We start from the raw sequence: 72,089 nt of genomic DNA, 5'->3' as shown, positions 1-72,089 counted from the left end.
TTTTTTTTGGATTGTGTATCATAATTATTTTTCATTACAAAATGTCATATTTTCGATAGTGTAATTTATACAAAACAATATGCATATTTTCTTCTAGAAAATAAAATAACGAAAAAATATTAAAGCACGAGATATTAAATTAGTGCAAAAATGAAAACAAAATAAAGAGTGAAAATGATCAACGGATGTTTATTTTTAGGATACAATAAAATTATTTTCAAAAATAATGGGAATCCTGTGTTAAAAAGAATCATTTTTGTCCGATAAAAAGAAATGATTGTTGACTATTATGGTAATCACGGGTTACTATGATATACATATATCGATGATCACTATAATATAAAAATTTTAAAAATTAATGAATGTAACATGAATGTTAACAAATAAAAAAAATGTTGAGTAAGATAAATAACTAATAATAGATAAGAGTACAAAGTAAAATCTGATGTACTCAATAAGTAATAATTATTTTCAAAAATATAACTATAGATAGTCCTCAGATTATAACATAATAAAGCATTAGTAAATGAAACGCTCAATTAAAAAATAAAAGAAAAGTAATTACGTTTTCAACATTTGTTAGATCTGCATATATAATAGAAAGAAAAAATTTACATTATCGTTTGCATTAGGATATATATTTTTCAAAAGTTCGAATATTTATTTTAATCCAATTCCAGTTGTTGAGTTTCAAATCCATTGAATATATCCGTATATAAGAAATTTTACTGAAATTTAAACGGTTTACTTTTCACGTTGTTAGAAATAAATTATTGTTGTTGTTACTACGTACTTTTCCATTGAAAAATTGTAAATAAACGTCCCAGGACTAGACGTTTGTTCCGTGTACCTTGTATACGCGCGATCACCCAAGAACTCGAAACTTTACGAAGAACTTTACGATATAGTTTGTAAACTATTTTTCGCTTACGGCTCCAGGGACCTGAAACTTTTGAATATCGTGGTTTCCGTGATCGAAGAATTATCGAACGTGAAGCGAGAGCACGAAAACCAGAACGAGCACAAGTACGAACACGAATACGAGCACGAATATGAGCACGAGCACGGCGATCATAAATTGTCGACTTATTGTTATATATGCGTCATCATAAAGAAAGAGCTGTCGTATCCTGTACCTTCACCGGAAATACTCTTTTCTAACAGGATGCCAACTCTTCAATGGAGAACAACTCACCTTCGATCTTTTTCTTGCGATCTTGTCTATTTTATTTCATTCGATATTCTTTCGTCGTATTTTCTGTAGTAACATATTTTTCTTTTCTTCTCCTTTTTCTTTTTCCTATTTTCTTTTTTCCTTTTCCTTTTCCTTTTCTCTTCTTTTCTTTTCATTTTTTTTCGTTTCTTTTCTTCTCTTTTTACGATATTGTGTTGTTTCAATAAAAGTCTTATAACTTAATGGATGTTTGAAAAACTATTATCTATTATATTTTTACATCGAAGAAAGATTCCCATTTAAATGGGTCACAAAAATATGGTTACAAATAGGATATGTTTAAATATGGTATCACTGAAATGAAAATATTAACATTTCACAAATTGTAGGTTGAATTTCAACAACTTTATACACTGAAAATGTATTGTTATTTGAAGCGAACATTTTCACTTGTCTGTCGATTAATTTTTTTAGTTTATTTGTTCTGGTTTCCATTTCCGATAAATTTAAGTACTATTATATCATTTAATCGATTTCTTTAATGTAGTTTGAATAATTATCCTATACCTTTATAGGCAGAATTTTATATATATATATATAAAGGTATATATATGGTGTATATATATATATATATATATATATATATACACACACACATAATTACATACGTATATGTTAGTATGTAAATTTAATATCCGCTAAGTTATCATACGCCGAGAGAGAAATCAATATTATTATATACGATCAAAGTTTTCCTCGTACGATACATCAAGACTTTATCAAAGAAACTAACTCGTTAGATTAATGCAGTTATGATAAGAAAAGTTATTATTTCTATTACGTGCTTCTAAAAACTCGTCAGATATTATTAATATCGTTTAAAAGGAAAATGTATGTGTGTGTGTATGCGTGTGCGTAAAACGATTAAATTTTCCTTATAGTATGTTGAATTTTTTTATTATTTCTTTTTTTGTTTGTTTTCTTTTGTTTTGCCGTTGACGATGACATGAAAGAGAGGATGGTTTTGAAGACGCAACCCAGTCAAGAGAATACGAAGTATATTCCAACACGGCTCGTGAAGAAACATCAAGCGTACGTCCTCAAAAGGAAAATATATCATTTACATAGATCAGAGACGACGTACGAAACATCAGTGGAAAACTCGACATCGTATGTACAAAACATCTACACGCTCCAGAAAATCTTTTACACGAAGCCCAAACGTAGAACTTTGTGAAAGACCTCGCGAATCGATTCACCAGTAACTCTTATTCGTTCTTTTTCTATTCTATAAAAATTCAAATCCGATAAAATAAAAAATCTTTCGATTGACTTACGATCTTTTTATTATAATATCAAATTAGTATAAATAAATTGCATAATACAATAATACTCTATAAATACTGTATCAAGAGTTTTTCAAATAGAATCTTAATAATGTCAGTATTTAATTATTTTTTACTTTTATTTTTTCAACAATTTATACATGTGTGTATGTGCATATGTATACATTTTATACAGTATATTTATACATATACATATATACATATAATATATATATATATACATATTAATATATTATATATATATATTAATATATTATATATAAGTATTAATATATTATATATTATATATTTATACATATATATATATATATATACATTTTATACAGATTTTATACAGTATACACATTTATAGTATACAAATGTATCAGAAAGAGTACAAATGTATTCGAAAGAAACGGACGACGATTATGTTTTCCACCAATCAACGACGAACAAAATGAGCTTTAAAATTGTACATTTAAAATTCCACATCATTGCGTTATTTCAATGGTAAAAACAAAACAAATAAAGAATGAATTGAGGGACAAAGAGATAGCCAAAGAAGAAAAAAAATAGATAGAGAGAACAAGAGAGAGAGAGAGAGAGAGAGAGAGAGGAGAGCATAAGAGAGATAGAGATAGAGAGTAGGAACGGGGTAGTTAGCCAGCATGCGACCGTTTCGCGCCGTAAATTACATTCGGAAACAGTTCCGGACCTATTTTGATTTGCGTATGAAGACCGCAATGTGCCACTTCGAACGGCGTCCCCATCTATCGACGGACGTTTCTGCTCTCACCCCTTCTTCACCTCCTGACCCTGTTCACTAGCCGCAAACAAAACTCTCTCTCTCTCTCTCTCTCTCTCTCTCTCTCTCTCTCTCTCTCTCTCTCTCTCTCTCTCACCGTTTATCTCGGACACGTTTTACACGAAAAAAAAAAGAAAAAAGAGAGAAAAATAAAGTTTTGATTTCAATGCTTAGTTCCTTCTCTGGGAAGAGTCCTTGATCGAGATGTAATAGATTCGAGAGGATATACTCAACCTGTCATAGATGTAATCCCTGTAAAACCACCGATTGTGGTCGTGTTTTCGATTGACGAGAGCTCATAGAGTAAAAGAAACATAGGTAGAGAACGACGATCGAGAAAAAGAGAAAGAGAGAGAGAGAGAAAAAGAAAGAGAAAAGTATTATCTTCATCATGAAAAATTCGATCTATGAATTACCTTCGAATTACAATGATAAAAAAAATCGAAAATTATTCAAAATATTTCTTCACTGTTATTTCCGTCGCATCTGTGATTATTGAATTTTTCCAGTGATCGCTATTTTGAAAAACAGAAATACGATTTGAACGTCAACTAATTATGCATTATTATTACTTGTAATTTGATTTTTTATAACAATTTAAAGTCGTTTAAAGCACTTCAAGATCCAATTTTTATCGAATCGTTTAGACATTAAATACACGTGTAAATACTATACTATTAAATGACGAATTCTTGTATATTGGTGTGAATTTTCATCTTGAGAACGGATTAAAGGACTGTGGTAGAAACTTTTGGGAAAATTTATTTAAAAAGTTAAAAAATCAGATATAGCATAAATGAACTTTTCATTTTAAACACCGCAGTATACATGAAACGTAGAATTTCGCAATACAATATACATAGAATTTTATATTTGCATTAATCCCTATTGCTAAAATAACGATACAAAGTTTACGAAGACAATATCGCGGCCAAAAAGCTATAGAAATAATTTTGTATACCCTTAGCCTTCTTTATCGAGCGGTGCCTAGACTACAGTATTTCGTAGGTATGTGTGTGTATTAGGGCGGCTGTTATTTTGCTTTTCGAGAAATTTTGATGAGTGTACTCTCCAGTACAGTTCGAAATAAATAAAAAGAACTCATCTTCAAATTTCGACTTTTTATCTTAATATTACAGTATGTTAAGGGGCACATTCTATTCTATATCTACAATAAATAACATAGAGATTTCACTTTAGATAGCATTTTTTTTAAAGCAAGCAATAAAAACGGAAAAAAAATTGAACTGTTATACAAAAATCATATATTCAGGATATTGTTTTTTTTATCGAATATTCTTTAGTTCACGAAACAATATTTTATATCAGTAAACATCGACGAGTTATAAACTAAAATCAAATACAATACATATTGCAGGTGATCCCGCTATATCTGTTTCAAACAAGTTTCCTGACTCTAATAAAGGATGAAAGAATTTTGAATTATATTTGATAAACAAAGTACTCCAAATATATGTGAGATTTGTACAGAAATTAAATTCTTTTCATTTTTGTTTATCGAAATTTGAATATATAATATATAATATATAATATATAATATATAATATATAATATATATAATAAATAATATATATAATATATATAATAAATAATATATTTAATATATATAATATATATAATATATAATATATATAATAAATAATATATATATAATATATAATCACAAATAGAATATTCAAAGGAACAAATTTCCAGTATAAGTCTCGTAGTGAAAAAAAAAGATATATCAAATATTTATCGAATTTCGTATGAGTTTTTTATTCTTAACGTTAAAAATAAATGATTTTATCATTAAAAACCGTAATCGATAAGACAGGAATTTCAAATTTCATATAACCGTTTAATGAGATACATACATATCTTATCACAAGAAAGAAAAATTTCTAATGAACATCGAGATTTTCGAGATTCATACAGAAGAAGTAAATATGGAACTATTTGAATATTCAAGAATCACAGCTTTTTAATTCGATTTTAGTCTCAAAGTAAATGATCCTTCTTTGAATGAGAACGATCAATTCAGAACATGTCTATAAAACTAATTCGAGCAGCTAAAGTTAAAGGTACAAAAAAATCTTCTATTTTATTATAATTCTTAATGAGTCACAATTCGGTCAACTGTCAAATATAGATGAAGAGCAGTCTAATTATTCGAAGAATTAAAACAATTATATGAAGTTGTTTTGAAGGATAATAACGTCATTGTAGATAAAATTATAAAAAAGATTTTCTGTGTCCTAAGTATTCTTTTATCGAATGAGCAAACGTTATGTAACGATAAAATCATTTATTTTTAATCTTCATTATTAATAACTTCAGCGTCAATACAACCATAGAAATGAATAGCTATAGAAAACTTTTTTTTATACTTTCAGACAATTGCTTTATCCAACGATGCTTAGGTCATCTCAGTTTTATTATAAAATGATAAAAATATAAGACGAGAGATTTTTTTTATTTTTATTTATTTATTTTTTTTTATTTTTTGTTGATATTTCAAGTAATTCCAGATATAATTGTTTGTTACAACTCGTTGAGGGCCATAGAAAACTACCTGTAGTAGTACTTTTAAATAAACAGGCATCAAATTCTACTCTTTTTCGTTTGCAAATTACTTTTAACGCGAGCGTTGAGTGATCATTACAAAGTACTTCGCTTGTTACATGAACGTTGACAAGAGATCATTACAAAGTACTTTGTCCTTGTAACCATGTACAAATCAAATAATTCGAACGGAACTGCAGAAACGTATTGTTAGAAAGTGTTACTCACTGAAGGTAAACTAAAAATGTCTCTCATTTATATACATACATAAATACATACATATATATATATATATATATTTATTTATTTATTTTAAATATATATTTCCATGAAAGACATAACAAAATATAATTCGCAAAAACCAGATACAAATTAAACTCGACTGTCACATTTGAGTACTATTCCAAACGATATCTATTGACTTCTTGAAACCAAAAAAGAAAAGAAAAAAAAAATACAAAGAAAAAAAATAAAACACTTCTCTGTCATTAAAGTAAAGAAACAAAAGATCTTCGGTAAGATAGTTATAATGATTTCATGAATAAAACAGTAATAGAAATATGGTCCTCCCTTTATAATATATTTTATTATCCAAATGAAAAGATCAAAGTTTTTCTGAATGAAAAATTTTCAAGTTTACTTAAGCGCATGCGATGTTTTATTTTAATACAATGAAACTATCCCTTTATTCCACCCCCATTGCTCTTAATATATTTATTTATTAAGACGAAATTTAGATTTTTTATTAAGGTCTCGTCGCATAAAAAAAGAAAAAAGGAAATTTATTTACCAAGAATATGTGTGTTTGAATCGAACGAACGAATTACGATCATTAAAATCGAACTCGATCGTCCCGAGTGAAACCGTATGAATAATGACAAAGCGAAATGTTTGCTCTTTTATCAGCCAAATGGTATATCGAACGGACAGTTAACCAGCCCTGTGGCGATGCCAGAGTATCAAATGCATTCCCATAGGACATCCTAGCTGCCCTACTCTTTTCTCTCTCTCTCTCTCTCCCTCTCTTTCTTTCTCTCTCTTTCTCTCTCTCTCCCTTCATTTTGCACTACTCTCTTCGTAACCGTTGCAACCAATGCCTGTCGTGATCCTGATCCAAACAGAGCAACTAAGCGCTTTCGACGAAACAACTTTCTAAATTAGAGCGAGTAACACTGGACCAACCTCTAGCCGAACGAAGAAGAATCGGATTAATGAAACGTGGAAGAAACGCCCCTTCCACCAAGCTAACCTGACTAATTCTTGACTAACCCTGTCGCACACGAACCCGTAATTACAATCCTATAATTTCTTTCCTTTTCTTTTATCCTTTCCAAACAGACGTTTCTTCCTTCTGTTTCTCCAATAATACAGTTATATAATTTTCTACGTTGAACTATTTCTTTGCGATTCTTTTTCTTTTTCTTTTTTAACGTTTAAATAAGAATTTCAATTTGAAGAATAAACAAACACGAATGAAAAATTCATTATCTTTTTATTTCAATTTTTTCATTCTTTATATTTAATAAAATAAGGGTTTTCATTCGAAATGGGCTGAAATTGTTAGTATTTTCGAAATTTAGATTGTTAACCGTAGATACGATAATAAATTTTCTCTAATTACTCTGGGATTTTTGAACTTTCGACAAATTGTTACGATACTTATCCACTAATGATCTCTCCGAGTTGGTTTACCAACATATTGAAAATCACGTAAAACTATCATTATTTCTTGATTAATGTAACACGCGCTATATTATTATTTAGGAGTAATCGAATGGACGTACGTTTTTTTTCCTTTTAAGCTCGATGTCAAATTCGTTAATTTTGAACGAGCCGATAAGACCGCTTCGCGGTTAACTTCCTGCTCGAATTCAAGCTCATTCAATCACCAATGTTCGATAACTCAATATGAGTTTGATGGATATATATAAGTATGTGGATATGGGTTTAGCGCTTAATGTTCGATCAGTTGATATTGTAAAATATTTAGAAACAATGTAAGGTCAAAGGGGGCAGAACAATGTGCAGAAATAAAATTTTGAACGTACAATATTAAAGAACGCGATGATAAATAATTCTTTTATTTCTATCTATAACATTTATCTATTTTTTTTTTTTTTTTTTATTATCGAAGCGTCTATAAAAACCTATAAGAAGTGTATGAAAAAAAGAGAGAAGAAAAAGAAAAAAAAATTGTCATCTTCGTTGTTTGAATAACTTCACACTTGAAAATCATCCAGTTTTTCTGCCTCAAGATGATTATGATCTATGATATCTGACTTCTTTTCCCGTCAAACAAATCCTGCACTTTTCTACAGTGTTCTTCATTAATTATACTACCGCCTCGTAAAGCTCATTCACCATTCGTGACGTTGTTGTACTCGTCCCTTATGGAGATCAAAAGTTGCTACTATAAGAGAATTCAAAAATATTCAATGAACTTTTTTACGACTTTTATTAACTTTTTTTGCGTTACGATATTATCATTGACATATTTCATTTAATTAATCGAACAAATTATAAGAAAATAATTTTACATAAACTTTTCAATTTCAAAATATATATACATGTGTGTGTGTGTGTGTGTGTGTGTGTGTGTATAGATATTATCTATTTACGTGAACATACAAGAACATTAAAATCAGAAATAATTAAATTGAATTTGGCCAAAAACAAATTAGAACGATAATAATAGCGAAAAGAGGTACAGAAATTGAAACAAAATTAACCAAGAATAAATCAGAACAATAATAATTAGCGCAAAGATTTAAATTATAAAAAGGAAATTAATTAATGTTGATTTAATCAGTAAAAATTTTTCTTCGTATGTGTAAGATCATAAAGAACGATCAATGATAGAAATAAATATTTTCAACGAATTAGACGTTTATTGAGTTTACAAATTTTATCAAAGATAAAATCTCTCTCTTCCATTCGAACGAATTTTATTCGATAATTTGGAAAAAATAAAATATAATAAAAGACAAATAAATAGAGAGAGAGAGAGAGAGAGAGAAAGAGAGAGAGAGGGGAAAGAAAGAAAAATCGACAAAAAAAATGAATCATTTGAACAAATTTAACTATACGTTCAATTAATTCCTATTTTATTATCTCTATTCGTATTTTTTCGCGAGTACGACTCGCTTACGGCGAGTGACAATTCGACTAAAAGAATCATTTTTTATCCTCGATTAAAGACAAACTAGTTATTATATTTTCACAGGCAAAAGATAAAAACGATTTATCTTTTAGCCGCAACGTTATTCGAGTAACCATTCTATTATATATAATAGAAAGCCGATGGTTTCTCGAAAATTTGAAAATTTTAACCGATAAAACGAAACGTTTTTTTTACGGAAAGTAGAACGATTTTAATTTTACGATTGATCGAGAAAATTTTAATTTACCTTAAAAGCGTCGTGATTGATCGAGGTAACTCGAATGTCTTATCAGTATTGGGTTATTGGAAAAGTTTGTTGTCCTATCGTCATCTGTCATCTTTTTTCTTTTTCGTTTAAGAATTGCTATCACGATTCTTTTGGATATAAGTTCGATTATAAACTCCATTTAATGAGGTAAAAAACAAATATTTGATATAAACATAAATTAATACCAGATGAGTCAATAATTATTTACCATGTCCATTGTATATACATCATTGTACTTGAGAAGAAAATACAATTGCAAATATATAGTTTAGTTTGAACCATTCGTCTTTTTTCCTCTAATATTTTTTTCTCACATCAAAACGAAAAATATGGCTTGTTACAGTTGTGTGAATCACCAGATATTTTTATATCTCGCAAATTGATCATTTTTCGACATTGTACTCTAATACTTTTTTTTCACTCTTTTTACTCTAAATGGCACGAATAACCAATTCATATATTAAAAAAAAAAAAAGAAAAGAAAACTTAAAAAAATACCGATGATCTCGAAATATCATTAAAAAAATTTACCTACATACAAAATTTTGTCTTTTTTAACTACTAGAGAAATTTTCGAACGTGTTTGATAATCTATAAAGCTATATCGTCAAATTGTAACTTTGAAATATTCTTATTCATAATAGAAATATTGAGACATTTATTTATATAAATCTATACAGTAATTTTTTTTCTTGATATAATAATTAATATCTTTCAAAACTTGCGCGTCTCATTATGAAAACAATATTAAAAGTATTATATATCGAAATAAATGAATACTTGTAATGTTGAATAAATCTCGAGATATATTCATGTGTTATGTATACAAGATGATCCATTCGAAACCAGGAAACTTAAAAAGACTTCATTTCAATTAAGTAATTTTACAGAATACAATTATACCGTTCGAAGAATAAAATAAAACAAAACGATATATTTTTGTTATCAATGAAATGATAATCTTAACCAATGGATTACGTTTAAATGGAAAAAATATAAAAATGAGTGATCGATTTTCGTAAATAGGATCGATTTTCACTAATGATTTAATGACTTAATAAATTAAAGTAAATATTTGAAAGTAAATATATATGAAACATACTCTGTATAGAATTATTTTCAAAATTAATCTCAATTTTGGCTGACTTTGCTAAAAGACATATTGCGAGTTTAGTTAGACCAAGAACGTGTAATTTAGAGCAACGTCTCTCTCTCTCTCTCCTTAACATTTATACAAACACTCATGGAGTCTTTGCAACAACCACCTACTTCCCTGAAAGTCATAATGTTACTACGTTGTACGTATTTGCGGTTAATACACGAGCTACGCGTTAATGGCATACGATGGAGATGATGGTAGTGGCTTTCACCTTTAAGTAGACGAAACTTCCCCTCGATGAGACTGAACTTTCAGTGTAGCTAACCCCAAGTTTCGATATCGAATACGCCATTCGTCTAAGTGCACGCTCGATTATTCGTCCTTTTTCGACGAAATTTCTCTCTCTCTCTCTCTCTCTCACTCTTTCTCTCTTTCTCTTTCTTTTTTTTCTCTCTCTCTCTCTTTCCCTTCTTCTCTTTCTTTTTTCTTTCTCTCTTTCTCTCTCTTTCCCTCTTTCTCTTTTCTCTCTCTCTCTCTCTCTCTCTCTCTCTCTCTTTCTATCTTTCTCTCTTTTACTTTTGACTGATAAAGGGCATGATTTATTGATTGTTTTAATATATCGATCTTTAACGTTTATTTAAATATTTTAAAAAAGTCAAATACAATTATCATATTGGTATAAATTAACGAGCAAGATGAAATTAGAAGAAAAAAATATTTTGATTATATCGATAATATTTTATTACATTTTATATAAAGAGATAATATAACAGAATATGGAAAAATATGATAAATAATAAAGTATTGTAAAAAAATATGAATAACAAATATAATCGATTCGCTTAATCGACATTTAAATAAACGAAAATACAATAATTTCGAGAAGATACAATGTAGATTAAAATATTGAATACAGATATAGGTACAATGTTGCCTTGAGGTTCTGATTGAAATGAACCGTTAATGATGGTGCATATATACATATGTATTTGACGGAATGAATTTAACGTATGTTGTTATTTTACTCGCAAATGAAATACAACATCATTGAGCACGTGCGTTTACATGTTCAGTTGTAAAAACAAAGTGGGCTCCATTGGAGGATTATGTAAAATGATAATGAAAAAGAAGTCGGTAAACGAAAAGTATAGCTTCCTCGGCTTACGCATTTTACTGATAAAAAGGTAAGCAGTAAGAGAAATAGAGAGAGAAAGAGAGAGAGAGAGAGAGAAAAAGAGAGAGAGAGAGAGAGGGAGAGAGAGAAGATGTTAGTATTTCTCTCCTTTGAAGATAAAAATGCAAATCCGTGCACGGTTAAAGCGACTCTCAGAGAGTCGTTTATTTAGAGAGCCCCGACTTTGCAAAATAGAAAATTCAATTTCGTAACTTTCACCATCTCTTCGTTCTGCTCCCTTTTCTTCTTTTTCTCTGTGATTTTCAAGCACGGATGTTTTGTGAAAACGAGATGTCCGGCACGTACGACGTATCGTCTTTGAAAAAAAAGAAAGAAAAAAGAAATTACATTCGACACTTCTCCGTTATTCGAATGATATCGTCACATATAAAAGAAATTTAGAAAAACGTTTTGAAAATTTTTACCGTTGATCGATTTTTTAATCATTTTGATCATTCCCAAAAGAAAAAAAAAAGAAAAAAAAAAAAAAAAGAAAATGAAACAAATACTAATATTTTTAAGTGTATGAGTTAAATATGTATAAGTTTTAATATTTCTAAAACGGATGCAACTATTAAATTTTCCAATCGATTATCGTAATGAAGACGGAGTAATCGCATGGTGAAAACGTTGACACGAGTTCGTTACAGTGAAATTCCATGACACATTGAAAACGAAGAATGACATAATACCGTTAATAAAGAGAAACCAGAGATACGGACGATATACTTTTATCTACATATTTTATTATTACATTATATCGTATGTTATCTACTATGATATAGGTAATATAATATTTTGGCCCATGTATCATTAATAAATTCTCTCATTAGACATTATACTTATATATAAAAGCAATTTTTTATTTAATTCCTAAATTACTTCATAATTCAAGAAGGAGAAAGAGAGAGAGAGAGAGAGAGAAAGGGAGAAAGAGAAAAGTTTTTTTTAGAAAGACATAAATTTACTTTACAACAAGCTTTTCTCGTTCCATCTGAATTACACGAGAAACGAAACTTTCCACGTTATTGTTGGCATCATCTGATTGCTTTTAACAATTACGAGAGAATTGAATTATTTTATCGTAAGTTGAATTAACGATAATAATCGATTTTTCTCGTCGATACGTATACGTAATATGTGCTTGCAAATGAGAATATGTAAGTAGGATATGCATATCGATGTATTCTTTCTCTTCGGTACAGATATTTATGTTTTGCTTTCTTTCGCCGTGAATGAAAGGAGCACGCACGAGCGATGATTTCGAATTAAAATATGTGATGATCAAACAGGAAATTAGATTTATCGATCTCACGTACAGAATAAAAAAAGAACAAAATTATATTTTCCTAAAAGAATTTGATAAAAATTTTGTAAATATATTTTTCTAATATATATATATATATATATATATATATATATATATATATATATAATATAATGTATATATGTGTATATATGTATATGTGTATATATATATCTATATATATAGAGAGAGAGAGAGAGAGAAAGAGAGGTTCGTGTATATGTATACGCACGAGACGTCCTCTGTGAAACGATGGATCCGTGAAGAACTCTCACGAAACAAGAGAATTCAATCTGCAGTTTGATTTTTCTGTCGTTGGGAAAAAATTTCGTTTTCTATTTAGAGCAATATTACCTTTCGTGCATCTTTTAACGTTAAATATATATATATATAATCTTCGAATAATTTTTTTTTACAGATACTACGATACTAAAAAGAAAGGATTTATGAAAGCAATTTTTATCTATACAAATTGGCCGATTGTAATAGAAACACTTGAATTATTCATTAATAAACGAGATGAAATTGAGAAGTAATTATTAAAAAACAAAATTTTCAGAGAATTTTTTACTATTCATTAAAACATATTGTATATTATACGAATTATAAATAAAGTAAAGCATTTACGTTGTATATATTTAATTAATAAATAATTTGTTTTGTCGATAAAAAGATATAAGTCAATAGTAAAAATATGATTATAAGCTCATAAAAGTTATAACTTTTCACTATAAATTATCATCGTGGAACGAATTATTTTATTTAACAAAAATATAAAATTCGTGTGGTTCCTATTTAAATATTATATATATATATATATATATATATATATATATACATATATCATATATATATTACTTAGTGACGTTGAACACGTGTTCACCTGTACTTATTCGCTTTGATAAGCGATTTATTTGCAATAAACGCAGAGTGACCAAACGGCAGAGTTATGATCGTGATTACTGGCGATACATACTGGTAATGTGCCGGATCAAAAATGATTTTAATATGCGTATTAACGCGTTATATCGTGGATGGTATAGCGATCGAACGATACGGCCGGATGGAGAACAGGCATTAATACAGGCAGGTAAATTTGCATGAATTTGAATCAGACTAGAATAAGCAGAGTATGCGTAAGCTCGCGTTATCGTTACTCGAATGCTGTTTTCTTTTCATTTCGTATCGATAATTTGATGTTTCGGTAGTACACCGGCTACATTGAGCCATGCCAATAGAGAAAAAGAATAATCTCCAATCGAAAAATAGGTGAGATCGAACGAATTGGAAAAAGCGGACGAAACGTTCTGGAAAAACGTCGATTTACACTTGGAAATGTCCGAGACGAGGCTTTATGCTGCTACACTGCTTGCTGGACTAGACGAAAATCCGATATTTCATTTTCACATTTTTACCGTTCCCTTTCCTCCCTTTTTCTTTCAACCACGAAGGGTATCGTTAACAAAATAGAAAAGTTTACCAACGTCGCTCGTATCTCGAAATAACCACGACGAAAAATATAACGAAGTTGAGGCTTTATGGCAAAAGATTAAACAAAAAGAGAGAGGTGAGAGAGAGAGAGAGAGAGAGAGAGAGAGAGAGAGAGATAAAAATACAATAAGGTAAAAGATATTGGGGAATCAACGATTAAAATAAGATAAAATGAGAAAACCAAAAATCTTGTAAATGTTAAAAGTAACAACAAACACTTTTTAATTGTTGTTATAAAAACACTGTTGAACTTGTTATTATATCTAACAACAAACGAAATCTTTTCAAGATATATACTATATAAAATTAATTTGTAATTATAGATTTTTCTCTTGTCATTTCATTTTTATCATTTTATTTTTTCCTGATATTTTTTTTTTTTTTCTTATTATTTACATAAAACGGAAATTCTTTCTTTCGTATTCGAGAATATATAGAATTCGGTGGATTAAAAATAAAATTCTTCCGGATACGCGACTATAATACGAATTACCGAAAATTATTAATAATAAAAGAGCGTGAAAATGATGTTATTGCAGAAAATTAAAGCCATCATTGTCCGACATGTACCTTCGATGAACCGCAGCGAGTGAGATAGATCGAATAAATTATCACTTTTTGCGAATCTCCGAATAATAAAAGCATCGTCAATGATGGTGGTAGTGCGTCATAACGAGAACAATACCAAGAACGCTTTAATGGGCTCGTCCATCGATCCATTGCACTAGATATTTACGTAGGGTTCGAGTTCTCCCTCTCTCTCCCTTTCTCTCTCTCTCTCTCTCTCTCTCTCTTTCTCTCTCTCTCTCTTTCATCACTTCGCTAGAAACGCAGGTCAGGTACATGAAACGTAATGCATGCGGCTCGCCGACAAACACGTAAGTATAAAGTTTATTCGAATCTAACTTTCGAATTCCGTTTGGCAGTTCGAAAACGAAACGAAGAAGAGGAGAAGAAGAAAGGAGAGTGAGAATGGATGGAAAAAGAGTATATGGAAAGAGTAGTAGTATCACGAATAATCGAAATAAATCCAATTTTTATCGGCGCGTTTTTTTCTATATCGAGTGAGAATAAAAAAAAAAAAAAAAAAAAAAAAGGAAAAAAAAGAAAAGGAAAAAAAAAGCCAAGGGAAAAATATAATGTATTCCATATAACGAGGGATTAGAATCGTTTGCGTGCGGAATCGAGAGGAATGTTCCAACGATTTCGTGGTGTTTCGGAATCACGAATGTTTTTTTTATCTTTTTTACTTCTCGAAATATGCGTTGAATTCATCGAAAAAAGCTGTGGAATAAAAGAGAAAGAGAGATAGAAATAGATGGATAGATAAAGAGAGAGATAGATAGAGAGAGAGAGAGAGAGAGAGAGAGAGAGAGAGAGAGAGATAGGGAAATAAAGAGAAAAAGAGATCGAACGTATTCTCTTTCGGATTTTCGTGTAAACGCGTCCAATACGATATACCTTTTCAACTACGTGCGTGCAATTCGTTACACGCTTTTTCCATTGATATTTTTATAAGCCTCCACGTTCCCTCTGAATACGAAATAACATGTCCCGCATTTTCAAGCATTCGATATGTTTGATATACTCTTATAATAGACGAAACGGGACCACTTGCGAATCTTATCGAAATGCATAAGATTGTGAATTACGAACATAATTCATCATTTATGAATTTTCATTTTTATAAATTGCCTTTTTTAGAAATAATGAATTTATTTACACATTATTTATTGATATAATTTTATTGTATTCATCTATTTATAAAAATATTGCTTCTAAAGTGATTTTTATGTAAATATATTAAAAATTTGAATATCTAAATTTGAAGGTGAAATGATGCGCTGCCATCATGTTGTGTTATTTATCACCGTCCCTTTTATTGCTATAATTATTATTAAAATAGTTGACAATAATATCAAAGCATTACAGGAATATCTATACGATAATCATAACAATATAATAAAATAATAATAAGACAATAATAACAATGATAAAGTTAAAACTAAGTGAATCGTCAATTTCTTCGCGTTTAATAAACTGGAAGTTTGCTTAAGATTTTTTAAACTTTCTGACTTATAAAATATTATCCAAAAAATCGTCATCGAGGTTAACCTCATTTCAAAGATTTTTTGAATTTTCAACAAATTATTAATTACTTGTTCTATTATTTCCTTGCAACTAATTAAACCTTTAACTTGATCAGCAAAACAGGGATCTACTATATCAATCGGAAAAGCAAGAGACATTAGATTTTTGTTGTCAATAAAACAGGGATCTGCTAATACACAATCCTTGTTCGATCGGTATAATAGGTACATATCTATTACTACTTGTAGAAATTTTGGTCAGTAAAATAGGTCCCTACTATAATTGGTATAATTGTTTGACTGGTAAACCAAATCATTATTTAATGAGTTTATTCGATCAAACATTTTAAGTAGTAATTTTTTGTAAGACGTTTAATAATCTTTTTACACTTTTTCAAAAAAGATCAATTATCATTTTGTGAAAACATTGATCTTATATTTGATTAAGTTCGGTAAATAATTTTATATTACCGATTGAGTGGAGTTTTGATAAATTTAATCTTTTGCATATTGCTTACAAAAATTTTTATGTATGACTCTTATAATATGTATGACTATAAATATATGTATATACATTATATATTACTGCATCTTCATTATCCATACTAATTAACAATCCAAGGTTTTATAATAATCCGATGTTACATAACAATACTTCAATCAAATTTAATTTTGTTTCAAACGAGCATAACTTTGTGTCCATAATTGTTTCATTTAAGTTTAATCTTGTTATTACTTCATTTATGATTAAACAAAACTAATATTGTATATTATATTTAAACAATACATATATTATGAAAAAAATGTAAGCAGCAAAATATTTTTTATCTTTTGACTAATCAAATAAAAAAAAATAAAAAGTTTGGATGATTTTAAGCAATGAAAAGTTCTCAGATCTTTTTTCTTTTTTGCCTTTTCATAAATTGTAGCAAAGTGTTATATTCTCATTTCATCCTGTTTCATTCTGTGTAAATAATCATAATATGAATTAATAAAATTCTCGTCTGTTATATAAAACAAATAACTTAATTCGATGTTATATACTATATTATATTAAATAATATTCATACAAGTCGAAATACATATACTTATTAATTTTAAATGACATCACATCAATTTAAGCGTATATTAATCCTTATAATTATATTTGTAGGTAGTATAGTTGATAATTGTGCGTGAAAAAAGTTATAAAATAATGAATGAGATCCAACAATTATATCGAATAAGTCATTCAAAATTCTTTATAAAAGTAATCTTTGTAAATATATTATATTTTTCTGTAAAAGAATATCTATGTTTATATATATATATATATATATATATATATATATATATATTATATATATGTATATAAACATATGTATATATATATATATGTATATATATATTAGTTATATAGGTATATAACAGAATGTTTTAATTCAAAAATATTAAATGAGACTTTAAATAGTTACTACGGTATGAACTTGATTTCTATAAAAACATTATAAATATTTATGTAATACGTTATCAAAAAATAATAAATAAGTACTACATTAGTTCTGATGTTACTTACACAAATCTAAACCGCCAAAGGAGTATTATTTCAAAGTTATTTGGCAGTTGAATCATTTATATATATATATACCTATATAACTAATATATGTAATGTATATAAATATATATATTTAAATATATATATATATATATATATATATATATATATATATTCCAATTAAATTAATTTGAAGCATTATAAATATAAGTTAGTTTCCATCGTTTTGTTCATAACTGGAGCCATTAGGTCAATAGCACTTAAATACCCCTGTACGTACGAAGTGCTATTATTGTACTAAGCAAATACAGCGCTGAATTTACGAGACCGCAAATCTGAAAAATAAATGCTTCGAATATAAACGTTTCTTTTGTAAAAAGAAAAAAAAGTAAAGAAAAGAAAGAAAAAAGAAACATTGGATTTCACTTACAGAAGCACCTAACAGCAATTCGTATTCTCTGGAATTATTTTTATTTACTTGTACCAGTAATGTCAAGGATGCAGAAAGGACAAGTCCAAATGCTATTGAATGATAAAATAGTTCCTGAAAAATGAATAAATTTTTTTTTTATTTTTATTTTCACAGGTAGAAATACAGTTATTTAATTTCTTATTTTATAAATACTCACGTATATCGTTTTCGATATTATAGATGCGGTAGAAAGGGAAGACAAACAGCTTAGTAACAAAATAAAAGTTCCTATCATAAACGTTGTTACTATTAAAAGGAAGAATATATCCGTGGTTGTATGATAATATCTCGGTTTAAATTGGTCACCGGCAATGCCTACGCAAACGATTCCCAAAGCCTACGATAGCCAACATGTTAAATACAAAACATAATGTTTAATTTTTTCAAAAAAAAGAATAAAAAAAGAGCTTAATGCATACGAGTTGTAAAAATTTTAAAATTCCACTCCAAGTTTTTATATATCCTGTATTAATAACAATCGCAGTTGAGTTGGTCGTCACTGTTTGCGTTCTAATTATTACAGAATGAGACATGATTGTTTATTATGATGAGACCTTGAAAATAAAAAAGAGAGTATGTATAATAATTGTCAATTGTATAAATAAATTACGAGTAAAGCGTCATCATCGATTATAAGAGAAAGTTTTTATATTATTTAAGGAACGAGTAAGTGCAAGGAAACAACGCCTTTTATATTCACCACACGTATTTCGGTCATGGATTCTTCAAGGTTATCAACATCTTCCTATACACATACACACATACAATATATATACAATACATATACTTTCAATAACTTCAAAATGAGCATATTAAATATAGTTTGTTTATTTAAAAATATTTTAACGTAATTATATACAATACACTATTACAACTATGATTATCACAAAATATAAATGTATCTAATCTATAATATAAATGAATCATCCATTGAAGTAAATAAACGTGATATAAGAAAATAAGTAAATAAAATTTTGTTAAAATATTATAATTTTTAAAAAATTTAAATCACAGTTGAAATGATATTATTATAATCGATTTTTTTACATAATTTTGGAATCATTTTTCTAACAACTTAAATAATATTAAAATGCATATAATGTTTCATATCATTAATAATATTAAAGTACATGTAATGTTTCGTTTATAATACGAACGTTTCTTCGATCCGACGCTATTACGTCTGTAGTTGGCGGGATCAGTTCGTATTGAAGTTCGTATAGTTTAAAGCGTCATATTGTTAAGCATCAAATATACAAAATTTCTTAAGAAGACTTTGAGCGACATCAGCATGGGCGTATTTAAGTATTAAAACACGTTAGGTTTGCCGTCAGTAGTTATTTTTAAATAGTCAGCATCAAAGAAAGTGGCAAGTCAAAGAATCGTGAATTCACTATATTATTTTTTTGCGATATAATTTATCATTTTCATTTGATCTCATTTGATATTGAAAAAAAGTAGATAATAATACGATATTTATGAAAAAGAATTAAAATCGATAGAGACGGATTTACTTGTATTGATAAGAAATTAAAGTTTTTTAACAATATATATACATATACATGCAAAGCACACACATAAAAAACATGCACAGAAGCGCGCTCTTTTTTTTATTTCTCATGAAACAATAGTTTAACAAAAAAGAAAAACAGAGAAAAAGAAATCAATAAAAAAATAAATAAAAGTCGGAAAAAACGTATCACAATCCAACTAACCTCAAAGGTAAATGATCGCTAGATGACCGTCTGTGAATGACTGAAGTGCGTGCGCTTCTCAAGCCGTACCACGAATACTGATCCATAGGGTGACGTCATACATGATATCATACACTCACACACATTTATAAAACGAATTTCGTGTATATCGTAGAAGGTGAAGGAGTTCGCAGAGGTTCTCAATACTTTTGTTTTAGCAAAAATACAAAAACAAATTGACAATATATAAAAAATTAATTAGACACACACTTTTTACTTTTTTTTTATATATATTTCTGTATTATTTTATTTATCATCTATTTATTTAAGAAATAAATAAAATTTCAAAATTAAAAAAGTAATATATATATATATTATATATATGTTATATATATATAACATGATATATATTAAATGTTATTTTTTGAAATTTAACAAATAATAACAATAAAGAGAAAATATTATTTCTTGATATGTAAATGCACCGTTCGATGTTCCTTTGATTGTTTCCTTTCTTTTTAGATCGATGAAAATAAAAAGGGTCAACGGAAAAGAAGAGGGGATGTGTGACTGAGTAGCTAAATTTGCCGAATGATTACGTCTTCCCGTCTCTTTTATCAGTAAGAAAATATTATATATAATGTAATATTAAACCACCATTTATATGTTTCACATACAATGTACATACTTCGTTTGAATTTTTATTAATTGTAAAACAAAAAACGATATATTAATCTATTCAAACAAATAGTATCTTTAGTATATAACACGGGAGATATTAATAAATATCGATAATATTATTATTTAACGTTAGTACACATAATTCTTGTACATAGATATTTGATTATATCATCGACATTTGATTTGACTTTCCCAAGGGTACGCTACAATCGATCGTAAAAATAAAAAAAAAAAAAAAAGAAAAGAAAAGAAGCTTGAGCGGTTTACTTATTGAATGCAAGGTATTCGTTAATTACGATTGAAAAGAAAAGAACAAGAATAACTATAATAAATTTGTTCTGTGCATGAAAACATACCGTTATCTATACATATACATCTATATAATTTTATATACATATATATGTATGTGTACGTAAGTGTGTGTATGTATGCATATAATACTATTATAAATATATATGTATAATGTAACATTTTTTCAATATATATATATATTAAAAAAAATGCTACAACTTGAAAATGATGTTTTTTGCGTTTGTATAATATCGATGAACAAGAAATATTGCAGTAGAACTATAAAAATAAAGTAAGAGAGAGAGAGAGAGAGAGAGAGAGAGAGAGAGAGAAAGAGAAGAAAGATGTTTTGTATAAAAAACGTGACCATATTGTTCTTCCAATTTTAACACACAAATCATTTCTGTTGACGATCTATCCAACATGGATTTCGTCTATAATAACACTCCAAATAATCGATGTGTAATTCTCATGTGAGATAATAATAGCACTTAAATAATTGTAAAAAAAAGTAGATCATCACCTTTTTTATAAAATAATACGCTGTTTCTCGTACCTCTGATCGTCGAAGATGAATTATTATAATGATCACTAAATATTAAAATTTATTATCTAACGCTTCGTAATACGAAATTAGAAAATTTTCATTGAACATTAAAATATAACCAGATTTTTCTGAAAAACAGATCATGATTTTATGATTCATGTAGCGTGTTAATATTATTATTATTATTATTATTATTATTATTATTATTATTATTATTATTATTATTATTATTATTATTATCATTATTATTATTATTATTATTATTATTATTATTATTAATGTTGTTGGAGATAATATAATTTGTGTATATTGAATTGTAGTCACGTTTGATATTAATATATTCGGTATCTGGACGGTAGAAAAAGGAATCCCTCGACGATCGCAGGTGCGAAAGGAAAAGCAATAATGTGTTTTATTTCTTCTTTTTTCTTTTTTTTTTTTCTTTTTCATTTTTTCAAAAGGCACGTATAGATAGAAAAGTCTTTCTTTTAAGCTACACAAACGATCGGTGGAGAGATGAACGGGTCTTGTAGGACTAGTTTTGACCCTTTCCTTCTTCTCAGCTGTAGATTCCTGCTGAGTACGAACGATCCTGGACAGTGCAGTGCTTTATTTGTTTCGTTTTTGGACGAACATTTAGAAGTTTACGAGCCCGACTTTATAGTATAACACTGTCGCTGTACATGCTCTTCAGGTACCTGGCTTGTCTTCTTTGAATATCGTTCTTTCATTTCATTGCGAATTATTACTTTTCCATTCTATATAAAGGAAGTAAGCACCTGCGGCATATGCCAGAGTATTTAGAATGCCGAATACCTGAAAAAAAAATCAATAAAAACAATTTAAACAACGTTTTTGACACGTCCATAGAAACATTAAAACACTAGAACTATCAACATATTTTTATCGCATCTGCCAAACAGATATTTAAGATAAAAAAAAAAATACATTTGATTCGTTATTGTTTTTAATAAATTTAATTTTATAATAATTATGTTTTCGATAATTATAAAAGAAAAAATTTAATATCTAATTTTGACAGATTTGGTAATTCTGGTAGTAATGACTTTAGTCGTTTTAATATCGTTAAATTTTCTTCGATTCTATTATAAATACAGGATTATTATAAAGTTTTCATACATTTTTTACATCAAATAAGTTGTATTATACAATATACAATATTATTGAAATATATCTTATAATAGAACAAAAACTCAATATATTACAAAGTTTGCAAGTTTAAGCACAGCGTCATGTTATAATAATTTTTTGAGTCGCAATTGATATAGAATGAGATTATGGATATTGTTTTCCAACAGGATAAAATATTACGCCATTTTTTCATAATTGTTCGTAACTACTTGAATGAAGTTTTTTTTCTTGTAAATGGATTGATCTTATCTCGTCAATACTTTACGATCTACGCTTATCAGATCTGACATCCCTAGACTTTTTTATCTGGGGATTTATCAAATTTAAAATAAACTCAAGTGTAAATGTTTAAAGTGAGGATTAGTTAAAACATAGTACAGATCAATTAAAACAACGAATAACAATAACAGCTGTTGAAATTACACCAGCTATGTTGGAGAGAGTGTTTCGTGTTACGGAAAAACATTGGGAATTGCGCCTATACTTAACTTGCAAATTATCACATTGAAATGTATTAAATTTATATCCTATTATAAAATATGCTTCAATAATATTATATATTGTATAATAAAACTTATTTATATAAAAAAGGTATAGTTACTGTCACTCTGTATATCTAATATTATATATTTATATATTTATATACATACACCACCAGCGATATTTGAAGCAATATATGGAGCATTAGATACTGAACTCCAAAGGGAAAGCTGAGCGATAAAAGCGATCATATAAAGTACCGCTTCCACCGATGTATTTAACAGCTCCTAAAAAATTAATATACTTTTGAGTATATAAAAATAAAAAAATAATTATTTTTCTAATTTTAACATCATTAATATTTTCAATAGAAATCTTTTATTTCTTAACATTTGATAATACTTACCGTTAATATCCAGTTGATGGGAATCTTAAGTGCTTCCCGTATCGAGAGAAGATAAACGAAACACCACAAAAGTGTAGCAATAAAAGATGTCGTTGCAACGAATAGAAACCAATGGGATGCACCCACTAATGCCGGCGAAACACATGCCATACATATTATTCCAAGACCCTGGAAACATAATACATTGTTAGATGATTCAGATATTTTATATTTTTATACCGTATTATTAATAAGTTTTAAACAAAATGATCTCTAATTTAATTACTGAAAAATTGTAAAAAGAAGAAAAATGAAAGGAAATCGTTAAAATCGTTGTTAACATTAGCACTTTTTCGTTTATATTTAATTATGAAATAGTTTGTTCAAGTTTTTCAGCTAATATTTTTCGAACTTCGTCTCTGATATTACAATATTGTTGCATATATTGTTCTATATTTGTCTCAACTCCTTCTTCTACTTCATATACTTTCTCGTCAAGAATTTTAGTTGTTCGTTGAAAAGAATTCGATATTTCAGGAATTTGAAGGGCTACGATATCTTCGTAAGATTTTTTACAAAGATTAACTTCCTTCTCAATTTTCTGCGATTTCAAACGTTTTTCTTGCTGTAAACGAACCAACGGTAATTTTCGTCTTTCCAATTCTTCAGGAACAAATCCTTTTTTATTCAAGAGAACGCCTCTCATCCGCTTTTGTTCCTTTAATTTCCAAATGGTTTCTTTCGATTTTGGTGCGCTCCGCGCCTTTTTATCGGCCTCTAATTTTAATCTCCTTTCTTGTTCTCTCTGAAGATTTTCCTTAGCTTCTTTCAATTTTCTCTTTCGTTCCTGATCCTCTTTTTCCAATCTTTTCGCTATTACAGTCGGATCGTTCTTAAGAAATTCGCTTTGCCAGCTTGAAAAGACCTTCTTTCTTTTAACTTCTCTCCATACGAATTCCTCGAACCAATCCATTCTTTCATCATCGTCTAAATACTTAGCTGGTTCTTTAAACACACGAAAGATACCTCTGTGATCACCAATTCCAATCAGGCCAGGTGATTCTTTTGTTTTCTTCCAAAAAGATAATACAGTTAATGGTCCATCCGAAATATTTCTGATAAAAACAGGTTCTCCAGTTTTTCGTTTGATATCCCACATTTCTAATTCACCATCATATCTGCCCATCAAAAAGACACCAGGTTGACAGCTCCAACAACAAGCAGTATAAATAACCTTGGATCTTCTCCAGAAAATCGGTGATTCCAAATAATTTTCATTCCACACAGCAAAAACATGTCCACCCATCGTTAGAATAACGTCCAACAGACGATGACATCGAACGATTTCGATAACGGGACCATCGTGAGCAAAGGAACGATCGAGGAAGTTACACTTCTCAGTACTTGACGGCTCCGCATCGAACATCTGGCCTTTCCAGGTGCAACGCACCAATTCCCCTTCCCCGGTACCCAACCATAATCTTCTAGTATACTCTTCTTCCTTCCTATCGGACTCGTTGACCTTTCGATGAGCATTGTTACACTCTTCTCGTAAGCTTTCCGAGGAAATGGAGACGCAGAGAAGCGTGAAATTATGAGAACTGTTCGGTATTGATATAAATAATCGATATGTTTCTTTTAAGATATCGTTGGACAAATTCAATGATAAATCAAGGGTCCAAATGATGATGATACCATCTATTGAAATTGTCATAAATTGACAAGTGTTAACGTCATTTAAAGATTTCATCAATTTTCCATTTGGCTCTATCTGAAATTTGGCTGGAATCCATCTGATTTTTCGAATTGGCAACCGATGAGAAGAATCTTCTTTCGATGTTGCTGTCACATTTACAACAAATATGTCTTGTTGATCGAGTAATGCTTTGGATTTGTTATTATTCACAATACTACCGGAGTTGATTATATGAGATGGTATATACCAAATAACTAGCTGACCATTTTCACAACCTGCAATAACTATGTTTTCTTGTGACGGACAAAAGGAAATGCAATGAACATCTTCGTTAGATCGTAAATACGATTGTGGTCTAAGGGTATCGGACAATGACCAGAGTAACGCACCTGGATTGGAATTCAATGTAGGAATTATGTTAGATAATCCAATGTAAGAAACAACTACGAAATTCATTACCTTTGGATGCCAAGAAATGTCAGAAATAGTATTACCTTTAATGGCCTTTAAATCTATAAAAAATTGATACTCGCCACGGATTGGTATTTCTATGGATTTGATCGTTTTGTTGTCATCTTTACGCAAACTTTTAATATCATCTACATAAAGATTTACAACAGCGTTGTATTTGATTTCATCGATCATTCGTTGAGAATGTTCTTCCAAAAATATTTCAATGGGTTCCTTTTCTCTGCTAATTTCTGTTTCATTCTCTTTCTCCTTCTTTTCTTCTAATTCCTCTTTATTATCCATACTTTGTTCAGTTTCGTCGCAAGATTTCTCAACGTTTTCAAAATCCTTCAGATCAGGTAATTTACCATTTAAAGTGTCTTCGTATACGTACTGAGTACAAGCATTTCTAGGATTTTTGGGATATGTTTGAACATAGCTTTCTCGAGGTTGTAGATGTGTCTGAGTTTCACGAGAAACTAGAAGCTTATTAATGTTATCGAAGGTTTCATTGATAGGTATCAGATCGATGTAACTATCCCTGCATCCTTCAGAATCTCTATCAGAAAGTTGACGATCTAAGCCTGATAAAATCGTTGGAAGATTGATCTCTATTTCGTACAATTCTCTTGTGTTTTCAGCAGAACTTTCCAAATCATCCTCACTGCCTAACGATTTCCAAAATTTTGGAATCTTTTCTGTCTGTTCACGAATACCATTTAGAATAGCTTTCGAAATGTTTTTATTTCTTTGGACAATAGCATCTCTTGCCTCTTCCGTAAGACAGATTACAAATTTATCAGAACTCAGTTCAATCGAATTGTAACCAAATAAAAAACTTGTACCATTATAAGCAGAAATTCTTTCTCTGTAAGCTCCCAAACAAGATCCTATTTCATGGGAAAGCTTTAAAACGTCGTCCCGAGGAACGTATATCCATGGGTATTCCAAAAAGACATACTCGCCGACTATACAGCACAGTTTTCTTTGAGTTTCGAGATCGAGGCACACGCGTTCCACATCTTTGATATTTTCGTCGAGCAACGTCCACCCAGTCGGGTACTTAACCCGTTTTCTTAACATCATTTTCGTTTGTGCGATTACGTGCTACTGGTAGGACCAAACAAACCAACAACTGTTTCTCCGTTGGTTTCTTTGCAACTATCGACCAAACATCGTTTAAATTTATTAGCTAGAGAGTATAACATTCTAATATTATGAAACTCAAACATTTTATGTATGTCAAACAAATTTTATATGTTTCTATAACAAATTCTGCTTTTTATAAAAATTAATAATTAAAAAATTAAATGAATTAAATAGACTGTTTAATTTGGAGGCCTGTTCAAAATGAATTCTTTATTTATTCTTGGAATGTACCAGATGTTCAAATATAAACATTCTTGTCAAGTATCGATGAATTATGAATAAATCATTCTAAATAAAATTGAAAAAATATTTATAAATTGTAAATACAATTTTTTTAATATTCTCGACGATTTATTAAAATAAACTTATTAGAGATCGAAGGATAAGCGATCTGTCATATTTACACGTACATAGTTATGATAGGAACGTAGAACAGTGAACGGGTACGAAAGCACGAAGGATCGAAACGTTGAAACAGCAAAGGAAGAATTTCACTTTCACCGCTTGAAAACGTCGTCGACCCTGATAAACACCCAGTCGAGAATTCTCTCTCTCTCTCTCTCTCTCTCTCTCTCTCTCTATATATATATATATATATATATATATATATATATATATATATATATATAACAAATGATTGTGAAATCGTATAGTATATTAACTAGACAATTACATTCTTATTAATCTTAAATAATTATCAAAAAGATACAATCGATCGATTCTTTTCATATTTTCAAGCATATCAAACAAATACCGTCAAGCTATTATGTAATCCCTAAAACCAATACTATTTAAAGTTAATATTTTACTTAATCAAGACTTTATATTTCGTGATATAAATTAAGAAATACGATTCTTACAAGTAATCGATGTCAATGATACGAAATAAATTCACTGAAAAATAGGAACACAAATGTTTTTCCTTTTTCAATTAGATAGCTATTATGATAATAATCAAAATTAAATTATAATCAGAATCAGAATCAATTCTGATTAGATCAGAATGTGCTAATTTCTGATATTTCTACAATAAATTATTTCTTTATAATTTGCCGAAGTTTAATAACGTATATATACATAAATATATATGTATATATATATATATATATATATATATATCCTATAGAATAGTAGATTTATTTCATTGCTTACTATTCACATATCATCATTGATCGTAATAATATTAACATACAAATATCCACATCCTAACGTCGCCTACTTAAGCTTAGTTCGTGGAATTGATTAGACACAATCTGGAATGTTAGAAACTGAATAATTCTCTTTTTAATATGGTCATCATGCATATCATGAAATCTAAAAAAACTTACAAAATCTTATAGAACTTTTATATTTATACTCTTTTTTTTTACACACTTTTTTATTTTTATATCTGAAATCGATGACTTTAGAATTTGATCACGCACGGCAACGCGTTTTAACCGAGCGGACGTCGAACCGGTTTTATCGAAGTGACTTCGAATGTGCATTCAATAAATAGAAAAGTATTACAGTTCTGTTAGCGATGAAATATTTGTAATATTACGACTCATATATATATATATATATATATATATATATATATATATATAACATATCTACATAGTATTATTTGTAGATTTATATAAATCATATATACTTTCTAAAACGAAAGAAAGAGATAATCACTACATATATATATATATTGTATTGTGCACTTGCATGACCACAAAAAGAAAAAGGATTGTTACCAAATTATGTATAGACCATGAAATGAGATAATAGTTAGCTACACACGTCGCGTCGGTTTTTTAACGACCTAGATGCATACGATTACTCGTGAGTTATCGTTTTAACATAGTTCAAAATACAATTTTTATGCATCCTACATTTTTTACTTTATATTCGTGAAGAGAAAACGAACAACAAGTAAATACGTAATAGAAATAACAAATAAAACGATGATCTTATTATTCAAATTACTGTAATGTAAATTTTAATGTATATAATTAAATTATCCAATAAATATGAATACACAATTATAAATATCGTTTGTTTCAATTCATATCGTCTATTTTATTTCGAAATTCGGTATCTTCGTCATACTTTTCTTGAATTTATGAATGATCATAGTTCAATGACCTAATTTGAAAACAAAAGTAATCTACTTAAAACGTATTTTTATCAATGACGTAAAATAATAATAAATAACTTTAAAATGTAGAAGAAAAAAAGTAAAACAGGTTACAAGGAGGAAGTCGTCGCTCCTCATGTTGGTACCACAATTTTGTTCTACCTCATTAATGCAGTGTCTTACTATGGGACGAGCAGTGACATCAGGGATTCAAATTAGCGGAGCGTATCGAAACGTATCGATAAATTCTAATGGCTCGTCGCAAACGACAAAGTAAGAAACAGGGAGGTGAATTGTCTTTCCGACGAGCAAACAAATAGCTCCTACAACTTTCTAGAAGGATGTTGATAATTACGATCACAATTATATTACATAGCTTTGATTAAATGTGAGATCTTATCTTATTTGTTTTTTCTTTTGCTTTTTCCTTTTTTTTCTTTTGTCGATATTGAACAATATTTATAAAGAAAATATTTAAGATATTATAAAAATAATCTCTTCTCTTATCTCATTGTTTTCTTTCAAAATGATTTCCCGCGGATCACGCGATAACAATTTGAATTGATCTTTTGACGAATTATTGAGTTCAATATTAATGATAATACTTATTATTAGAAGAAAGAATTATTATAAGTATAATAAGAAATAATAAGAAATAATATAACTCTGGATAGAAGTATGAGGAAAACATTTTACAAAACCATGCAATGATTCTCAATCGAGGTACTCCGTGAGTGAACAGTGACGTAAGTGCTTTCTTAAAACAGTGATGACTCGACTCGTATCTTATGTTATCGCAACGTTCTTAAAATAATACTTAGAGGGGAAAAAATGGGGTCATTTTCTTTGCAATAAAAATACATGATCTATAACTAAAAGATATTGTTGACATTAGAATATTTTATTTTATTAATAGAATTTAAAGGAAACGTTCGAGAGAAGAAAGGTGTGTCTTATCATCGAAAGAATTTTAAGAATTTCTTTTGTAATCAGTCGCTGAAATCATACTCATAAAAAGTATTGTGTACATTGATCATCAAAGTTAAAGTCATTTTCTTCTTCATCTTTCTTCGTTCGTACTGGCTTCTCGCCAAGCATCTAGCTGTTAAATAGCTGCTATTTCATTCGAAAATCGAAACTAGACGAAAGTCGATTTTTTGAACGGCAAACATGTAAATATATCGAATTTACATAATTCTTCTTTGTATATTTAAAATTGTCAACGTTATTCATATATAAAAAAAAAAAATAAGACAATATTACAACTTTAGAAAGTCGAGTCCGAAGACAATACTGACCATTCGCAATCTTCTCTAACACACTTTACCTATGACGTAATTCACTTATCTTTTTTTCTACAATTGCCTTACGAAAAACATAAAAATGAACTAAAATAAAATACTATTTCAAAAGCCTCAAAAAATGTTTATAAGAACATAGAAATTGTTTTTGTATTATCGTCTCGTATTATCGTATCATTTCAACTTCAATTCTATTTTGACTTGTCAGTTTCTGTTAATTTCTCTATCTTAATTGATATATACATATCGATAATTTCATATACTATGAAAAATAGTTACATTGCAAGCCGCAGACGAGGCGTGGCACTGCCTTCTGCATAAACGGCTTGTTAACAATTATACTGATGCATAACTTGTTACACAGCAAGCAATATATTCGTTCCTAGGATATAACGTAGTAACAAGTATTACACTCAATGTGTCTGACTCTTGCTCCCATTTGGGAATTTATATAGTAACAACACAATGAAACGAGTACCTCCGCAATAAGTGTAATTGCGCAATCTAACTAGCTAGCTGTTGGGCGTCTCATCTAGCGTGGGGCGATCACGATTCACGATAACACTCGAGTAGTTGACCTACATGTGCTAGACGTTTCTCAGATGAGTCTAACTTCGATTTCGACTATCCTAAGATGAGTAATCATTCATATAAGTGTCTAAATTTAAACATGTGAATAATTAACCGACCAATTTGATTTAATAAAAAAAGAAATGAATTATTGTATATGTTACTAAATGTTTAAACATTTAATTTTTTGCCAATTCGAGTGATATTTTTATTACAAATGAGAATTGATTAAGATAGTGTGAAATACGCGATTATCTATATTAGGAATGGGCAACTGACGACTCGCGAATCGCAGCCGATTCCTTTTCTTCCTACTTGTTTGTTACAGTAAAGCTGGGAAGAGACGATTCTCACTCTTTGACACCGCCATGCCTCGTGAACTGCATGGCTCGTGCTTTTAACAAGGTGCATATAGCGGTAACTAATGAATTCAAATAGTGGGGGAAGAACGAATTGATTGATGATAAAGACCGTGTGACTCGTGACGAAGAAGTTGTCCACCCCTGACCTAATCCAACACAAATCTTTTTAGTCGATTGAATACATTGAAAAATGTTCGTTCATTTAGTACATCGAACAATCCAGTTTTTTCTTACTCAAAATAATAGAATCAAAACAATTCAAATCGTTAAGTTTGAATTTTTTTGAAAATCGGAAGGTTTCTCGAAAGCCTAATCAGATTGCATTGGTTTCCTAGTAAAGCAGGGAAGAGGACAAGTTTACGAGCCACTTTGCTTATCTATGATTTCATTATACAGTAAATTATGACTTTCGATAGAAATAGAAAGTAACACGAATTTTTAGAAGATAGTAACTTATCAAAAATTTATGATCTATAATAATATAACGTCGTTATAAAATAATATTTATCTCGTAAAAGATTAATCAAAGGGTCCTTTGATTTCGTCAACCATCCTTTTCTCTTTTTTTTTTTCTTAGTGTTTGTTCCAATGTAACGCATAAATGAGTCCAACCAATCTAAGCGTAAAACGAAGTTCATTGATCCCTGTCTGTTGATTTTATTTTAAGTAAATGAACGAATCGTCACTTTCTTACAATTAATAAAAATATAAATCTAAAGCACAAATCGAAGTTATCTTTACGATTTTTATACCAAAAATTTATGATTAATTTACGATTAAGAGCAGTTTTTATTGATCAATCGATTACAGCAAATCGATTTAAAATGTAAAAATAAAACGATGCACGCCGATTTCGTTGAACGTTGCAGGTGTACACATGCTTTTTTAATACGGTACTTCGGTGACCATTTGTATCTACTTCAACGGGAAGTGTTTCGTTACAGTGCACAGGATAGACGTTAAGAGGCGAGACCGGAAACGATAAGGCCGGTCGATGAGCGAACTTTCTTATTATTAACACAATGCAGCATTACATGTTTACGTCATAACGTCCTGTAAAAATAAAAAGAAGAAAAATAATGCTCGGCAAGACGTAGGAAAAAGCAACATTATATATTCAAACCTATATTTGGGATCGTTTAATATTTGAAATGTTATAAGCCTATAGATAAAACATGACAATGACGTATGTGCATAATAGAAACATAAAATATTATATTCAAATGTAAAAATAAATTGTCATTTCACGCGAATGCAACTATAATAATTATTCTAGTTCAAAGATTCAATAAATTATAAGGAAATTATGAAAGCAACAATAATAATGAACACCATTCATGTTCATAAATATTTCAAAAATATTTCAACACTATTTTTATCAATATACTAAGTATTAAATAAAAGCAAACATTCTATGAGTATAACGATACTAAAAAAGAAAAAGAAAAAGTAAGGCTTATCGATTTGTGTACAGAAAGAACAGTCATCTTTCCTTCGACGAATACACATCAATAATTTCCTACCCACAAGAAAAAATACAAATGGAGTTATCCATGTAATAGATTTAAACTCAAATGAAAATTAAATTAAAAAATAATCCAGTAAGAATTAATTCGAAATAGTTACATCGATCTCAAAGTCTAATTATATGTTCGCACAGAAATGACTGGAGCATTATAGTGAATGATGATTTGATGTATATTGTTTCAATATATTTTTGTTGATCTTCGAACTATGACACTAAAATAACAACTATTAAATGACATATGTGATATAGAAATAATGGTACGTTAATAGAGTGTTCCTCATGTTAAATCGACTCTGGGTAAATCGATATGTAGTTTAGTACTAAGAATACTACGTAGACTCATAAGACTTTATATACGTAGACTCATAAGAAAAAATTGCTTGATGGAAGAAATCAAAAACAATCGATTAAATTGAGTCAGGCACGTGGGCCAAGTAACCGGTATGCCGGCTAGGTATGCTACGCAGTAGCGGTAGATTCGTCGAGGAAAAGAAGCAACGTGGCCAAAGAGAAGCCAAGGACGGCTTGAATTGTTAATGAGTCGTTTCGATACCGTTGCTACGACGGACATCAGGGCCAACGTGGCGAACGCCGCCAATACGGCCTCAAGCAACGTACGAGTCTTTGTATACGACAGAACACACACATTGACTAGAAGATACCGATGCTCCTGGAGTATGTAGGACGCCACGTATAGTACGTCATCGAGATGATCATGTATGGTCATCGAACGAGCCAACCTAATCGAACGAGTCGGTATCTAAATCCACCCAAAGTTCTCTTCTTTTTCTTCCTCTTTCTCCCCTCCCTCTTCACCTCTCTCAAATTTCTGATTCCCCTTCTCCAGCATTACTCCATCAAGATTTTCGTTGATCATAGCCACAAGTGATTGCGAGTAATAGGAACCGGTCCAACCGGTATATCTAACTAATTCCACCAATGGAATACATGAATTCGGATTACGACGTTGCAGGAATGTTAGTTGACTTCAAGACGAACTTTTTGACTGGGAAGACAGTTTTTATGGCTAAAGAAATAACTCTCTTGAACTTTTATTTATCTATCTTTGATGAATATTTGATGTTCCAATATCGAGGTAGCAGATACACACTCCTGAAAAAATTATCGATTGATAGTAAAGAATCATGAATGACGTTATGGTCAAATAGGCTTTTCTGGATTGTGACATCTCAAGGTCTCCGATCTTTATTATTTACTTAATCGATATCTAACATGATATTTTGTATTCCTTATCTAAAGTTTATACAATGTAATAATTATTCTTCAATGATAAATATTAACGATAAGGAAGAGAAAGAATCATTATTCAAATGATCTTTTGTCGTGTGGACTCCATCGTGAAGTGGATTTTAAATAAGACGCAACCCAATTTTCGAAACTCGTGCCCCGAAGAACGTTGAGACTTGTAACTATTTTACATCGGTATTCCTAAAAGCGTTCCTTTCATCTCACGTTCCATTTCTTGACCCTTTCACCATTACGAATACATATTAGCATGTCTAACGTGATCGTCGCGATAATTTCTTTCGAGAAAATGGCGTATCGCCTTTGTGCTAAAGGCAAAATTATTGTCACGTTATAATACCGTAAGACGAAGCGTGTTCAATGCACGTTGATGACTTTCTAGATAAGGAAAATAAAATTAAAAAAAAAGAAAAATAATTCAGCTTCTCGCTAACTACTTTGCAAAATTATATACATATATGTATATATTTTATATGTGTGTGTGTGTGTGTGTGTGTGTGTATGTATACGATTAACGAAATGAAACGTTCCTGTTTTCGATCGTTATCTTTTTCTGTTAAAATAGAAATTAAAACTAGAGCGATGAAACAACGAAACAATATTTCATTTCTATCCTGCACGATAGGTAATTCGACCTACAACGCACGTCAAATCACTCATATATACACGCAACGTATATCTATCCTAGACAATCGTCTAGGACGAAGGTCGAATTGTTTTGACGGGTGATCTCGTCGAGACCAAGGTTATTCCCTCTAGTTATAGCTATTGATATCGATACTATAAATTAGCCTTCTTTAGATTCAATTGTAACGATAGCAGAGACATTTTCTTGGCATGCGAATAATTTCTAAGAAAAAAAAGGAAAAGAAGAAGAAAAATTACGGAACAATAAACACGAGTTCGTTCAGATATCATTTTTCTTGAGGATGAAATCACATTTCAAAGATATCTTCAAAGTAAGTTTTAAAAACGCTGGTCGTCGTAAATATTATATATACATATCAGTACTGAACTCGACTCTTGGCGCAGAATCAATGACGAAGTTCTACGAATGTAATTCAAGACAAAACAAGTATGGCCGCAGAAAAAAACGTGCTGCCGTCCCTGAAAAAAGCAATCTTTTCTTGTGTCTATCTATTTGTCTGTCTATCTCTCTCTCTCTATCTTATTCCAAGCATATCATAATTATTATCATGATCATATATAATCGTTACTTATTATCAATGACGAGCAATTAAATGAATTGACAACTTTTTTTTTCTATCTGTGAATTGTCCTGTTACATCCTACCTATGTATGTTAAATTTTTCCAACGCAACATAATCTTTTTGTTTGGAGTTAAGAACGTGCGTAGTATGTTTACTCGTTTAGGTCACGAAGTCATAAAGTATCTCCAGCAGTGCTCGAGTATTTTTTTGCGCAAGACGGTTTTCTTCTATTATATTTCTTAAGTTGAATGAATATTACTTCGTCTTATCTTTAAATTTTCTTATCAAATTTTAACTTACACATAGGCTAGTGTTCAGTAAAATTAAAAGTTGGCATTAATAAAACACATCACAGAAAAAGTAAACAGCTGGTAGACTTGAACGCCAGCCAAATAACATTTATTATCTCTATTATGAGTACTATTACAGAATAGACAGACAGAGAGAGAAAGAGAGAAAGAGAGAAAGAGAGAGAGAAAGAGAGAGAGAGAGAGAGAGAGAGAGAGAAAGAGAAAGAGAAAGAGAAAGAATAAAACGTATCTTGTTACTCTTGTTACCTTTAATACACAATAACATTAAAGACATCTTTATTAACGAGACTACCTGCTGTTTTTCAAATAATTCCATATGAAATACATAGTTCGTTTACGTTGCCGCAAACGAGAATGAGAACAAAATGAAATTATCAAAGATTACTGAGTAGGAGTTATCCAGCTTTTATTTTTTATTATCTAAAAGACCTTCTCATTTATTAAAAAGTATTAGGTGGGCTGACCGGTGTCACGCGTATATACACTCGACCTTTTCTTTCGAATTGATGAATATACTCTATCTCAACATTAAATAATCAAAACTATCTCTATTAACCCTTGAGGGATCTTTGAAATCATTTTATTGAAAAATAACAACGTTTCGTTTTAATTCATATCGATGAATACCGATGAAAAATGTTAAAGAGGCACTTGTTTCAATATATGTCGATAAACTTTAGTGCACTATCAATTGCATCAATGCTCCGGCACTTGCTTCGGCACTTTTCAACATAAAATGTAAACACCACGATCATTCTGCGTGACATTCAAATGGTTAAGTTTAATTTTAAACAATAGGCTCTCATAAGTTCTTATAAGCTGAGAATAACTAAAACAATAGCTCTCTAATAGCTTAGTGTCCATCGAAGCTTGGTGATCTAACGACGTTGAAACGAGATAAGAAAGACATCTTCTATGAAAAAAAAAAAAAAGAATAAAGAATCGAAACTTAGATTATTAACTAATGCAATTTCGTAAACAGAAGCCTTTCCCCTCTCATCATAGCTAGACGCTTTGCTAACCGTTCCGTAAGAAGATTACCGTTACACGGTTATGCTGTTGCAGGTTCAACATCACGGTGTAAACCGCTCGAATCTCCTCCGCCCATGGTCGTTCATCATACTTCTCTCAGAGAATATTACAGTTAAATTATATCGACGATTTGATATCTCTTTAACGGTACATAGTTTAATAATTGTAACTTCTTAATACTTTCAATATTTGAAAATCAGATAAGATTGCTTATGTCTTACAAGTAATCTTATGTGAAAATACTTTGTCATTTAGATCATAATTTCAAGGTCGCATGATAAATGAAATGTTACGTCGAGAATAATTCTGAATTAGATACAAACCAAAAAAAAAATGCTAATGAACTATTTGCTAAATTATTTTTGTCCACGTCACGATGACGTAGTGAAATCAATGTGCTAACTTTATCATGAATAAAAAATCATAATTTTGCATCGTACGGTATACATGCTGAGAGTTATCTTCTATAAAGCACCAGACACGATAATTTACATGCAACGGTACGTAGAACCTATTCAACCATTACTATAACCACTATTAATTGACAGTTATCAAAAGATAAGAATGCATTTTTATTTCAAAGATAATCATGTTCATCGAAATATCTGAAAATGACAGATAGTACAGATAGTTCAATAAAAAAAGAATGATAAAAAAGCTAATTTTTTAGATCGTTTGAAAGAATCGTTCATGCAGAAGAATAATAATTGATTAGAAAAATCGATTATAACAAATCGACAATAAGAAATACGTAAATAATTCTAAATTCAAACGTTTAATTTTCGATGATAAATATAATACACAGTAAACATTATTTTCTGAAAGTATATAGAATGCATAAAGAACGAAATGCGTAATACTGTTCTGAACAAGAGATGACGCGTGTGCGCATTAAGTTACATAATATTATTCACCTTCTTCGTATAAAATCCTTCGAAGGAAATGAATGTTCAATTTTATTCAAGCTACCCGCGTCATGATTATGCGCATGCGTTCTTAGATAATAAAGAAGCAATTTATTCGAAAATATCCCGGGGATAAAAATTTCTATCTTTTTTCGTCTAGCTTGTTGATGGATTGGCCAAGTTCCAAGATAAAATAATTGTATTGACAAAATGACAAGAAACTTCAAAGATGTCTATCTAGACCGATCTAACATTTAATATACAAAAGAAAATGAAATGAATTAAAATTTCGAAGGAAAAAGAAAAAAAAACAAATATGCTTCGTATCTAAGATCTTAGATAACACAATTATTCCCTTTATACAATATGTAAACATCGTAGAGCGTGATTCTACGTAATTTTGTTACGATCGAGCTAATATTTATTTAAAATGCGTTTCACTTAGCAAATATACCGATGCTTATCTAGATATTCATAAAGAAATATTCAAGTTTGCATATCAGAAACTAAATTTATAAAAACTTAAATATTACGATTCAATAAGTTAACATCGAACTTAAAAGGAAAATATTAGAAGAATATAACAGTTATTCTTACCAATTGTACGAGTTTTATGATACCAGGTATGGTTCTGAAATAGGGCACATTGAGCCTTATGCCAGCCAGAGGGCTAGGTTGACCTGGTTCCGTCTTTACAGTAGGCACCTGTCGTGGATTGTTACTCGTGTTGTTGCTGGAATTGTCCACGGTCACTACGGTCTCCGACATCATGTTACGCCGCTTATCGCGCGTGTTTCACCTTCCGTTTATTTCGATCAACAACGCGCCTTGTGATCGGATTCCTTGCTAAAGAAAAGTTCCTTTGATAGAACGACTCAAAAAGATTCACGAGAAAAGTCGAAAAGGAAAGGTCAAAGAAGAAAGAAGAAGAAACAAAATAATAGAGAACTGATACGTCCAAAAGTCGAACGAACAAACACCTGTTGGTTTAAATACGGCCTTTACGGTGGCCTCACCGCTTCAACACTACCGACGTAATCAACGACAGAACCGCTATACCCCCACCAATGTTTCTATTGCATCCCCACTCTTCTAACTTCCTGCTACCTCCATACCGATTTATCACTCTCAATCGGACGTATATGCGTGACTCGTAAGGAAATACATTTCTACTACGTTTCTACTCCTACATCCTTCGTCTCTATCTCTCTCTCTTTCTCTTTCTCTTTCTACATATATACACATATATATATATATATATATATATATATATATATATATATATGTATATATATATATATATATGTTCCTTATTCTTTTACCATTATTATTTTCATATATACGAAAATGTATTTTTAAGAGCGATAAAAGTAATGATTAATGGAAAATTTTATATATATACATTTAAATATATAGATATAAAAAAAATTTTTTTATGATACAGAGTATGATCTAACACAAGTATTTAATATATTGTAATAAATATAGACGATTGACGAAAAAAAGGAAAATAAAATATTATCGAAAAGATAATATAAGAATATCTATGCGATATTCACGTCTATTGAATATTTTCTTCGATTTGAAAATGGCGCCACTTATGATCGTAGTGACTTTACATTTCTCTATTTCACATTGTTAATTATTTTATCATAAATGAGTTTCATAATAATTGTCATTTATTTTATATTAAATAACATGAAAAGTACAAGACGAATTTATTAATATTATTACATTTTTTATTAGATAGTGTTTGTAGGTCAGAGATAGTAACTAGATCGATATAGTGTTCATTTTTTCACTAAATCTAGTGACTTCGTAAGCAAAAAAAATCGAAGGTTTCAGACATTACGTCGTAGTTCAATTTTAATGGACTCGTGATTAAAGATAGGATATATCGAAACAGAAATATGAATACTGCTACGAAAGGCTTTACTCAAGACTTGCCTCCGAAAGAGGGTTATCGTCCTATTACAACAGAACGTATACCTTTGCGTACTCTTCTTGGAGGTAATGCTTGACCTTTTTTACAAGTGCAATCTTATAATATCCAATATTAGAAAAAAAATATAATTAAATATTTTTTAGGACGGAGTGCTTTAGGTTTATGTTTAGTTACTACTGTGGTGGGGCATTACCTGTATTTCATAGAATGGAAAAAGATAAAGAGAGAAATTATTGAAATGAGAAGTGCCCAATTTGCATTACAACCTATTTTACAAGCTGAAAGAGATCGAATGTAAGTTCATTAGTATTAATTAAATTTTAAAGAATAAAATGTTTCGTTTAAATCAACATACGTGTACGTACCAAATAAGATTAACAATTTTACTATATGATATACTGAATGATTTTTTATTAATTGAAATAATTGTCAACATTGAAATGTTCAGATTCTTGAAACAAGTCAAGCGTAATGTCGCAGAAGAAAAAGAGCTGATGAAGAATTATCCTGAATGGAAAGTGGGTACATATAAGGGAGAACCGATATATAAAACAATACCGGAAGATAAATTTATTGAACCAAGTCATCTCGAATACTTTATACATTCACATCCACATGATTTTGAATACCAGCATTACTTGAGAATGATATCATAAAAATAATTATTGATGTATTTAATGAAAATAGTAATTTATTAAGATAGAGATTAAATAAATATATATACGGAAACAATGCACATAATCTTAAAAGATTTCAAATCTATATGTACCTCTAACATGATTATTACAATCTCATTGTTTTTTGTTTAAGATAAAGTAGCAAACAACTAACATTGTTTTCTGAACTATATATGTCTCATCACGGTAATTAATTGATATAAAATACTTCAAAAATGTAATACACAAATATAACTTCTATATGTACATAAATTTTTTATTTACTAATTATATATATATATATTGCTATAATTTTTAATTTAATTGATAAATACTATCATGCCTTTTATAGAATCACGCACTTTAACTATCAAATGTAGATTTTATTAATAATATAAATTATCTGAATAGAAAGAAATATATAAAATAAGATATATGATCAATAATTTTTAACGAGCTCCACGTAATTTAGATCGTATACAATAATTAAATAATAAAGGAACTTTATATCTCGATATTGACTTTCTGCCTGAATAGTATTTTCCAACGTCGACAATAGATGACGTCTAGTTATTCTCTTATTGGTCATTATGTTGCTTGTTATCTTAACGCCATCTAAGGAACATAGAACAAATTTTGAAGGTTATCTACATGTGTATATTATTCCTCGTACATCATTCCTTTCCTTGAAACCGCGGGTTTTATTAAGTTTGACTTATTAGAAAAGTTAGAAATATTTGAACTTTCTCTTTAGTATTTAAATATAAGTGTTGATTTCAAATTATAATCCATAAAGCTGATAAACATATAACGTAAGGATTGTATCAAGTTTAATTTAAACGTTATAAAGAAGTATAAAGAGTGATGGATTTAGACAGTTGTACATTATCTTGTACTGTGATAGTGGAATGGCTTGATAGATATGGATCTATTGTTAGAAAAATAAATCATAGATCCGCGTCTTTGCGTTTGATTCGAGACAATTTACGAGAAATGATTATAGAAATACGTGCAGATAAACCAAATGTAACAACGAAGTTAACATTAAAAAAAATTTCTGTATTCAATAAATTTATGAATGAGGGTAAAGCATCTATCAAATTTCAAGAAGAAAACTGTACCCTTTTCTTATCTAATGCTCCCTCTGCTTCGTTGATAAATTTCTTGAAAACAATATTTATTAAAATGACGGGGCAAGTCAAGAAATCGTCAGATAAATCGTTGAAAGAAAAATTGTTATCGAATATACCATTAAGTAGTATTCAAGAAATTAGTCCAGCAACGAGTACAGAAATTAATAAAGCAAAGGAAAAAGCTGTTGCTATATCCCGTGCAACAGTTACTACTCCATCACCTAGTGCTATAAAGAAACGGAAACGTTCCAGTGATCATACATCTAAATTACCTACAGCCAAGAAATTATATGAGAATCCAACTGTAGGAGATATGACAGAAGAACAAAGTAAAATTTTAAATGCTGTACTTAATGGAAAAAATATATTCTTTACTGGTAGTGCAGGCACTGGCAAATCATTTTTATTAAAAAAGATAATAGCAGCATTACCACCGGATGTAACTATAGCTACAGCCAGCACAGGTGTTGCTGCTTGTCATATTGGAGGAGTTACTTTGCATCAATTTGCAGGAATTGGAATTGGAAGTGGAACTTTAGAGAGATCTTTACAACTAGCCTCCCGTTCTTCTTCAGCTGCAGTATGGAGAAAAACAAAACACTTAATCATCGATGAAATTTCTATGGTAGATGCAGAATTTTTTGATAAATTAGAAGCAGTTGCAAGATACATACGTAAGACTGAAAGACCCTTTGGTGGTATACAACTGATTCTATGTGGAGATTTTTTCCAATTACCACCTGTATCCAAAAGAGATGAAAAAGTAAAATTCTGCTTTCAAAGTGAGGCATGGGAAAAATGTGTTCATTTTAATTTTGAATTAAAAATAGTACATAGACAAAAAGATCCAGAGTTTGTAGAGATTTTAAATAATATTAGAATAGGAAGAGTTACAGAAACTATTTCTAATACTCTTAAGGCTACGGCAAAACAAAATATTGAAAGTAATGGAATTCTGGCAACTAGATTATGTTCTCATATAAATGAGGCTGATGAAATCAATAACTTTCAATTGAATGAATTAAAAGGAGATAGTAAAATTTATATAGCACAAGACTCTGATCAAATGATGAGCAGAACATTAGATCAACAATTGCCTGTATCTGGCAAATTAATTTTAAAAGTTGGTGCTCAAGTTATGTTATTGAAAAATATTAACATTTCAAATGGTTTAGTGAATGGAGCTAGAGGAATAGTTATTAAATTTGTAGATGATTTACCAGTAATTCAACTTAGATCAGGGAATATTTATCAAACCAAAATGGAAAAATGGTCTATAAGAACTGTATCAGGTGCTACTATACATAGAAAACAAATTCCATTAAAATTAGCATGGGCTTTTTCCATACATAAAAGTCAAGGTTTAACTTTGGATTGTGTAGAAATGTGTCTCTCTAGAGTTTTTGATGCTGGTCAATCTTATGTTGCGCTCTCAAGAGCACAAAGTTTGCAGTCATTACGCATTTTAGATTTCAATAGTCAACAAGTATGGGCTAATACTACTGTACTTGAATTTTATAAGAAATTTAGAAGAAATTTATATGAAATGGAAGCGATTCCTATAGGAAAAAAAGCTAAAATTAATAAGTAATTTTATAAGAATAAAATATTTTAATAAATAGACTAAAAATTACTTAATAATTTGATAAATCTTATAAGATATGATATTTAGATATTAAAAAGATAAAATGAACTAAATGAGAAATAAGAAGTATATTTTTTTCGTAAAAGAAATATTTTGAAAACAGTATTTTGACAGATCTCATAATCTTTTCTTTTATTAAAGAAAGTAAAAGTTTATGTTCAATTTTAAGCACTCGATCATGACAACAAGGCATAGATGTCCTTCAATATTTTATACAAATATTACAATGCAAGCAATAGCACAATAAAATTCAATAATCATCTACCGTTATTTCTATTGGTGGTATGTAACGCCACGTGTGTCCAGCATTTATGAGTTCTGAACATAGTGTTGGAGTATTTGGTGTTGTTTCTTTACTACTGCATTGGATATCTATTTTATACTGGCCAGCGGTAAAAAATACTACTCGACACTCATGATATGCTCTCCCATATTCCTGTAACTAATATAAATATTTTTTAATTAATTTTTTCATAGTATTATAAAAATGATAAATATATAAAAATATTGATATTGGATAATATATACACACACACACATACACACACATCAAAAGATGCATATCAAAATGTTTACTTACAGCTGGAAGCATTACTTTATTTGCACCAGCAATGGATAATCTTGTATCTAGTTGATAATTATTAACTCCATTGTGATGATCTTGATAAAAATTAATAGATAATATAAGATCACTGAGAGGGTGTTCTAATGCATTACATACATCTATTCCAATATTAACACATTCGCCCAAATTACATGTTAGCTCGTCTTGAGCTTTTACCATTGCATCATTTATAGTTACTTCTGTAAAACAATTTAATGCAAAAGTATTTTTTACACTTACACTATAAGTAAATTATATAAAATAACATTTAAATATACCCCATTGTAAAGGACTCATTCTAACAAGATCCAGCATATCTTGAGTAAGAGTAATGCCAGAAAGAGTTGCTTTTCCAGTAGATTCGGTACCTAATAATTGCCAACGTAAATCTACTAACGAAGCAATATGCTCGGCACAAATTTTTTGAAGCTCTCCATTATCTCCTCCTCCGTTTAACTAAAAACAAAAGATTAATAAAATAAATAGTAAATAAACAGATAATAAATAAATAAATATAAAAAATAGTACCATGGATAATTTATTAAGTGGACATCTATCCACTGGGACTGGTATTCTACATGGTTCTTTGCCTTCCATGTATATACACTTGCTTTGAGTATAATGTAGCTCCATTTCATGATTTGTCATATTTGTAACGTCCAATACAAGATAAAATTGTGATGACCTAGACATAATTTGTTATAATAAACTATTAGACTGAATGAAAAAAGTATATTTATGATCATTCATTTTACTTACGTTTCTGCTGGTAATACATCCCAATTTGTAATATGTATACTAGGTAACATTTCAACTGTTATAAAAACAGATGAAATTCTACAATAGCCTACTGCTAATCCAGAACCGCCAGAATATTTTATTTTTAATTGTCCTTCAATAATATTTGAATTATGCAATGGCACTGCAAGTTTAGACAATCGTGTACTCGCTAAAGAAGAATGACCAGAATGAGAACTCAAACCAGATCTAAAGGAAGAAGTCAGTTCAGATTGTCTTTTAGTATGATGAGATGGAGAACTTAATCTAGATGGTAATGAACTGTGTCCTGAATGTGACAATAAACTACTCGGTTGACTGAGATAACTACTGCTATTGATATCTGAAAAGTATATACATAAATAAATTAATAAATAGTTGTTCCTTCTTCTTATAACGTGTATAAAAAATATTACCATTTCTAGATACAGGTGCAATAAAGTCTGTGGCAGCATGCAGGTATAATGTAAGACTTGCACTAGTACAAGGTTGTAAGGGCAATTGTGTCATTAAATTTTCATCACTCCATTTAAATATTTTTCCTTCTGTAACTGCATCTAAAGTAGACTGTATTGACAATTCTATCATTTCAATAGGAACTTGGCCTACGTTTGTTATTGTTATAGTACATTCAGCACTGAAAAGAACCGAATAAGATTATACTTTTAGTTTAAAGAAATTTAGATATTTTCATAAAACGAACCTTTCCCCTCCATATAATGATATACTAGCACTCGTAACGATATTTTCACCGGAGCTGAAACTCGCAGTTTGAGGTAAACTCGTGGCAACGTCTAATCTTGGTAAAGCTGGAATTACCTCAATAGTATACTGAGGATGTATCATTCCTTCCATATGCCTTAATCTACAATTGGACTTAACTCCTAATGTGTGTGTACTGAAACCAAGAATTTCTAAATCTCCAATTTCTTTAGGTCTACCAGCTAAAGTAACTGCAATAGGTCCAGATTCAGCAGGAAGCGTAATACTTTCTGGTATTGATTCAAACACAACACCATTAGTAAGAAGTCTCATATTAGATACATGCAATTCAAATGGTAATGGATTTATAAATTGCATTGACACTTCACAGATATCTCCTTCGACCCATAAGTAATCTATAATATAATAAGCTCCATGTAATTAATGATAGCTGGATCATATGTCCAAAGGTATTTGTTCAATGTAAGCTATGAATTACAGTACCCATTTTACTTTTGGACATAGTTTTACGTTCTAATGAACCAAAATTAATAGGTGTAAATAAAAATGGGCCATGATCTTCTTTGACTCGTTCAATCTTTTGCGGCTGTAAATGTGGTTGTAAATTTTTCAAAGAAAAATATTTTGTTTTTGGGATATTTATTAAATTAGCTGGTGGTATGACTGTTCCAGAATCTAAGACCTATTAAAAATAAAAAATATAGTTTTATTATAGAATGTATTTATAGAATACATTTGTTAAACTTACAAGGGGAACAGGAGCACCTTCACATTGTTGAGATACAGTTTGAAGTTGTAAAGCAGTTTCTTTACGTTCAGCAGAAGTTAAATGATTGTACATTGTTTGAAGTAAAAATGTCAAATGTCTTGTAGCTAATGCTGGATTACCCATACGATTTGCAGCAGCAACAAGTTCGTTTATAACATGTATTTGAATAACAGGCCAACCTCTATGTCCATCTACATAAAAAAAATAATTATAATTAAAGAAAAATTTCCAAGAAATAAGAGAAATACATTAATTTACAGTATTTATTACCTGCAGGCATATCGATGGGATCTAAAGATAATTTGAAACCAGAAGTAGCTTGTAACATTAAATTATAACATTGTTGCCAATCTGGGCTAGGATTGTTTTGAGAAACATGACGTGTAGCAGCTAATCGTAAACAAAATGCCGCTTTTCTTACAAAACCAAAACTTGTATATAAATCTGATAATGTAGTAAAACGATCGATCTAAAATAAATATAGGAAAGTATATATATATTTATAGAAAAGTATATATATTCAGTAAAATATTATATAATATATATTATATAAAATATTATATTATATAAAATATTATATATAATTTATAATTAAATTTCAAATTTACAATTTGTAATAAAAAATCTATTAATACCTTTTCTTGTTCACTCAAAGTTAAATTGATAAGTATAACATTGTTTAAGTAAGATGTAGCTTGCAAGGTACAATTCTGTTCTATTGATATCCTTGTTGCTTTAAAGCTAGCTTCTGTTTCAATTATACCCGCATACTGATATTTACTATAATGAACAATGGCTTCACGATATTTTTTAGAAATTTCCTCAGGTAATAAAATATGTGGCATATTTGTTTTTACTACATCAATAGTTGGTGGTGATGGTAATACAGCAACAGCTTGAGAACCTCGTCTAAAAATATATAATTAATAATATATAAATATAATATATAAATAATATATAAATATGAAATTCTAGAAAAAATATAAATATTATAAATTATACATACCTTTGCTTACCTGGACTTCCTTCTTGAAGAGAAGAATTTCTTTGTAATGGAAGATTTCTACACATATTAGGATACAAAACTAAAACAGAAGCAGCACATAATCCTTCATAAGCTGCACCGAGCCATAACCAGTCATTAACAGCTTGTAGTACATTAGCTGCTGAATTATAATGATACAACGCATCAGCTGGGAGCCCAGCTTGAAGGCACAAATCTCCCAAATGTTTTGTCATGCGTCCCACGCATCTTTTTCTATTATTTCTAGATTCAAGATCTAAGCCTATAAAGTCTTTTTTTTCAAATGGTGCTAAAAGAAGAGACACACGATCTACTTTCTCTCTAGATCGTTCTAATCTTTTGGATTCTAAAATCCAAAATAGTGAATGAAGACATTCCACAATATATGTTTCAAGATCAGAACAAGATTCATCTGTATAAAAAACAGCTTGTGTTTTAAAATTGGATGGAGTACTAAATGACTCTGGTGGATCACGAGGATTATTTGATTCTAATGGTCCAAATAGAATGGCTCGAGAATCATACAATGTGGCACTATATTTTACTTTTAAGGTTTCATGAAGTCTGCATAGTTCGTTCAATTCTGTTTGATTATCGTACTTGCCAAATGTAATCAGGCCCAAAAGTCTCCTATGTGTTTGAAATTCTCCCCAGTCATTATTTTCCACAGGATGTTCTTTGACAAATCGAGCAAGTATTTCTCGTGTATTACCAGAGGAGTCTCTTACAGTAAATCTACTCCCTGCCTTGATAATACGTTCAAATAATCTAGAGACTGTTTTTTGTTTTATCTGGGTACCAATCGGTCTTAAAAGTAAAAGCAGTGCCGCGTGATCATGAGCGGTTTGCTCGTAATCAGGGTGAGACATCTTATTGTCGGGCACTGGACTCGACAAAATAACACTAATAGCCGAGCGCATTTATGTGTCACTCAGTATATAATGGTACTTATGTTAAGTACCTTAGGCGGATGTTGACATTGTTCTTTTTATGTAATTGAAATGAGTTCTTATGAAAAACTGTACTCCGAAATTAATATGTACCAGAATCATAATAATATTAGATACTTAATACAGTTTATTAGATGGAACGTATGTGATTGTAAGACACAAGAATGACAAGTATCAATGCATCTTGTTACTGCCATTTTGAAAATAAGAAATGCGCACGCGCAATTATCATGTAATCAGCTGAGCTGAATAAAAAAAAAATAGCATTCGATTTATTCTATTTATATCTTCTAATCTTTTTTCGGTTCTTTTATTAACACATGTTAATAACTTTCATTATCAGTTATAATAAAATTCAAATCAGTTATAAAGCAGGTTAGAATTGAATAATGAAGTGATTGATCATTTAATTTATTATTACTTTTTGCTATAACATTTACAATGTTTACATATTTTTATTTTTATATACGTAACTAAACTGTGAAATTCTTAAAGACCTATTATAAAATGTGGCACAGAAGAGAATAACAATATGCTTATATACCGTATATACGACATTTTTCTATATAAAGTATAGATTCTATATTTAACAAATTTATGTATAATAGAAATAACACCATACTAACATTGGCAATAAAGAAGGGTATTGTAAAAAAATAGGTATATCATCATGTAGACATCATTGGTTATTTAAGTTCTCTCACGCAACAGTAACATAATAACATGAGCATATTTCTATATGTAGCTCATATGTAACTATATTAAGCACTAAGCCAATTTAAATTGCTATTTTTATTACATATTTGACTTTCTTTTCTATGAATGTTAATAAAAATAACAATCTTCTAGTAAAAAATATTATTAATAAACATAAATGAATGCAGCATTCCATCTACATTTTAAAATATAAATGTATATAGCGATCTTCATTGCTATTGTATTTTTCATGTTTTAAACATTATATAAACAATAAATACGTAATAAAATAATCAAATTATTCAACAATTACACACATTAAATGAAAGTACTATTATCACATAAAATAAAAATATTGAAATTAAACATTTTTATGTGCCCTATTAATATCTTACCTTCTTGTTTTTTTTATATCTTAAAATCATTCAACATATGCATATATTAATGAGAATTAATATATTATATGTGCTGCATCAGTACTATATAATAAGAAAATTTTGTGCAGTAGTGAAGTATCTATAGAATACTTATCATACATGTTATGATAATAACATATTAAGATTATCTTGATATATGTAGCTTCTCATAAAATATAGAATGTAACCAAAGAGTAGATTTTTTAATTTGAAGGTTGTAGTTCTTCATACACCTGGTACAGAATGATCCATTAACGATTTTAATAAACTGCTTGACATTCTGTAATAAAAATCATAAATTTTAATATTTTCAATAATTTTGTTGGATGTGACAACAAACTGAAATTACATACTTTTTAACCATATGATCATAAATATATGATGGAATTACAGTAACTGTAATAAGATTTCCACCATTTTCTATTTCTGTTGTAATTTGTTTGTCCTTCAACCCAACCACATTCTAAAAAATGATATTGTTAAATTTTATATATATATATATATTTTTTTTTTTTTATCAACAATAATTATATATATATTTTATCAACAATTTTTAACATCATAAAATTATTTTCATTAATCGTAATATAAACAATAGATCCATTAGAGAAAATTATAAACAGAAAGTTACTATACTTTGCCGTTAATCTCTAATATTTGATGATCAATTAATAATCCATTTCGTGCAGCTGAAGAATCTTTTACCAATGCAATTATTTTTCCATTTTTAAATTGAAATCCAATGCAGCCAGAACTATCCTTGTGCATAGTTACAGCACGTTCAAATGGCCTAATGATAAATAGATTAAAAATAAATTTATTAATATAATACATTCGAAAATTTGAAATATAATATATAATAGTAAATTGTAACCAACCTATCACGCACAACAACTCTAATACCATTAACATCAGCATTACGAAATAGTTTGTGCACTTGGTCCATTGTATAACCAGCTATACATTCATCATTAATACTTAAAATTTGATCACCAAAACGCAACCCTGCAAGTGCAGCTGGAGATTCTTGACTCACAAGACATACAAAGATACCATTATTTACTGAATGTACTCTTAGGCCCACTTTTCCATCTTTATCTTTGCATAATATTAACTGAAACAAGCTTATAGTTATTATAACGGTATTAATAGAAGCCATTTTTATTACATTAATGTAAATGATTTCAAAAGATGAATCAGACAGAAGAAAATTTTTAAGTAAAACAAGCCACCCTATATATTACCTCTCTAATTCCATTTGTAACATGTGCTCGTTGCAGACCCAAAGATTCTCCAGAAAGTGGTGCTACCATACCAGTTAATACTCTGGATGTTTCTGCAAGTGTTCCTGTCCTCTAAAATTATAAAACGAAAATTATAAAAGATGAAAATTATAAATTATATAGGCATATATTACAAATTATATATGTAAATATATATTACGACTTACATTTGTTGGGGTAAAAACAGAATATTCAAGTAAATTGTTCGGAATCATCTGATTATTTAACTCCAAACCCATATAATCTCCTAAAGAAGGATATATAGGGCCAGATGGAGAAGGATCATAAGCAGGAGCAGAAGGTGCCACAGGTTCAGGTAAAATAGAAGGTGATGGAGCAAAATATTGGGATTCCGCTTGCATTTGAGCCTATAAGAATAGAGATTCTATAATCAAGAAACATAATATTCATAATAATAATATTCATAAATAAACATAATATTGACTTATATAGTATATTAATTATTAGTAAAGTCAAATTCCTAAGAATTAAATATCTTTCATTTACTTTCATCATATGATCCACCTTCATATCTTCCAGAGTTGGATAGAAAGACATTTTGTATGATTCTGGAATTGTATAATTTCATAAAATAATTAGAAATTGCAGATTACACAAAGATTACTAAAACCATATTGTAAGACAATATGTTTGTTACATCTACAACAATATTTCTGAATAAAATGGTAATAGTGTAAGATTTTATTTAAATTGCTGATAATATAATTTTTAGTTCTATTTTTCCTTAACTTATTTTTTTATGGAATAAAATAGAAAAAAAACACTTTATTATATTTAGTCACGGGATATCCCCATCACAAGAAGTCATATAATGATCCAACGATAATAATTCAAGTATTAATTTGATTAGATTTTATCAACAATTTTTAACATCGTAAAAATATTCAATTTGGAAAAAGTGTACTTACTTGATTAACACTTGTAAATCAAAGATAAACGTTGATATATGTAAAACTTGTAAAGAAGTATAAACTGTCAAAAAACTACTGAACTACAGTGCGTTATTAGTGCGTTATTAGTGCGTCCGATGCGTACGTACTCAGTGAAGCATATAGTCTTTGTATTGACTCACACTCAACTCACACTGTTTCAGAATTTGTGATAACACTTGAATCATATCCAGTGTTGTCAAATTTAAACTTTATCTAATACGTTAGCATCATTAGGTATAACAGATGCATTGATATAGACCACAATTGCATTCATTATTCGATATATAATAAATTTTTAGTATATAATTGATTTTTTCACGCTTTCGGTTCATTACATACAATACAGTGTTCACTGAATGTGCAATTTCTTGAAACACCCTAAAAAAGGTTTATTTTTATACTAAAAGAACTATTAGAAGAATCTGTTCAATTGTTTCTTCCGGAAATGGTATAAGATTTAAAAATATTATAGATTTAAATAGAATTTATAGAATTGTTAACGAGGCCATTTATATAATTATGAGAAAAAAAATAAGGAAAAGATGCAATAAACCGTGAATTCAATAATGGCGCTAGTCGCATGCAGAGACATCTAGATTGTGATTCTATAAATATGAATTTTGCTACTCTATGCAACTTTTTGTTTATTATTTTATTACTATTTCTTTGGATATATTAACGAATAATATAACCTTAAAGTATGAGCACTGATAATCTATTTATTTACATTTTTATATAAAATCCAGACATAAGAATTTTTAAGATAAATTGTTGAAGCAAAGAATGCAGTATTAAAATTATGAGCGGAGGTATAGTGCCTAGTAAATCTACTGTATATATATCAAATTTACCATTTTCATTAACAAATAATGATATACATCAACTTTTACAGAGTTACGGAAAGATAGTGAAGTAAGTCTTCAATATAGTTAGATCTTATGTTTAATATTTATCTATATATTAATATATAACAATTTAATAAAACATAACCTTTTAACGTTCTTACAGAGTAACTATAATGAAAGATAAAATCACACGACGTAGTCGTGGGGTTGCATTTGTATTATTTCTAAAACCAGAAGATGCTTCTTCGTGTGCAAAAGGTCTTAATAATACACAAGTAAATTTTCATCAATTGTATAATATTTATAATTGAATAATATGTAACTATAGTGTTTCAAGTATGTATTAATGTATATTTGGTAATGATTTTATTATTATTTTATTATTATTAGATAGGTGGACGTACTATAAGAAGTTCTATAGCAGTTGACAATGGACGTAGCACAGAATTTATACGTCGTAGGGACTATCCAGATAAATCCCAATGTTATGAATGTGGAGAGGAAGGGCATTTATCGTATGCATGTAGTCATAATATGTTGGGACCAAGGGAACCACCACAGAAAAAAGTTAGAATAAGAAAAAAGACTAAAACCTCTGTTACTCATGATACTAGTTATTTTGATAGTGACAGTGATGAAGGCTTAAGGAGGTCAAAAAAATCAAAGAATATTGATAATGATGATACTGACGATAATTGTTCAGAAATTGAAATGGAAACATTAAGTGCAGCTATTAAACAGGAGGTATAATAATGTCTGAAATGTTTCTTTTAATTTTGTATAATATATTAATTTTTTAATATTCCTAAGTATATTTTTTGTACGGTATAGCAACATCTTAGAGAGCTAGAACAATATAAGCATAAGGTGGCAACAGGTCAATATGATGAAGAGCATACTGAATCGGTTGTAAGGCGGAAACGATATAAAGAGAATTCATATTTCAGCGATGAAGAGGATATCAGTGAATGAAAATGTAAGAGATTGTACTTGATATTATCATGTAATTATTGAAATCATAAGTTTTATTTATAGAAATCTAATTAAAAATTAGTCCTGTAAATAATATTAAGAAATTTCATTTGAAACCAAAGTAAGGAATGATTGCAGTGAATTTACCAATCATATTTAAAACATTTGGTATATGATAGAATTATATATATACTATATTTCTAATCGTAATAATATTATATACTGTTAAGAACCATTACATTAATTACAATGTAAGTAAATAAAACGTACCATTAGTGATTATTCTTTGAAGGCTAAATGCTGGGTTTAAATACTTCGACAAATTTGCGCATTTATCTTTGCACAGACTTTATATCGGAAAGGCTAGTGAACACAATGTTACAACTTTGAATATGTTTTCGTACATTACATGAATACAATTATGTTTATTCTAAATAAGAGAAAAAAGTGTAGCATAACTAAATGGAGGATATCATTGATTCATATTTGTGAAATCATATACATATATATAATATTAAATGTTAAATGTAAAATAATATTAAAAATAAAATTAAGGTCGTCACTATGGCTTCATTAATGGAAAAATATTGTCTTTCGTGGTATGAAATTTCGTGAGAACGAGATACATTTTTTCTTGTCGATATATGTTATCCTTTTTTAACTTTTTGCGAATGATAAGCTAGAAGACAATGTAGCAAGACTGTCATTGGTATTTGTTTTATGACCAGAAAAATATTGAATGCATATATTTGCACGAAGAATATATGTAGGCACTCAAATCAGCTACACTGTTTTGGGAACCAACTGACATTTTTTTAACTTCATATGAATATTGTTTATATGATAAATATAAATAGATATATTTTGTAAATAACTATTATTGGTAACGGTAATAATTGACTACTGGATTATTCGTTTTTTTAATGCACATTATATTATGAAAAGAAAAAATCTATTTAATGAATTAAGTAAAACTTTTAGAAGACCATATCACACTATACAATTAGATCATAAATTAAATTGTAAAAACGAATTTTGGTAAATGTTACTTTTTCAAAATTGAATTTTTTGCTATAAACTCTTTGAACATGACAAATGTGTTTTTCATCATTGAACACATCTTTCAATATATTCGTCTGTATTCTAAACATTAGTTTTATTATAGAGGCTATTTTAATGTTATTCTCTCGATATGTATAATTATATTGAACATAATTCTTGAAAAAGATACGATACTTGTTATTATAATTTTGTTAATAACACTTTGTGTTTACGAATGATTTATATACTCTTGTTTTGAAAAATATTTATGTGTCCAAGCCTCAAATGTGATTTCTTCAACTAGTTTCAGTAATATTACTGATAATACTTCTTACACAATAATTTAAATTATGTAAATTATTATTATAATATTATAATATTTTCAAAAGAAAACATGTGTATTCAACGCAATAATAAGTTAATCCAGTCATAAGGATCGTTAACTACACACAATGATTGGGAAAATTGAAGGAAGGGAAAGGGTCATGGGCGCAGTATGAAACATTTATCTTTAGTTTTGTACACTGAGACTTCAAATTGACTAGCTCTACGAATGGAAAACATTGATTTTCGGGGGTCTTGTGGCCTGCAGCTGGATACTGGAGAACCCTTCTTTCTAATAATAATCTTTTTAATATGCTACCTAATTGGAAAAGTAAATCAATCGTTATAATAAAGCATTGATAGGCTTGATATACAATTATTTAGAATTGTATAATTTATGAATGTAATATTGCACGGATTCTGATATCTATAGATTCTTATCGATTAAAAATTTAAAGATTTTCTTATTCTACTTATTACTTATACAAATAAATTATTTGCCCTATCTACTAAAAGTAAATATAATTATTGAGGTATATGAGGAAAAAAATAAATAATATCACTATCTACGATTAATAACATAAGAGAGTTCAACAATATCCAGCCTATAACGAGTCACGTTGACCTTCAGCTACTTATGGATGGATTATATGTGTTGGGCCTTCTTGGGCATAAAAATTCTATACGAGCAAGAAATTTTCCATCGTATCTCACCGTTTCTACTTACATTATGCTTATCGGAATTCATTTTCTACGATTGTAAATACAACCACAGTGGATACTTCTGTTGTTTTATTTCTTAATATAAAATAAAAATATTGAGATTATTTTTCAAGCGCTATTATCATTCTAGCATTTATATGATAAAAAGAAAATGTTTATAGAAAGAGAACTGTACAAATCGTTTTTCAATTAATTATCCACTGTGAAGACAACCGAAAATCGATTGCGATTAATACTTAAGATCGTCGATCCTATCTTAAGCTTATAATCTGATATTAAACCTAATATTATAGTCTACGCACATTGAGTTTACATTCCATAGTACTTAAACGCAGATCAGGCGAGCCAATTTGAAATAATTTTTAATTATGTATTATTTTCTTCCATGTATACGCGCTTATCGAATTATTGGTGTGATCGATCTTAACGATGTTGAAATAAACATACGGAATATAATTACGTGATCGATATTTAATATAATTATAGATATTAGACTACGTTGTGGTAAAATTGTATCGTGGAATTGTTATAAGAAATCTAATGCGAATCGTTAGTAAAATTTTGATAAGATTATAAGTACCCGTATGTTTCTTTACAAAGTTAAAATTCGCGCGAATATATCTATTCAATATGTTCATATTGCGCTGGTTTGATCTGCGTTTCAATTTTCAACATTGATCATGATCGTTTAATACAAATTTACGTTGAAAACATTCTCTCGCTATATCGAACGGTTCAATATGAACTTTGAGTCAATAAGTATAATATTCGCGATTAATCTTATTACGTATGATCCTAATGTAAAAATTAAAATACTTGACGATTCTGAAATAGAAAAGAATATTTCGTTATAGGAATATCTTTCAAAAATTGTCTCTATGGATACCGCATGTTTATTTCGTCAAGCAAATCAATACACTATGGATATGTTACTGAGCATTATAGAAATCGATGAGTTAATTTAAAAGTATAAAATTTTAGCGTGTATAATAATCAATGAAAATAAAAAGAAACATAATGTAATTTCAATCCTCTACACTAAGTTAAATGCATACATGGTACGTGTGGTTCGTTTATCTATCTATTGATAAGACAAATACAAAAGTCAATTTAGTCGTCGTTATGCTATGCATTTTTTTTGTTTTATTTTTTTTGTATCTAGAATTCGTATCACGAAAGAACAACAAGCATCGAAAAACAGACGTCATAAATTTTCTGTCGATCGATTTCTTTTGAACGACTTTGAGCATGACACAAAAATATTATAGTTAAAAACAGCGATAGATCGTTATGATCGATATCGATTATCGCGTTTTTTTTTTATTTAACGCTCCAATCACACTTTTTGATCGTACGTTTTGTATTAAGTTATTATATATCCATTAATCGTACGTCCAAAAATAATTCTGCAAAGTTTACATTTCTTAAGGAAAATCGTCTCGAGCACTATCAAAATGATATTGGAGAAAAAGGTTTAAAAAAATTCGACATCGATAAGCTCGAATATTTTGTTCTTTTCGATATCGATATAACAGCACGTTATAAAAGACTGTAGGCGTGACGTGGTGATTTTTTTTTTTTAAATAAATACTACATTACGTTTCATTGTAAAAATCTTTGAATTCAATATTCTCTTTCCTGCTAACTAGAAAAATGTTTGCGTAATGCGAAAATTACAAGGACAATGCAAAATTTTTTACATGTAGTATATCCATAGAATTATATTAATAAATTATTATATAATTATATTATTAATAATAATAAATAAGTTAATAAGTTAATACGTTAAAGAGAGCCAATCGATGAACGTTTGGTAACATATATACTTCAAAGATGTACAAATGAAAAAAAAAACAAGATTTTTCATTGAGCGTGACAAAAATGATTTTGAAGAAAATGACGAAGAACAAAAGCAAGTTAAAGTAAGAGAAACGATTATTGTAAAAAGTTGAGAACGCAGAACTGTCATCGGATCGATAATCGAATTGATCATCGGATCCCCGAGGTATTTCTAAAAAATGTGCGGCGCTAGCTGCAATTTCCAGAGAGAGACAGGTCTAGCAAAGACGGTGACCTGACCCTTTTCTTTACCACCGACTAAGAAGACATATAAAGGCGCAGGTCCGTACGAAGGTGTTCCCGAGTCGTTTCCATCATTAGCTGCGACTTTAGCCCTTTGCCTTTCGGCCCTGGAGGCACTAACAGCTCGTCTCGAGGGTGATCCCAAAGGCAAACTCTTAGGCGGTGCTCTGGGAATCCTTCTGATCTCTTGAAGTTCAAGAAGTTCAGCGAATGTTTGCGAGGCTGACCTGCCAGGTTCATCCTCCAACACGCTATCAGGTGGACTGTTCAACATCTTCGCATATTTTCCGTCTTGTTGTTGTTGTTGCTGTTGTTGTTGATGATGATGATGATGATGATGATGATGATGATGATGCTGCTGCTGCTGATAATGACTCCTGCTCTCGTCCAAGCCCAAATAATTCGGATTGCAAAAACCAAATTGGCCTTCACGTATTGTCGTTGAACTGACGATAGCACGTAACTGTTTAGATTTTCTATTTGAAGGCCAATCATCTTCAGCCAAGGGATCACCTGGACTTCTTGTTTCAATACTCGCGTAATCCGACGTTGATTCCTCGCCTTCTTCCAGGTCAGCGAATCTGACTGATGCTGAAGTTGGTATTTTAGACGTAGTCGGTGTCTTTGGAGTTTGAAGGGCTGCCTCGTAAAGATGAGAACTGTAGCTTTCACCTCTGGTTGGTTGACAAGCGTGATGTGTGGAAGAAAAATCTCTGTGGGATTACATCGATCGATTTTATCATTAATTATCTATAACATATTGTCGCAGAAAACTGTACGAACCTCCTTTCTTCCTGAACTTCGATCAGTCTCGAGGTAGGTGGTTCTTTTTTCTCCTCGCTATCGCTCAACTCGTCTGGATCAACGAAAACTAATCTAGCTGCCTCAACAGGTGTTAGTACTGGCGTTGGTAACGTTAAAGCTCGAAAATTTGGCACCGAAATAGGATCTCTGGTCATGCCACTGCCAGTATTATTATTACTATTGCTAGCTTCGGTTGCTTTTGTCGTCGTTTCCGGCGGCTTTTGTCTTCTACGAGCTAAGGTATTGGCACTTCGAGACTTTACCATCCCCATCGAAGGTTCTACGGCTTCTACGTCCACTTGCTGAAACGGATAATACGTGTTCGCCTGCGTACAGGCTCAGTTCATTCATTTAGCCTACGTTCTTGTGTTGCAACACATATTAATGTACATTTACTGCTCGATGTACTTGCTCGATACAAAGTAAATAATTATATATACATTATACATATGTAACAAGTGATTTAAATGACAAAATAAAAATAATCAAAAAGATTACCTCTTGAGGACTTTCTTCATTATCGTCCTGTCCACTAAGTACAGAATAACTACACTTGGTTGGATGACTCAACCTTGACAGATTGATCTGCGACAATTTCGAGATTTCTTTGAGAAAACTAGGCCTCGTAGGTGCTTCATTCGGTGATATTCTATTACTACACAATCTCGTCCTTTGATTTTTTAATCTTGGCTTAGGATTATCGCTACTGGTACCACGAATCAACAACTCGGATACTGCCAGGGCGACACTCTCTGCTCTGGGTTGAGGTTTCGGTCCTGGTACAGATAGTTTCTCCCAAGTTTCCGTACCTGTAATAATGATCGAGAAGTTTGCATATATTCAGACTGTATATATATACAGTGTGAATATATATATATATATATATATATATATATATATATATATATGTATCTATCTAAATTATTTCATGTCTTTACCGAAATGAAACCTCCATAATTCATTGGTAGCGAGACCACCGCTCTCTCCACCAAAGATCAACATGCAACTTGGGAGTCTGCAAGCAGCATGACCATGAAGTGGACCCGGTCCAGGCTTATTCTTCAGCATGAACCAGGAAGCGGTATTAACGTCCCATCGCCAGCAATCGCTTCTCTCTTGTAAATCCGTCATACCACCGTAAATATACATAGTATCTCCATGTAAAACGGCTGAGTGTTTGTGTCTCGCAGCTGGACCACTTTCGCTAGATGATAATAGATGCCACGATTCTGTTTCTATAAATTTGAAAAGAAATTAATATTACTTTATTTTATATACTTTAATTTTCTATACATAGTTCGTGAAGTATAAAAAAACCTCACCGAAATGGAAAGCCCATAATTCAGGAGAGCTACCACGTAAATCTTGATAACCTCCATAGATGAGCATTTGACCTCGATGGACCAAGGCCGTATGACCTCTTCGACCTCTAGGAACCGCGCAACCTCTTTGAGCTCTGACCTTCCTCCACGTATTCGTCTGAAAATTAATAAACGAATTGCAATTGAGATAATCATACGATTATTTTAACATAAAAATAATGTTTCTCAATTATTTAAGAAGTGAAATCGAAAATTAAACGTCAAAACGATAAATTTGATAAAAATACAAATAAAAATATAAAAATGAAGAAATTTTCTGACGAGCTATTAAAACTAATAAAAAGTATTTCCATCGAATGTCCTTGACCTATGTATAATAGAAATCTTTTGAAAGTATAGAGATCAAAATTGTCACAATTAACAGAGCGAAACATCTATGCTTTTTATTATCGGAATTTTTGTAGAAATTCGTTTATTAAAAATCGAGGATGTGTAATTTTTTTTCCTACTCTCTTTACATAAACCGGTAGGGAACTCTTCAAATGCCCTCGGATTATGAAAGTGGAATGAATGAAGCTCCGCTGTCTGAATTGCGTCTGGGCTTATTTTTGTAATACTGTGCGAGCTACATTAGAAGAGAGTTGTACAATACTATACGTAATTATTGACATTTTTTCTGTCCCTACTCGTATATGGAAAAAATCCTGCGAACTATAAAACAGTATTTTTTCATAACTTGTCATCAATTGTTCTGTTTTCAAAAAGAAATTTAGCGAATATTTTTTGACAAAAGGATTATTATTTTGATTATGAGAAATACAAAAGAATGTCCATAATACTATTGTTCACGATTTTTCTTTTTTTATTTTGCGTATCATCCTCTCTCTTTTTTAAAGAAATACACGTAAGACATCATTACAGCTCGTTACGAAAAGCTTTACACTATGCACGTAAAACATAAATTGTGAAAGGAAAGATACATGGTCTTTTCAGAGTCACCATTAAATTTTTACCCGTATATTTACGCATACACACACACACACACACATATATATATATATATATATATATATATATATATACATTCGAATTTAAGAAACATTCGTTAAAGAGCATAGGCACCGAAGAATGTCGAGAATAGTTTCCATAGAAACGACACGGAGCTTCCATGAATATGTAAGCTCGTTCGTGGTCACGATGCGAAAACAAGTTAGTCTTTTGCATTTTATTTCACAAGAAGAATGCGAATGAAGGAATTCGTGCAAGGTCCACAAGGTCTCTGCCACTAGAAGTTTTATTGTATACACATGTACGTCATTAAAAGAAAGAATAAAAAAGAAAAGAAAAGAAAAGAAAGAAATAAATAAAGAAATCGTCACTCAAAGAAATTTATGAATTTTTATCTTAAAACGTTATTATTCATTTTTTTCTTTTTTATTCACTATTCCCTGAGTAAGTAGGACATGCATTATGCTCCATTTTCTACAGAGAGAAAAAAAGAAGCCTTCCTTTTACTTGGTCTAAATTTAGATAGATATACATATGCATCCATGTACATTAAAACCAATAGACGAGAGAAGACGTTGTAAAATTCTTGGCCGTTCATTCTCCTAGAAAATTCGGGCATGCGTGGTAAACTTGTGTTCTTCAAGCGCATCAACAATTCTATTTCTCGGCGAACGAAGGAAACCAGACTTTGGAATAAACGACCGTAGCCGTACTAAATAGAGCGTAGAAATCATTAATGTATGTACAATACTTTTCTCTAAGCTATTTGCGTATCACAAACACGTCAAAGAACACCTTTAAACAGTTGACGACGAGAATAAAAATCGTAAAATTATTTGTAGCTTCTCTTCTCTTTTTTTTTTATCTTCTTTTCAAGGACAAGAAATTTCGATAAAATTATAAGATCGAGATGATCCTAACAAGATTTAAAACATGAGAAGAAAGTACTATTCCCTGGAAAAGTTGTTCTTTACTACTTAAAAGAAAATAAAATAATTTGATTAGAAGAGAGAGAAAGAGAGAAAGGAAGAGAGAGAGAGAAAGGAAGAGAGAGAGAGAGAGAGAGAGAAAGGAAGAGAGAGAGAGAGAGAGAAAGGAAGAGAGAGAGAGAGAGAGAAAGGAAGAGAGAGAGAGAGAAAGGAAGAGAGAGAGAGAGAGAGAAAGGAAGATAGAGAGAGAGAGAGAGAGAGAGAGAAAGGAAGATAGAGAGAGAGAGAGAGAGAGAGAGAGAAAGGAAGAGAGAGAGAGAGAGAAAGGAAGAGACAGAGAGAGAGAAAGGAAGAGAGAGAGAGAGAGAAAGGAAGAGAGAGAGAGAGAGAGAGAGAGAGAAAGGAAGAGAGAGAGAAAGAGAGAGAGAAAGGAAGAGAGAGAGAGAAAGGAAGAGAGAGAGAGAGAGAGAGAAAGGAAGAGAGAGAGAGAAAGGAAGAGAGAGAGAGAGAGAGAAAGGAAGAGAGAGAGAGAAAGGAAGAGAGAGAGAAAGAGAGAGAAAGGAAGAGAGAGAGAGAAAGGAAGAGAGAGAGAGAGAGAGAAAGGAAGAGAGAGAGAGAGAGAAAGGAAGAGAGAGATAGAGAGGAATAGCGGTAGGAAGTTTGAATAAAGTTGACAAAGATATCGTGAGCTTTTTCATTTAAATCGAATATTTCAAGAACGATATGGAAAATTCTTTTCTCTTATATTTTGATCTCCTTAACTCGAGGATGTTTTTCGATTTCTAGGAATACCTTGTAAAATGACGATTGCCTTTAGGGATTTTACTCTATCTCTCCTTACTTTATGTTCATCCCCTCTCTTACTTCCGCTCTTTTGGAAGAAAACGGATGTAGGTAGTTCTTTTGATGTCTAGTGGCAATCACGGGTCTTTTAACCCCAGTCAGTCGGTATGGACCAGCGTAGCAAGAACGAGGAAGTACGTTGAAACGGTTATGCGTGTGTTGAAGAGAGAAAGAGAGAGAGAGAGAGAGAGAGAAAGGACGGAAAGATGAGGAGAGGAAAGGGAATCATAAGGGAGGAGGGTACATAGGCTGTGTAGTATATACTAGGGGGTGCTGAAAGTAATTACGTAACTCAAAGTACGTGCCTAAAGTTGATAGGTCGGTATAGCCACTTTCCTCGTGTTTTTGAGCATCCAGAGTCGATAACGAAAACGATTAAGAAATCGAGCATCTGTAAATTTGATGTTAAATAATTTTTTTTATAATTTTCTACCATCTTTTATATTCGTTTCTTGTAATCTCCATAGTATATCTTGATTTTTTCTCGTTAAACACATAATGTGTATATAAATAAAATTTGGTTAATGTTATACTCGAAGGCGACAGAGCGGATAAATCATATGTATATACGTTCTATTGTCAAGAATATACATATGTATATATCGTTTCTCTGATCCATTGCAAACGATAGTACGTTTTAACGCAGGGCAGAGAGAAAGTGAAAAAAGGGAATGACTCGTGGGTACAAAAAGACCCCTCTTGGTTTAGCCGATTGGGTTTGTCTGGCACGTTCGTAATACGTATTTCAATAATACAACGAGAAAGAGGAGCCGTGAAAGAAATATTTCCGTCCCTGACTATGTTTCAATAATTAAAAGCACGAGTCGTAGATTACCATAGCAACTTGGATAGTACGAAGTATATAGTATATTTATAAGAGAAGATAAAGCACATATATTTAAAAAGAAAATCATCAGATTTATTATCATGAGAAATTTGTTAAACAAGATAAAAACTTTACAAATGCGAGATGTTCAGATGTTCTTAAAATTTTTATCTATCTGATCCAAGGCGGTTTTTATGATCCAAGGCGGTTTTTATGTTCCAAGGCGGATATCACGTTAAAACCAATGGGAGACAAGCTATACATTTCTTATGAAACGTGTGCATCATACGACTGCATGCACACGAGTTAGCTCGATGCTTATCCATTCGATCTAATGTGCTCTTGCCGGTCTTGTTCACTGTACAAGGCTTTAATACGACGGTGTAGATTTTCTTGTAAATAATAAAGAGTAAATAATATCTCAAAAATATGTTAAAGCATATATCGTCAAAAAAAAAATTTATACGAAACAGATAATATAAATATTGTTTTTTACGTGCTGACAAGGACGTTTCTTTCTCTGTGCTCTGCATTTTTAATGACGATGCCTTTTGTCTTTCTCAATGAGCTTTCTTAATCAATAGCAACACCGATATATAAAAAAAAAGCGGCTGGCCGGGCGAAGAAAAATGGAGTATAGTGATGAAACAAAAGAGCGGAGTCTGTGAACGCATCGAGTGAAAAGAGATAACTGTGTGGTCGTTCGTTGACGAGGGAAAAGTGCCACTAGCTCATTTATCCCCGCCCTATCTTGTATACCCTCGTGAAACCCACCCCTAGAATATGGCGTCTCCAATTCCTTTCATACAACACACGAACGATCTAATATATTCGCCAGGAATATTCGCGAGAAAGAACCATGGAATATTTCCATTTGCAAGATACATCAATTCTTGTCTGTGTGTGTGTTTGTAAAATATTTTGAAAATGTTTTAGAAAAAATGCAATCTTATATTACTTTATACAGAATCAGTTTAAGATCAAGCATATATATATATATATATATATATATATATATATATATATAAGTCAAGTAGTTAACTAATCAATGTGTATATGGTCATGTGTATGCTGCGTAAGAATTATTTTTATTTTTTTTCATCCATCGATACGTATGTGATTAGTTAACGCGTATGCTTCATAAAAAGTAGTTCTATTTTATTAAAAAATTGTTATATTATTTACTTTTTTTCATTATTTGCTAAATACTTAATTCATCTAAAAATAAGAGCAGGGAGAATTTCTCTTTTATTTATGATTATCCTGCAAGAACCACAACGAACTAAACCTTGTAAATAAAACGTATATGGGGTTCTCTGAGGCTTATCAATTTTTAATTACTTCTTACAATCTCAATTCTCAAAAGTACAAAACGGAAGAAAGAGCTGTTGATATCAGCTGTTGCCAAAAATTACCCACGGTTCAAATCGCACTTCACGAATCAGAAATGCTGAGGGAAAGACGAGAAGGTATTAAATATTGGATGAAATTATAACCGCATCTCGTAAGTGGGATCACTCTTCCCATCCAAGAAATCAATTGATATTACTTATCTCATAGCAAACTTGTTTTTATTGCCGTTGATAGTATTTCATGATTAATTTTAATCCATAGAACTATATATATGTCGTTTATTTTGAAAGTTACTTGTTTTTAAATAGAGATATTTAACGTTTGAATCAATTTAAAAACACCGATAACATGATATAATATTTTTCTATTTAGAAAAATGTATAATTTGCTAATCAAATTAATTTAATAAACATTATTTAAAGAATTGGACGTTTTTGGTAGATAAAAAAGGAGAAATGAAAAAAATCTTGAACGGTGTTTTTGAATGAAATCGTATCTACATTCGAATTTATGTATATATGTTAGTACTTTACATATACAATGAAAAATCAAATTGATTTAAGGTATGGTTTACGATCGTTCGTATCTAAATTATAATAGTATTTAACCAGTAATAAAAAGAGTAATCAAAGAATCCGATTACCTCGCATTGAATCACGTTCATTCTAGACATGATTGAAAGCTATTAGTCGGATCGATAAGCTCTTCGGTTTCATGTAAATCAAGCTAACCAATAATAAGTTTAATAAGAATAAAAAAAGGTGTTCTCGTCTGTTATCTTTTATAAGTTTTTCAAACTTTCTTAGAAAATTTGTGGCTTTTCGCGACAACTTGAACGACGTGTCGAGCTTTTTAAAGGCTGAAAATGTCACTACCTTCTGACATCTCTGTTCGTTTGTATCCTACGTCAACGCCCGTCAGGACTACTCATTTGAACCTGACGTTATTCTCCTTGGGGTGATCGATTACTCATAATATATCGATGTGTTTTCTATTCACTAGGAATTCTGCAACGTTAAAAGAAGGATTTAGAAATGATGCTAAGCCAGACTATGTTGATCCTGACAGTGACAAATAACTTCTCTTCTTGATAGGGACGCTTCGAGATGCTGCATGTTATTACTTCCTATTTATAAAAAGCTCTCATTATAAAAGTAGTCTGCCAAAAGTTAAAACCCATCTAAGTGACAATGTATCTCAATGATTAACCAAGTCGATGATGATCATTTTGATAGTCTCCTCTTCATCATGCTATCTTTCATTTGAAATGCTTCTATCAATAATGACGATAATATTCCCTCACCGATATGCGCACATAATTCAACCATTTCAACGTAGATCTCAAATATGCAAAGAATGTGGATATTTGCATATCGGCCTTTAAGTTATGCGAACTATTACGTAATACATCAGAAAACGTCAACAATGTGACATTGGGAAAAATGCTAGACGTTTTCCCAAATATTTTCTCTATCTATATTATATAAATCCCTAAATATTTTATAAATATCCTAAGGATACTTAACAGTCATTGTTATATTCTCACTGAAATATTCTTGACACTTGCTTGACATCACAATATATCTGTCAAGTATTTTCAAATATAATAATTATTAGAAAGCCGATCGTACTCGTGTTATTTTATTTTTCAATCCCATCATAAGAACAAAAGCTTTGGTTTTACACCGTCTCTTTTTCTCTCTCTCTTTTTTCTTTCATTCTCCCTTCTTCTTTCTTTATTTTTTCCATTTCCCTTGATAACAACGATTCGCACGGTTGAGTCTCGTATATATACACCAGCAGAGAAAAATTCTTCCTTAACGATCCTTGCTCGTTGCGAAAGAGAGGAGGAAAGAGGAACGAGGGTTGTTCGATGAACGAATGAACGAACGAAAAGAGGGATGATGATGATGCACGAAAAAATACAGGAGAAGAGGAGAAAAGGGGGAAGTGTCGCGCACCCTTGAGAAACCGCTAAATCAATAGGAACGTCATTGAGTACAACGAGTTTTACACGAAAGCGAACCACCCCAAAAGCATATTTCTCTTTTCAAGGGACTAGACGTGAATCCGACTGCGATGGAAACAACAAAAAGAGAGATAGAAAGAGACAAAGAAAGAGAGAAAGAGAGGGAGAGAGAGAGAAAGAGAGACAGGGAGACAGGGTGAACGAAGACGCACTATCAAGACCTCGATATTGGGCCAACGATGGTTTGGTTCGACTTTCCTAGTATACACATAGTTTCTGACAGATAGAACGTTCTGTTCGCCCCCTTCGTGCGAGTGTCAAGAACTCCGTAGGGAGAACAATAAGAACGTGAAACGGGCAACGAGAATTCGTATCGTGTCTCTTAAGAACTTTACTAAGCGATTAGATTTATCCGATTATACGATGTTCGTTATCAATCTGTTACGCGTATATAATCTCTATCTATTTCAAAATAATTTTTTTACGTGATTACAAATTATTTTTTAAGTTATGAATTTTTTTTTCTTTATTATTGACGACTATATATTTCATAATAATTTGAAATACATATTATTAATATAATACATATTATAATTATTATTTAATAATAATTACTTGATTATCATATTATTTTTTTCATTATAACATTTTCTATTGAAAATTACGTATTTCATAATAATTTTTTACTTGATTATTATATTATTTTATGGATTTTATTATATTTTATTTATATTATATTTTTAGTTGTAGCTATATGATAAATTATTATTTTATTTGATTGATAAAGAAAAAAAAAGATTAACAAAGTTAACAAAAAAAGATTAACAAAGTTTAAAGATGCTATATCGACGAGAAAAATGTATCGAGGCGTGATATTATCAATCAATTCTAGAATGGTTACTCAATATTACCCTTCGTCTCGTTTACCGGATCAAGGGTACTGGATCCCTCCCTCGGATAGTTGAAATTGTCGAGAGAGCTTCCTCCAGGCTACTGTAGACTCGTTAAATCGGATCGTACGAGACCTTCACGACTAAATCTTAGTAACGATTTCGATACAAGCAGACTCGACTATCAAATGCAATTTCGTATCTAATTCAACGAGATTAGTTATTTGATCATCGATGATTCAAATTCACGGTTAAAAGTATGATAAAGCATAGTTTTTAAAACTTTTAATACAAAAGGTTTCGGAATTTTGTTTAACTTAATTGGAATTATAAAAACTTTCTTAATAGCTCTTAGTCGTTCTTATGTAATTAAATTTCTGATTAAAGAAGTTTGGAATGTATCTCAATTATCGTAATTTAAAGAGAATCTAGAGTGAGAAAAATCATTTTTCTTAGTAATACAATTTAAATTATTTATCAGAAGATTATATAAATATTTTTCAAGAGTATCACACACTATAAAGGGGAAAATTATCTTGAATTTTCTTAAAAAGTTCATTAGTAAAAAGAAAGAGAAACATTAAATAAATAAAATTTTGTGGCACACATACCGCAATGTGTCTTTTACATACGCAAAACTAAATTCATCTAAACACATGTATAGATATATTCTAAGTTGTTTCAAATTCTTCGAAGATTTTTTTGTTTGATCCTGTAATTGCATTCGGAAAAGATGACATTTTTCGTTTCGTTTACACAGATAATTTTTTAATTTAATTGAAAAAAATTTGTTTATCGTAACATTGAATTTATGATACGTTTTTCTTGAAAGTTTGATGTGGTCAAATATGAACACATCAAACTATGCCGTGGATTACGTTTTACCTTGACATTGTAAACCCAAAGTGGTGTTTCCGTGCCTGCGGAAAAGCCTAGTTCTCCACCGAATACGTAAAGGCAGTCCTTGTATGCTACCGCGCTGTGTTCTTGAAGAGCCGGCGGCCTTTCTCCCCCAGGATGTAATTCTTCCCACTTGCTTTCAGCTGCAAAATAAAATAAGCAAAACGAAAAATTAATTTGTTTGTTTTAACCGTTCCTTCCAACATTTTATATTCACATGTTTTGAAGTCAAAATTATATTAATGTAACTATGTAAAAAATATGTATAATACAAATAGAAAAAGAAAAAAAGAAAAAAAGAAAAAAAGAAAAATAAGTCAATATTTAATATGTAAGAAGTTACTATGCAAAAAAATGAACGGAAGGAATGCGGGTCTAATTGATCAGAATAGAAGGAAACGCCTCCTCTCACACGTGTTTTCGAGTCTATCGTGCTATTTGCGGAGACGGTCACACGTATTAATTAGATCGAGTGACAATAGTGACGTACACAATGAATAAGATGTATCGAGAACGAATGAGATAAAGCGAGCAATGAATTGAACATCAAACCATTGGCGTATTTCCAGATCATTGACACAATGAAACAATATTCTTTCTTCTCTTTGCTCTCAGTATAAACTCTAAAAACAAGAATTCTATTACTCTGTCAGAGAGTATTGTAAGAGCCGAATAGTAGGGATTATGGAAGTGTCAAAGGTGCGGATAGGATGGACGTCCAGAATATTCACTTTGCCCTTGTGTCATCCTGTGAGACTTCTTTCCAGCTCTGTAAAGTACATATTTATTTTGTGACAAGAACTTTAATTTTTTACTTTCACCGCAAAACATTAAATGTCTTTGTATGTATTCCATTGGCCTAATTTTTTAGAACAAAGAATACCAAAAGACATTAAAAAATATTTCTAGGGAGAATGAAAGAGAGAGAGAGAGAGAGAGAGAGAGAGAGAGAGAGAGAGAGAGAGAGAGAGAGAGGAGAGAGAGAGAGAGAGGAGAGAGAGAGAAAGAAAAGAGTGAGAGAGAGAGAGAGGAGAGAGAGAGAAAGAGAAGAGTGAGAGAGAGAGAGAGAGAGGAGAGAGAGAGAAAGAGAAGAGTGAGAGAGAGAGAGAGAGGAGAGAGAGAGAAAGAGAAGAGTGAGAGAGAGAGAGGAGAGAGAGAGAAAGAGAAGAGTGAGAGAGAGAGAGAGAGAGAGAGAGAGAGAGAGAGAGAGAAGAAAAGCAAATATTTTTGGTGTTTCAAGAAGAATAGAAACAATCTTCTCTTTTTCGAAATCTTTGAAATTCACAACTAAATCCTTTTTCGGTCTTAAATCACATCCTTACCCGCCCTTGCAATCTGGTACTCTGAAATAAATTCTCAGTATAGTGAGCACTCCCATATGACTGGAGAAAGAGAGAAAGTGAGAGAGATTGCAAGGAGAGGGTTGTTCGTGTCCCGAGGCTTTATATATAAGTAAGGGGATGAACAAGCAAGGAAAAAATGACGAAATGTATAGAAAAGAGATACCAAAGAGATTTAGAAAAGAAACATTAAACTTAATGTTTACGGATATTTAGAGTGATATGTTTCATTTGAATCTTATTTTAAAGAATAAAAAAATAAGAAAAATATATAGATACTACCGAAAGGAATATATCTCGAGCTTGAACTTTCTTCGTTTATTACGTCACCAAATAAAAAAGTCACTATAATCCGATGAATTTAATAGTCGCCAGAGAGTACAAAAACTCTTGTCTTTGTCACGATTGACACATCTGGCACCGCATCGTATTGCTTAATTTGGCAGCATCGCGATGACTTTTTTTTCATTTTCATGGAAGAGTAGAAAAACTCAGCTATTTTATGAAACGTGCCCGAGAACAAAGCCTAGAAAATTTACGTAAGAGCCATAACGTGCTTTCTGAAGTGTATGCGGTTCTCGTAGAATGCCACTAGAGATGCCCGACATTGATTACGTACACGTGTCGTATCTAGTTGGTTATAGAACAATACCTTGTCTTACTTGGAAAATGATCTTTTTATGCTAAAACGGTGAATAAATTTGATTATTTTTCCGATGAAATTATATATGTGTAATCATAAAATGTTCGATCTCTTTTTTTTCTTTCTTTCTTCCCTTTTTTTTTGAGATCTAACTAGAAAAGATTTGAAAACTTTTTAATATCAATTATACATTAAATATTAGACATTTTCTAATTAATCAATTTGCTGTTTTATATCTGATTTCAAAGTCCTTGAATTTTCTAGAAAAGTATGTGCTCAAAGTTAAGTAAGAATACGTACTCCAGATCAAAGACATCACGGTCGATTGATATTCCTCTCGAAAAAAGAGATCGAGATGAATCAAAGCGAAAGTGCTAAGATTGCAGATTCATCATACTTTATAATTTCCATCTTGATATGTATATATCTTAGCTAGATACCTACGTACTATATATAACACACACACATACACATATACACATACGTACATACACACACATTTAACCGACAGCCATGAGAAAGAAGAGACTACAGTGAATAGTTAGATCGAAATCCATGTTACAAGGGACGTTTGTCCCTGGTATTGGTCGCCACCAACCAACCCCTTTCAACTTTTCTACCCTTGCAAAGGTGAGGGTGAAACAAAAACGTTCCATGGATGAAGCACTCTCGTGGTTCTCGGAGTTATCACAATATTTTTACACGATCGAGTGTATCTACAACGCTATGCTTTTAAAACGTGCTAGGCGAAGGGATGGAAAAAACGTTCGTTGCCTGACGCAACTCCGTTAATATTACTTGGCCTCGAGAGACGAACTGCCATGGTCCAATTCTTTTGATGCTGCTTTAATATTCACCCAAACCCTGCAGTCGAACAATCCCCTTCTGATTAACAGAGAGTCATTCGTTCGTCCACGTTCGCCTGAAACGTATTTGTTCCCTTCAAAACCTTACATCGTATTGACTTTGATAATGCTGTAAACGTTAACTCGCTTTGCATCCATATTCACAAGTAAAAGAGAATTTTGTGAATCGATCTCCAGAGAAAGCTCCCTAAGTTACTGTTTTTTATTATAATAAATTAAATTACTAAGCAACTATTTTTAATATAAAAAAAAAAAAACATCTCAACAAGTGAAAATACATTTTTTCTATTTATTTGAAACGTTGAAATTTTTTTCCGGGATTCACATTGAATTTTATATTAGAATTACAATGAATGCGTTCATGCGTATTTGATCTCGAGCATCTCCTTCAGCATATTTTTATCTTCCTCTTGCTCTCATTTGCGTTGCAGTCGAATATTTGTCTCGTTTCCGTATTGATAAATATTTACGTAAATAAAAAAATCTTACAAAATACGGAAGCACTCATCTAACGGACATGCTATATAAAATCTCCTTGTACTACCTGCTTCAGAGTCAAGCGCATCAACGTTCCACTGAGCTTGAAATTTAGTGTAACTGTGTGCGTACCGTGTATAGTCCATACAACCTCACACTCTATCTAGCTACCAATATTGACCGAATGGACCCGCCGGGAATACATTTAGAGCTCTGGTGGTCCGATAACTGGTGGCTCGTGCTTTATCCAAGCCTAGCAGAAGTTTGAACTTTCCAAAGATTATAACTTTCATAAAGAATAGTACGTTTTCGTGCTGTGAATTTAACAGGAGTCATCAAAATGTGTAGATTAGTTAGAAAAATTTCTAAATATGTTTGAGTAAAAAGTAAAATATGTAAATAAACAAATTTATATACGACGTATTTGTAATTATACTATATAATTGGTATATTTTTCCATATATATTTACATATGCATATATCTACTTGTTGATTATAATGACGCAAAGAAATTGAATAAATCTGGAAATGGAATAAATTTAAATGTCGACTGAGAGAAGAGAGAACAGATAACGCATACGATGCATAGAAACGAGAAACTCGATGTCACGAACACCGACCGCTGATTATTGCGTGAGGGTGCAATTAATTCACCTATGTCTGATCTCCGTGGAAACAGCCGTAATTGTGGAGTATCGGCGGCAGATTTACTTGATATACGTGGGCTTTAATAATGGCGCATTATTGATCAGACTGAACCCCGTTCAAATTCCA

General features: G+C 30.4%; 8 protein-coding genes across 20 annotated transcripts in view; 3 read left to right on the top strand and 5 right to left on the bottom strand.

The window, feature by feature from the left end:
- Positions 1–17,936: 17,936 nt before the first annotated feature.
- On the bottom strand, positions 17,937–20,425 carry LOC118446997 (uncharacterized). Of its 2 annotated transcripts, XM_085662834.1 has the most exons (6): positions 20,179–20,425; positions 19,164–19,208; positions 18,883–19,017; positions 18,621–18,800; positions 18,422–18,535; positions 17,937–18,326 (listed from the first exon to the last, which is right to left on the bottom strand). In XM_085662834.1, the coding sequence occupies exons 3-6, from the start codon at positions 18,994–18,996 to the stop codon at positions 18,252–18,254; spliced, it is 483 nt and encodes a 160-aa protein (XP_085518960.1). In that variant the 5' UTR covers positions 18,997–19,017; positions 19,164–19,208; positions 20,179–20,425; the 3' UTR covers positions 17,937–18,251. The 2 variants fall into 2 exon arrangements, with proteins under 2 accessions (XP_085518960.1, XP_035734201.1); XM_035878308.2 differs by lacking the exon at positions 19,164–19,208 and having other exon boundaries at positions 17,944–18,326; positions 20,179–20,422.
- Positions 20,426–20,610: 185 nt separating this feature from the next.
- LOC118447022 (plasmolipin-like) lies at positions 20,611–38,719 on the bottom strand. 4 transcript variants are annotated; one of them, XM_085662825.1, is made up of 5 exons: positions 38,565–38,719; positions 38,182–38,430; positions 23,715–23,882; positions 23,479–23,595; positions 20,611–22,492 (listed from the first exon to the last, which is right to left on the bottom strand). In XM_085662825.1, exons 2-5 carry the CDS (start codon positions 38,353–38,355, stop codon positions 22,409–22,411), a joined length of 543 nt encoding a protein of 180 aa, XP_085518951.1. In that variant the 5' UTR covers positions 38,356–38,430; positions 38,565–38,719; the 3' UTR covers positions 20,611–22,408. The 4 variants fall into 4 exon arrangements, with proteins under 4 accessions (XP_085518951.1, XP_035734134.2, XP_035734274.2 ...); XM_035878241.2 differs by having other exon boundaries at positions 38,182–38,639; XM_035878381.2 differs by lacking the exons at positions 20,611–22,492; positions 23,479–23,595; positions 23,715–23,882; positions 38,565–38,719 and adding exons at positions 23,890–26,612; positions 26,685–27,000 and having other exon boundaries at positions 38,182–38,320.
- Positions 38,720–39,387: 668 nt separating this feature from the next.
- On the top strand, positions 39,388–40,286 carry ND-B16.6 (NADH dehydrogenase (ubiquinone) B16.6 subunit). Its single transcript, XM_035878409.2, has 3 exons — positions 39,388–39,594; positions 39,673–39,823; positions 39,978–40,286. Exons 1-3 carry the CDS (start codon positions 39,495–39,497, stop codon positions 40,183–40,185), a joined length of 459 nt encoding a protein of 152 aa, XP_035734302.1. The 5' UTR covers positions 39,388–39,494; the 3' UTR covers positions 40,186–40,286.
- Positions 40,287–40,654: 368 nt separating this feature from the next.
- On the top strand, positions 40,655–43,025 carry Pif1 (Pif1 DNA helicase). Its single transcript, XM_085662828.1, has one exon. The coding sequence runs from the start codon at positions 41,050–41,052 to the stop codon at positions 42,907–42,909; it is 1,860 nt and encodes a 619-aa protein (XP_085518954.1). The 5' UTR covers positions 40,655–41,049; the 3' UTR covers positions 42,910–43,025.
- A 188-nt stretch (positions 43,026–43,213) lies between these two features.
- Positions 43,214–48,017, bottom strand: brun (trafficking protein particle complex subunit brun). Its single transcript, XM_035878386.2, has 12 exons — positions 46,843–48,017; positions 46,472–46,745; positions 46,107–46,305; positions 45,816–46,027; positions 45,551–45,749; positions 45,048–45,462; positions 44,761–44,981; positions 44,327–44,687; positions 44,096–44,252; positions 43,846–44,023; positions 43,544–43,767; positions 43,214–43,405 (listed from the first exon to the last, which is right to left on the bottom strand). The coding sequence occupies exons 1-12, from the start codon at positions 47,778–47,780 to the stop codon at positions 43,214–43,216; spliced, it is 3,570 nt and encodes a 1,189-aa protein (XP_035734279.1). The 5' UTR covers positions 47,781–48,017.
- A 260-nt stretch (positions 48,018–48,277) lies between these two features.
- LOC118447027 (syntenin-1) lies at positions 48,278–51,291 on the bottom strand. The gene is made up of 8 exons (XM_035878402.2): positions 51,135–51,291; positions 50,713–50,774; positions 50,373–50,573; positions 50,167–50,277; positions 49,801–50,036; positions 49,559–49,712; positions 49,276–49,385; positions 48,278–49,202 (listed from the first exon to the last, which is right to left on the bottom strand). Exons 2-8 carry the CDS (start codon positions 50,761–50,763, stop codon positions 49,148–49,150), a joined length of 918 nt encoding a protein of 305 aa, XP_035734295.1. The 5' UTR covers positions 50,764–50,774; positions 51,135–51,291; the 3' UTR covers positions 48,278–49,147.
- Positions 51,292–51,451: 160 nt separating this feature from the next.
- Positions 51,452–53,107, top strand: LOC118447028 (zinc finger CCHC-type and RNA-binding motif-containing protein 1). Of its 2 annotated transcripts, XM_035878408.2 has the most exons (5): positions 51,452–51,967; positions 52,051–52,070; positions 52,167–52,278; positions 52,394–52,747; positions 52,835–53,107. In XM_035878408.2, the coding sequence occupies exons 3-5, from the start codon at positions 52,177–52,179 to the stop codon at positions 52,973–52,975; spliced, it is 597 nt and encodes a 198-aa protein (XP_035734301.2). In that variant the 5' UTR covers positions 51,452–51,967; positions 52,051–52,070; positions 52,167–52,176; the 3' UTR covers positions 52,976–53,107. The 2 variants fall into 2 exon arrangements, with proteins under 2 accessions (XP_035734301.2, XP_035734298.2); XM_035878405.2 differs by having other exon boundaries at positions 51,452–52,070.
- Positions 53,108–57,074: 3,967 nt separating this feature from the next.
- LOC118447024 (uncharacterized) overlaps positions 57,075–72,089 on the bottom strand; it is a 34,080-nt gene continuing 19,065 nt past the window's right edge. For 6 of the 8 annotated variants that reach the window (XM_035878387.2, XM_085655079.1, XM_035878389.2 and 3 more), the window contains 6 exons: positions 67,975–68,132; positions 59,272–59,428; positions 58,888–59,184; positions 58,448–58,758; positions 57,929–58,275; positions 57,075–57,858 (listed from right to left, as the gene is read on the bottom strand). In XM_035878387.2, the coding sequence (XP_035734280.2) occupies positions 57,075–57,858; positions 57,929–58,275; positions 58,448–58,758; positions 58,888–59,184; positions 59,272–59,428; positions 67,975–68,132 (2,054 nt within the window). Of the gene's footprint in view, positions 57,859–57,928; positions 58,276–58,447; positions 58,759–58,887; positions 59,185–59,271; positions 59,429–60,393; positions 60,567–67,974; positions 68,133–72,089 lie in introns of those variants that run through there. The other 2 variants (XM_035878395.2, XM_035878396.2) reach the window with 2 other exon arrangements.

This window comes from Vespa mandarinia, chromosome 1 (assembly GCF_050613455.1).
Source record: "Vespa mandarinia isolate Hongniang chromosome 1, ASM5061345v1, whole genome shotgun sequence".
In the NCBI taxonomy this organism is placed as follows: Eukaryota; Metazoa; Arthropoda; class Insecta; order Hymenoptera; family Vespidae; genus Vespa; species Vespa mandarinia.
The sequence above is the reverse complement of the archived record's forward strand: the minus strand, read 5'-3'. Positions and strand labels throughout refer to the sequence as shown.

Bases quoted from the DNA above. Each gene is read 5' to 3' on its own strand.
- LOC118446997 (XM_085662834.1), bottom strand. From the start codon at position 18,996: ATGTCTCATTCTGTAATAATTAGAACGCAAACAGTGACGACCAACTCA. The intron at 18,536-18,620 runs GTGAGTATTTAT...TTCATTTTTCAG, and splicing joins TAATATCGAAAACGATATAC to GAACTATTTTATCATTCAAT. The intron at 18,327-18,421 runs GTAAGTGAAATC...TTTATTTTTCAG, and splicing joins AATTGCTGTTAGGTGCTTCT to ATTTGCGGTCTCGTAAATTC.
- LOC118447022 (XM_035878380.2), bottom strand. From the start codon at position 26,925: ATGATGTTAAGAAAACGGGTTAAGTACCCGACTGGGTGGACGTTGCTC.
- ND-B16.6 (XM_035878409.2), top strand. From the start codon at position 39,495: ATGAATACTGCTACGAAAGGCTTTACTCAAGACTTGCCTCCGAAAGAG. The intron at 39,595-39,672 runs GTAATGCTTGAC...AATATTTTTTAG, and splicing joins TTTGCGTACTCTTCTTGGAG to GACGGAGTGCTTTAGGTTTA. The intron at 39,824-39,977 runs GTAAGTTCATTA...TGAAATGTTCAG, and splicing joins CAAGCTGAAAGAGATCGAAT to ATTCTTGAAACAAGTCAAGC.
- Pif1 (XM_085662828.1), top strand. From the start codon at position 41,050: ATGGATTTAGACAGTTGTACATTATCTTGTACTGTGATAGTGGAATGG.
- brun (XM_035878386.2), bottom strand. From the start codon at position 47,780: ATGCGCTCGGCTATTAGTGTTATTTTGTCGAGTCCAGTGCCCGACAAT. The intron at 46,028-46,106 runs GTAATAAATACT...TTTTTTATGTAG, and splicing joins TCCCATCGATATGCCTGCAG to ATGGACATAGAGGTTGGCCT. The intron at 44,024-44,095 runs GTACTATTTTTT...TTTTGTTTTTAG, and splicing joins CACTTAATAAATTATCCATG to TTAAACGGAGGAGGAGATAA.
- LOC118447027 (XM_035878402.2), bottom strand. From the start codon at position 50,763: ATGTCTTTCTATCCAACTCTGGAAGATATGAAGGTGGATCATATGATG. The intron at 49,713-49,800 runs GTTGGTTACAAT...ATTTATCATTAG, and splicing joins AGAGTTGTTGTGCGTGATAG to GCCATTTGAACGTGCTGTAA. The intron at 49,203-49,275 runs GTATGTAATTTC...TTTTTATTACAG, and splicing joins TATGATCATATGGTTAAAAA to AATGTCAAGCAGTTTATTAA.
- LOC118447028 (XM_035878405.2), top strand. From the start codon at position 51,958: ATGAGCGGAGGTATAGTGCCTAGTAAATCTACTGTATATATATCAAAT. The intron at 52,279-52,393 runs GTAAATTTTCAT...TATTATTATTAG, and splicing joins AAGGTCTTAATAATACACAA to ATAGGTGGACGTACTATAAG. The intron at 52,748-52,834 runs GTATAATAATGT...TGTACGGTATAG, and splicing joins GTGCAGCTATTAAACAGGAG to CAACATCTTAGAGAGCTAGA.